Source organism: Plutella xylostella, chromosome 17 (genome assembly GCF_932276165.1).
Source record: "Plutella xylostella chromosome 17, ilPluXylo3.1, whole genome shotgun sequence".
Taxonomy (NCBI): domain Eukaryota; kingdom Metazoa; phylum Arthropoda; class Insecta; order Lepidoptera; family Plutellidae; genus Plutella; species Plutella xylostella.
Genome location: NC_063997.1, coordinates 7,260,574 through 7,321,521, shown reverse-complemented (window position 1 = coordinate 7,321,521; position 60,948 = coordinate 7,260,574). Strand labels below are relative to the sequence as shown.

At 37.5% G+C, this 60,948-nt stretch overlaps 9 protein-coding genes and 1 long non-coding RNA gene across 11 annotated transcripts; 5 read left to right on the top strand and 5 right to left on the bottom strand.

Annotated features, from left to right (window-relative positions):
• Nucleotides 1–1,207: 1,207 nt before the first annotated feature.
• On the bottom strand, nt 1,208–12,922 carry LOC105380457. Of its 2 annotated transcripts, XR_007267241.1 has the most exons (9): nt 12,618–12,922; nt 12,105–12,223; nt 11,660–11,751; nt 10,791–11,086; nt 10,349–10,530; nt 9,819–10,037; nt 4,587–4,743; nt 2,783–2,902; nt 2,374–2,390 (listed from the first exon to the last, which is right to left on the bottom strand). XR_007267241.1 is itself a non-coding variant. In XM_011549959.3 (4 exons), the coding sequence occupies exons 1-4, from the start codon at nt 7,772–7,774 to the stop codon at nt 1,423–1,425; spliced, it is 1,290 nt and encodes a 429-aa protein (XP_011548261.3). In that variant the 5' UTR covers nt 7,775–8,006; the 3' UTR covers nt 1,208–1,422. The 2 variants fall into 2 exon arrangements, 1 of the variants encoding a protein (XP_011548261.3); XM_011549959.3 differs by lacking the exons at nt 9,819–10,037; nt 10,349–10,530; nt 10,791–11,086; ... (1 more) ...; nt 12,105–12,223; nt 12,618–12,922 and adding an exon at nt 7,730–8,006 and having other exon boundaries at nt 1,208–2,390.
• Nucleotides 12,923–13,612: 690 nt separating this feature from the next.
• LOC105380458 lies at nt 13,613–18,573 on the top strand. Its single transcript, XM_038108868.2, has 7 exons — nt 13,613–13,877; nt 14,083–14,180; nt 14,697–14,897; nt 16,195–16,352; nt 16,451–16,648; nt 18,088–18,181; nt 18,297–18,573. Exons 1-7 carry the CDS (start codon nt 13,819–13,821, stop codon nt 18,503–18,505), a joined length of 1,017 nt encoding a protein of 338 aa, XP_037964796.2. The 5' UTR covers nt 13,613–13,818; the 3' UTR covers nt 18,506–18,573.
• A 436-nt stretch (nt 18,574–19,009) lies between these two features.
• Nucleotides 19,010–26,444, top strand: LOC105380410 (developmentally-regulated GTP-binding protein 2). Its single transcript, XM_011549960.3, has 8 exons — nt 19,010–19,297; nt 19,385–19,545; nt 19,744–19,914; nt 21,386–21,529; nt 21,732–21,839; nt 23,434–23,591; nt 24,207–24,333; nt 25,686–26,444. The coding sequence occupies exons 1-8, from the start codon at nt 19,234–19,236 to the stop codon at nt 25,845–25,847; spliced, it is 1,095 nt and encodes a 364-aa protein (XP_011548262.1). The 5' UTR covers nt 19,010–19,233; the 3' UTR covers nt 25,848–26,444.
• A 45-nt stretch (nt 26,445–26,489) lies between these two features.
• On the bottom strand, nt 26,490–28,902 carry LOC105380411 (ER membrane protein complex subunit 3). The gene is made up of 5 exons (XM_011549961.3): nt 28,629–28,902; nt 28,377–28,515; nt 27,846–27,963; nt 27,360–27,521; nt 26,490–27,082 (listed from the first exon to the last, which is right to left on the bottom strand). Exons 1-5 carry the CDS (start codon nt 28,775–28,777, stop codon nt 26,904–26,906), a joined length of 747 nt encoding a protein of 248 aa, XP_011548263.1. The 5' UTR covers nt 28,778–28,902; the 3' UTR covers nt 26,490–26,903.
• A 2,048-nt stretch (nt 28,903–30,950) lies between these two features.
• On the top strand, nt 30,951–31,579 carry LOC105380412 (ragulator complex protein LAMTOR2 homolog). Its single transcript, XM_011549963.3, has 2 exons — nt 30,951–31,121; nt 31,201–31,579. Exons 1-2 carry the CDS (start codon nt 31,054–31,056, stop codon nt 31,508–31,510), a joined length of 378 nt encoding a protein of 125 aa, XP_011548265.1. The 5' UTR covers nt 30,951–31,053; the 3' UTR covers nt 31,511–31,579.
• A 767-nt stretch (nt 31,580–32,346) lies between these two features.
• LOC105380414 (ER lumen protein-retaining receptor) lies at nt 32,347–36,575 on the top strand. The gene is made up of 5 exons (XM_011549965.3): nt 32,347–32,516; nt 32,617–32,876; nt 33,355–33,501; nt 33,865–33,970; nt 35,464–36,575. The coding sequence occupies exons 1-5, from the start codon at nt 32,426–32,428 to the stop codon at nt 35,496–35,498; spliced, it is 639 nt and encodes a 212-aa protein (XP_011548267.1). The 5' UTR covers nt 32,347–32,425; the 3' UTR covers nt 35,499–36,575.
• Nucleotides 36,199–39,207, bottom strand: LOC105380413 (DNA polymerase subunit gamma-2, mitochondrial). The gene is made up of 6 exons (XM_048626774.1): nt 38,806–39,207; nt 38,565–38,696; nt 38,225–38,384; nt 37,886–37,998; nt 37,293–37,397; nt 36,199–36,748 (listed from the first exon to the last, which is right to left on the bottom strand). The coding sequence occupies exons 1-6, from the start codon at nt 39,205–39,207 to the stop codon at nt 36,692–36,694; spliced, it is 969 nt and encodes a 322-aa protein (XP_048482731.1). The 3' UTR covers nt 36,199–36,691.
• Nucleotides 39,192–39,822, bottom strand: LOC125489772 (glutamyl-tRNA(Gln) amidotransferase subunit C, mitochondrial). The gene is made up of 2 exons (XM_048626775.1): nt 39,447–39,822; nt 39,192–39,368 (listed from the first exon to the last, which is right to left on the bottom strand). Exons 1-2 carry the CDS (start codon nt 39,734–39,736, stop codon nt 39,197–39,199), a joined length of 462 nt encoding a protein of 153 aa, XP_048482732.1. The 5' UTR covers nt 39,737–39,822; the 3' UTR covers nt 39,192–39,196.
• A 54-nt stretch (nt 39,823–39,876) lies between these two features.
• Nucleotides 39,877–40,946, top strand: LOC105380415. The gene is made up of 2 exons (XM_011549966.3): nt 39,877–39,994; nt 40,613–40,946. The coding sequence occupies exons 1-2, from the start codon at nt 39,966–39,968 to the stop codon at nt 40,830–40,832; spliced, it is 249 nt and encodes an 82-aa protein (XP_011548268.3). The 5' UTR covers nt 39,877–39,965; the 3' UTR covers nt 40,833–40,946.
• A 10,200-nt stretch (nt 40,947–51,146) lies between these two features.
• LOC125489820 lies at nt 51,147–52,314 on the bottom strand. The gene is made up of 2 exons (XR_007267260.1): nt 52,156–52,314; nt 51,147–51,393 (listed from the first exon to the last, which is right to left on the bottom strand). It is a non-coding gene; the product is annotated as an uncharacterized LOC125489820 (long non-coding RNA).
• Between the last annotated feature and the right edge of the window lie 8,634 nt (nt 52,315–60,948).

Sequence of the window (60,948 nt, the reverse complement as noted above, 5' to 3'; positions counted from 1 at the left end):
TGGCAAGTGTAATCAAACTGTCAGATTTAAGGGTATGTCGCGTTTATTAACTACCTCAGTATTTCGCATCATTATGTTTGTTTCGTAGCCTTACATGATTGTCTACTAAGGCACCTGGATAGATATGTCTTGTTTTATTTCACTGGGCCTAGCCCAGCCTAGCCCTATAGTGCTTATGCCATAGTTTTCGCACACATTACGGCTTCCTTGACATTCGCTTATGCAGAGATAAACTAACTGGTTGCCTCATAGAACTGTGAAGTTCTTTCAATTGTTTTACCAATTACGTTACATTAGCGCCAACCAGTGAATGACATTGGTGTGCTACTATTTTTCATTCATCATTTTATTGCCAAAGAGGTCAAGTTATATCTTATCGATCCATTCATGTACCGTACCTAAATAATATCTAGGGCCAATTCATACAAGATCGTGGAGAGCCATGAAATCTTTCAATTTTACGCAAATTTATGTACCACAATATAAAGTATAATTTTATTTAAAAAGGTAGATTTTTCTGTGTTTTAGTAATAAAAAAAACCGTATTTGTATTCATAATCGCATTGAATTCAGTTTTTATGAGATAGGTAGGTATACCGGATAAAAACCCCTACAAGGTGATCATGGCCGGTAGTAATGAATAGCACATTTTTACGCTTGGGTCATTAGTTACAGTCACCTCTGAGGTCGACAATCTTTGCTCACTGCTGTCATACAAACTATTTATCACAGAAATAAATTTTATGAAAGGTCTTTACAACAGCCGGTAAAAATAAATAGATGTAACAACCTAATAAGAATGAGTAATCGAATAATTAACTTTAACCTTTTTCAAGCAGCATTAATAAAATTTTGTTTATAAATATTAGTAACCTTTGTAAATATAAGGTTTGCACTATATATTATTTTCATGTAGCTTACGTTATATTTAAGTTTAGTCCAGTAAGATTAAATAATAACTCCATCTGACTAAGCTGTAGGTAATTACGTGGTAATTACTGGTTACAAATAAATAATAGCGTGTGACACAGCAGAACTCATTATTCCTGAATAAGCTCTAATTTGCCATTCAACTAGGAGCAAAGAACTTCCTCCAACTAAAGAGTCGCCGTGAAATCGCCTCGTTACAAAATAATTACTTGAATTACGTCTGAGCAGAGACCAAAATGGCCGCATAATAGGTACGCACTTGAAAATAAACCGCAAATTGACACTTCGTTACTTTAATATCGCGTAAAAATATACATTTGACTTACTTTAAATAAACATAAAGTTAGTAAATCATAATACTAACTTAAATTCCTATCATCGCGTCTTTCTTATCGTATCATATATATTTATAAAAGTTATCACTTGCTAACTTATTGATCACGCATTCAATGTCCATCAGACCCTTATTGATAGCACCGAGCCACTTCCCCATCAATGTGTAGGACTATGCCGGGGCGTGCGTATGTCGCGCTTGTCGGGCCACTTGTCGGCCGAGTACTGCACGAAGCCGGGGTCTGTGGGCGTCCCCGACGCGCGCCCGTCCAGCCCGTCCGCGCGCTCCGCTATCGGCTCCATAGGGAACAACGCCGGCGTGTCGGCCCGTCTATTGTTCCTGTTCGACCCTTTTAAATAGTCCTCTAACTGCTGCAGCGTGGGTGTGGAGACTGTTCGCACACGGGAAGGGGATTTCGATGCTCGTTTTTGTTCGTACGTCGGAGACACGTCTTCATAGAGGCTCTTCAGCCGCGGCGAGCGCACCTTAGAGAACAACGGCAGCTGCGGCTCAGGCAAGTAGTCCTCTTTAACATTGAATCTTCCGTCGACTGTATCCAGGTAGTCTCGGAAGTACTTTTCGTTGAACTTGGCGAGCTCGTGCTCGTAGTGCAGGCGGTCGTACCGGTCGGGAGCCAGAGGGTCCGACAGACGGATGTAGTTGCCGCCCTCCATGCCGTCTCTCAGAGAACCGAACTTGGACTTCCCTAGGTCATCTGTAGGGCTGTCGTCGAACTTTGGGTAGTGTTTAGGTGCGTCGAATAAAGTTGTCTCCTCTTTTTGGGTCATTTTGTCTTCTTTGGTTTTATCGTCCGCTTCTTTCTTATCATTTGGTAAATGTCCATTTGCGTGGCCATTGGGTAAGTGGCCATTCGTTTTGGCGGCGGGATCGTTGGGTAGATGGCCATTGGTGTTGGGCGGGTTGGCTATGGAGACCTTCTTTCCCACAATCGGAGATACAGTCTCCGTGCCTTCGGTCTGTGTGGGCCGAGCCGCCGTGTACACTCGCGGACTCATCAGGTCAAGGAGGAATAAAGCCGCCACTATCAGCGACAGCGTCCCCAGGACAGTGGCGTTAGTCACCAGCGTGTGGGGAACCGAGTCGAGCGACGCCAGCGCCAAACCACCTAGCGGACAAAACTGGACGTCACAAACACAGATCATAACATGCATTCACGGCTTTACTATTCAAGGTGCTGCACGATAGCTCTTTTGTAATTGCGAGAGTAAGTTACTGGGGTTATGTAACAACAGCTGTCGTGACTGAGCAAACTTAAAGTAGAAAAACAGGTTCTTTGATAACGTAAGTGAATAAACAAAATTGGTTACAAGCTACGTGCAATTCTATTAATTATCGAAAACATCTTGAATAGTAAACCCATACCCCCTAAAGCCCTAAGTGAGCCTAAACGAGCGAAATTTTGTGAGTTGTGAGTCGCGTATTCCGGCAGAAATATGTGCGCGACTTAAAATTAAGCTCGTCTGGCCTCACCCTTAAGTAATTCATGCACATACTGACCGAGGACTAGGAAGAACAGAAGGCCACATCCCAGCAGGAAGCCCTCGAGGATGCGGCGCCCCTTCGGCACCTCCTGGAATATGCGGCCGAGCAGCAGCCCGAACGTGATGATCACGTAACCTGGCAAACAATAGCCAATTAGGAAAATACGTGAAATATATCACATATAACTTATTGACATGAGATCTACTCTACTCGATGTTTCCTAAGTGCATAGTACTCATTCAAAAACGGCGATATGGCTCGCGACCTATCACGTGAGTACAAATGTTCAGCAATAATTAAAAAAAAATAAAAAACCGACTTCAAAAAACCACTAAAATGTAAGAAATAATTTAAGGTTTACACAAATTATATGTGGCAGTACAAATATACCTAAGCAGGAACTGTTCTTTTTTGATGTTGGTGCGGTGACAAAGTAATCTGAAGAAATATGGCACCAACTTACATTTTAGTGGTTTTTTGAAGTCGGTTTTTTAATTTTTTTAATTATTATTTTTGTAGTTTTTAGTTTATTTGCAATAATTTTTAATCAAAAGTAAGATGCAAATGATACCGAAAAGTCCTACTAATCAATACGAATCATTCAAGCCTAAACACGAGGTAGTTGCTATATACCGTTGAGGAGTTCCCTTGACTGCCTTCCGTTTCCATCATCAGATCAGCTCAAGGTCACCATCATATTTTTTTGTTATAAGAACTATATTTACGTTCTTAATTTCATAAGAATCGGTTAATATGTGTCCAAAATGGAAATTAATACCCTGTTTTTACCCCTTTACCCACCCTTAGGGGTGAGATAAAATTCTGAAAAAAAATGGGACCATCTGGGAGCTCAACCCAATACAACAAAAAAAGAATTTTAAAATCGGTTCATAAACGGCGGAGTAATCGGTGAACATACATAAAAAAAATAATATCCCGACGAATTGAGAACCTCCTCCTTTTTCACCGAGTCACGTCTGACTACCCCTTCGGGGGTTACAGTCGTGAGCATATTATGTATTGTATGTGCAAAGCAAAGCTGTGCATATCGTTCAGGATTAAGATGTCCCGGAATGCTATTTATAAGGAAAATCTCATGCTTTCGGTCTATAAGGACCACTTCTAAGAAGTACAACTTTACAAAACTAAATGGTCAAAATTTATAATTTCCAAAATGTAGTTTTCAAAATAACTGCTTGCATTGTTAACGACCTACCTAATACAATTATTATTATTAAAAGTTGCATCAACCGAATGATTCATCGGAAAAACCAAAGGTATCAAATCACACATCATAACAACGTGTAGGCATTACTTATAATAATTATAATAAATAAGTAATTATGTTTACTACATCAGAATGTAAACTTTTTATCAATAGGTTTGGTCCCACGGCCTTAGCCGATACTTTGATAAGACAACTATCCATATATTTATTGTGCAGATTCTCCTATAAGTAAGTAACTTTACAAAAGACCTGCAGATAGGCACATGTAAGGAATCTGTGTCATCAGGGTACGCGTCACTTCTTTATTCATTCAACACGAGTTATTTCTACTTATGTAGGTAAGTAGGCACTTCGTTCTTACATGAAAAGAAAACCTAGCTGATGTGAAATCCCTGTCGGGGTTAAGTCCACGTAACAAAAAAATGCTAATAGTCATCATTTATCAGCTACTAAGGTAATGCTCCAAATAGATAGTTTCCTAAATTCCATCGAAGTAGGTAGATGTTCCTTCTTTACAGGTAGGTACAGCTTGAAATAAAAAACAGAGAATTAGCCTATAATAATAAGTATTTAAAAGCTCCCAACCCTCACCTCCATAAACCGCGTCAGCGAAGGACCCGCCGACCGAATCCCAGGTGACGGAGTTGAGCAGCGACCACTCTCGCGACAGCTTCTGCAGCAGCAGCGCCAGCCGCGCCTCGTCGTCCGACGACACGCGCCGCGCCGCCACGCACGCCACGCAGAGGAGCTAGGGGTGAATGATGTTGGTGTACAGAGTGTTGGAGAGGTGGTATAGTAAGCCGAAAGAGGATAACGCATGAATGCATTTTATTCTACAAGTTTTGGATAAAAATACGCCTCATAGTTAAGTCATGTGACAACAAAGTTTCTATGGAGATGAAAATTATAGTTTAGAGTAACCCCCTGAGTGACCACTTTTCGGCTTACTATACGTATTTTAAAAGTATGTATGTACCTATACTAGATAAGATAAAAGAAAGACATTATGATGATGTTATCATTTACAGCCTATCGCATTCCACTGCTGGACACATGCCTGTAAAGTGGATTTCTTATTTAAGTTAATCGTTCACGAGTGTAAATAAAGTACCTAATAGAAATTAAGTTAAAAAGTATGTAGAGGGGTTAAGCAAGCAAGGTGCACATTGAACCAAAACAAAAATCAATCACAAAATTAAATCAAAACAAGCCACTTACCAAATGAAAACAGCTCCTCAATGTTAGTAAACCAGCCCAAACTTAACCGTAGCATTGCAATTACTATCTAAGGTTATTGTTATTGCATAGAACAGCCTGCGACTGTAAGCAGCCCCCGAATCAGCTGACCGAACGATTCCAAAGCGATCATAAAAAGGTCAGAAAGACATAGATAGTTTTATCAGTGAGTGCAGAATTTTCAGCTAATTCTGATATAATGAACATCGCATACCCATATTCCTCTATGAATAAAATAATCGCGAAGATACTAAGCATAAGCTTGCTACGATGCTGAAGTTGTAAAAATGGACCTAATTGTTTTAGGATCGCTTTACTCTCTGAATAGGAAGGCTGGTCTTCTTGTACCATCAAGGCGAAGTGGTATTGTCGCCTTATGACGTCACAACACCGTGGGACTGACATTGAACGCTACAAGTGATCGCTTGCGTATTGCAGACACGTAATAATAATAATAGTGTTTATGTGCGATGTGCATTCAAAGCGGTGATGCATTTTGCTTGATGACAAGTTCGTAATATGTTGATCAGCCGAATATAGAACAATGCGAATGCATACTAAGTCTTGCTCAGTTGATTTGTGGTTCATATTTATGAAGGAAGCCCATAATCTCGGGAGCCGTACTTCTGATGACCTAGCTACAGCAAAAAACACCATCAACACTTACTTGTACGTTTATTCGTATCCATACACTGATATAGCAAAAGCATAAGAAAAATTAAAACAATGACAAAATATACACTCACGTGCAAAAAAACAGTTCCACTTACAAAATGCAGACACCAAATGGCCCCAATTTTTTAAATCATTTTATGGAAGAATTTTAACATATGTTTAGCGCTGTCAAACGCCTACAAAATCTGCCAAATTTCGTTTTAAAGACTTGTTCAACAGTGTTTAAAGTTTTTTGTGGTAGCACAGTATGTTTTTAGTTGGTAATATTCTGATTCACCGTTCCATGAACTTAAATATTGGAGAACGCGTCATTAAGTTAGTTTTTTTTTCGTTCAGGAGTAATTTGTTGATTTTCTAAATGGAACTTTTTCATTGCCAGTCAGTGTATTTTTACTTTTGCGAGTCTCCGAATAAAATAAGCAGGTAAGGCCCTCCGCGCACTAGGCAGCCTGGCTGCGTAGCCACACTGCGGCAGCCTGTAAAATATATGGTAATTTGTGGCTTTCTAGTGCGCGTTTGTTCTAATGTCATGTTTTACTGGCTGCCGCAGCCAGGCTGCCGAGTGCGCGGGGGCCCTAAGACGACCAAGGGCTAACTTATTTTACTTCTAATACCATTTTCTCTTGATAATTAGATTTGTAAATGTACCTATTTTATTATTATAACAGACTAGTACAAAATACCGTTTATATCCTACAAGTAAGCATATCAGGCTGTCCTAGTGTAGAAGTCAAATGACGGTAATCAAGGAAATTACTAGACCAGTCATCAATACCGATCTCACGGTTATAAAACACGAGTAATTACACAGTAGACAGATTACCTACCTATTTAAATTAAGTATATAAATAATTTGTTCACTTGGGAATAAGGTGAAGCAGTATGCGTATTAAAATGTGGATGTTGCGGTTAAAAACCTAGACGTAGGTATCGTGTTTGTGGTACATATTAGAAATTAAACAAACTTTCTCACTGTATCCTGATCTGAATGCAACTGATACATCTAACTACTTTGGGGTGACGGGAAGAAACCTACAATGTAAATAGTTCGTTAACCGATAACTTTTTTAAATTTTTTCTAATTCATTCCTTAGCGATAATTAGTAAAGCTATAATGTTATTTACCTAAGTGTTAAGTGGTGTGGTAATGATTATGGTATTCCATAATAATATTGATTTACATACGAAAGAACTGGCACATCAGAAAACAGATGTACTAGAGACTGTACATATTGTAAAGGCCAACCTACCGATACCTAACCTGCGATATACAGGGTAGAATTTAATCCGTGATCGAACTTAAAGCAGGTTGTTGTATCTGACATTCTGAACAATAAGAAAAAAACAGGCTATCAGCAATTCTAGTTAAATTAAGTCAATCTGTAACCATCATCATCAGGTCCTGGGATCCCTAATCAGGGACATAAGGCTCGAAGTGTATAGATCTGTAACCTTATTAAAACCAAATAATATTATTTTAATATTGCTATCCATCTTCGGTACGTAAACACTTGAATTTCATTTAAACTTAATTGTTTAATTAATGTGGGAAAACCTGTCTCTGGTTATACGTAATAATTAATAATAATATACCTAAAGAAGTGTATGTTATTTATAAAGTTAATTAAGCTTGGGTATTTATAAATTAATCTTTATATTTCAGCACCTCTATTTAAGTTCCTAAAACATAAAATATAACCGTTAGATCACGATAAACGCATTGGATCGGATGAGCTTTTGCTTGTGGGTACTTTAAAAAAGCCGCACGTTAACACATCAGCCTTCACATTATAAACAAACAGGTAGGTACACCGACTACTTACAAACTCTACTATCTTGAGTGCGACCCATCTGTCACATATCGCCATACTTTCACTGATAACGACTGCAGCGTAACTCCTGCGCCGTATAGCCGTAATCCGGTTGTTTTCACAAGTCACTAGCACACAGGTACTTTCCGCCTGGCCTGAGCATTAGTCAGTCTTGTCATATTATTTGTTTGACAAAGGTCGCGCAGGCGGGCGAGCTACGCGGATGCCGAGTTTCGTTTGAAACAAACGCTTTTCTCATGCGCGCGCCCAGCCGTAGCCGTGGCGCCTCAAGGAAAACCGGAGACATCGCAACTTATCTTACATGCCACCGCCGCAAGCCTTCAGAATAGTAGTTATTGTGTAGTGTATTAGTAAACAGCCGTGTTAGAATGCAGTACAGATACTACAGATGAAAAAAGTGCAAAAAAGGACATGCTACAGGCAACTGAAATGAAACACCATGAAACTTAATCATTAGACTTAAATTTATTTTAACGATACTACCATGCAATATTTTTAAATCTCATAAACCTTAGAGAGATAAATTCATATGGCCCCCATACAAAATGTTTCAGATTAATTAAAAGATAGTTAATTTCATAATGCTGCTCATTAATCATTGCTGAGAAAACAGATCGAAATTGATTTTACGTAAAACCTGATTTTATATAGACTTAATTAGTAGACAGAAATAGTAAACATGAATATTATTATTATTATATCTTTGAAAAAACATCTAAAAGAGCAAACTGCGGGTAATAAAGGGCAAATACACACGAACTGTGTGCGATTTTACCCCCAATTCATACTATGCATTTATTTAAATAATAGGCACATACTTATTAGATCTTAATGTTGCCTTAAAAAAGCTTAAAATTTTAAATACATTAACATTTGAGCCATTCAATTGGATTCTTAATTAATTAAATAGATTCATTTAAACAAAATGTCTAAAACTAAAATCTAAATTTACCTCTCTTATACCTTAGAAGGAGTTCTAGAGAAACTTAGAGAAACTAAAATAGAGCCTACATATTACTACCTACTTTGTGCTAATTTTCTTTCAATGGCAAATGATCCTATTACTAACTATAGTAACCTTGGACGGCCATCCTAGACAGTTCACTGCATTGTCCACGCAACATGGACATACCTACACCAATTTTACCTCAACCTAAAGAAAATTAGTAGCAATTGAAGCATGTTTTCAATAATACGACGTTGGGGCAGCTATTTATACCCGCCTGATGGACATGCGTTTACTAAACAGACACGATTCATCGGATATAGACACCGATGTCAGATACGTGTTGAGTTCCGTACAGGAAACAGAAAATATTAATAACCCACAATGTTAAATGAATTAAGCATTGTTGAAAACATCTTCATAATTATTATACCTAATGTTGCTCTTAGCTTAATTACATTCAAGCAGTGATGGCTAGGACGTAACTTCACAATAAAGTAATTCAATTCGATAAAATAATTAGATCTTCATCAGACAAGATATATCAACAAAATAAAAAAAAACAGCAAAACAACACGAGCAAGCACGTGCCACCATGTACAAGAGTATCTCTCACACATCACAAAACTTAAACACAAGACATGCATGGTTAATGGCCACAACCAACATTTTAAAATCTTAAATATTAGTAGCAGTAATTAATAATTAATCAATTAAATCATGCAGTACATTAATCAACTCAAAGAATAAACAAGAAATATTAGTAATGATCTGCTCCATGGTTGTGCGGCATTACAATATCCATAAAATAGTAAAATTCATTACATTGAAAATAAATCAAGCGTTTGTAATAAATATGGTAAAAAATATAATGGTGTAAATGTGATTTCAACTCGAGAATATCGCGCATGCATAAATATACCGGGATCTTAATAAATAAGGCAAACCATAATAACATGTAAAGAAAATCAATTGAAACCAACAAAACTTCTTTTTCAAAAACATTAAAAACGCTGGTGATTTAGGAAAACTTTTAAAAAGTTAAAAAAGGAATACGGCACAACCATAGAGCAGAGAAGGTGGCACACATAGACATTAGACAAGACAAATGAAAGCAAGGAGGTTTGGGCTCACTGTTGCGGCGTGTGCGGGCGCATGAACTCCTGCAGCGGGTGGCGCGCGGTCCACACGTTGAAGTCGCTAGCAGGGGTGGCGGGGCGCGGGGGCGGGCGCGGGGCCGCGGGGGGCGCCCACACCGCGCGCTCCGCCGCCTCCAGCCCCAGCCCTGCGCCCAGGTTCAGCGCCGCCATCGACGACATCAGGCTCTCCACGTTGTTCAAGCGAGATGACCAGCTGCAACAACAACATACAATTAGATAAAATTAGGTCACAGTCCGTGGCACAGGTATTTAGACAATAAGTTGCAAGTTTTATTAGGTACTTCCACAGATTTATTCTTTACAAACGACCTGTACCAGGGTCCTAGATATCTTCATATAAGTTGAAAAGATGCTTGAGGAGTTTCTTTCACCATTTCTCCTTTCATTGACTGTGCATTATGAAAATGGCAGTAGACTGTACAACAGAATTGGGTGATGCGGCGGCGGGGCGTGGGCGGCGCTGCGGGCTCCAGCGAGCAGGGGGCGCTACATGGCAACACTCACTCGCTAGCGGCGGCGGCGGCGGCATGCGCGGCGCTGCGCTGCGCCTCCTGGATCATGCGCAGGCGGCGCGCCTGCGACCACGGCTCCAGCGTGTAGGACGGCGCGCCCGCCACCGACGCCGGCAGCGGCTCTTCCGGCGCGCGCGTCAGCTCCACGCCGCGCTCCGGCGACCAACGACCGATCTGGATATGGAATGGAATGCTTAATGAGCAGTGTAATTAGGTAGCACTTTCATATTTGTTATGAAAAAAGAACACTGTTACGTACCCTCGGCGGCGGTCTATTTTAGACTGACTGGCCAAACCTTTTAGGTACTTACCTACCCTCAATACTAAACTATAACAGCTCTAGATTTTTTTTACCAACACGATAAGAAGAGATAGTGAACTGAAGGTCTGAATTATCATAACAGTCTAATACGACATCTGAATGACAGTCTTACCTCACGATACTGCTTCATGAGCTGCGGCGACTGCGGCAGCGACCAGTCGACGACGGGGCGCGCGCCGCAGCCCCACGCGGCGGCGGCGGCGGCCACCAGCGCCTTGCGCGCCATGGCGGCGCCGCGGTGCGACTTGTACTCCACGATGGCCGCGCAGGACGCCACCGAGCGCCGGATGCGCACTTCCTGCACCTCGTCAGTGAGCGCGTACAGCAGACGCACGATCTCCGGCGACGGCGTGGTGGGCGGGATGCGCGATATGAAGATGCGGCAGTTGTTGATGGATGGGCACACTCCTGTAAGTGGTTGAGAAGTTATTACATGCGTGAGGGAACTTGGTGCCTGACTGAATAGTACTAGACACAGGTTTAACCAACTTCAGGGGTGGGCTGCAACATGGTTCTTGCTGGAGCAAGTGGTTTAGATGGTTGATGAGCGGTGGTAGCTCATTCGGGTAAGAGCCCACTTCTCACGAAAGAGATGCTAGTTTGAATCCCGGCGCTGACATGTACCAATGAGTTATTTTAACTTAAGTACAATGTATACCATCGCTCTTACGGTGAAGGAATACATCATGAGGAAACCTGCATATCTAGATATGTGAACCCACCAACCCGCAGTGGACCAGCGTGGTGGGAAATGGTCCAAGCTTAGGAAGGCAGTTTAGACCTTGAGGATATGCACAAAGGTTCCACTCGAGCAGATACCGACACCCCCACAGAGAATAGAATAGAATCTTTAAATTCAATAGATGGTTGATTGAACAGTTAACACGCCTAGGTTGTAAATGAAGATTGTTGAGATTGTTCTTGGAAATACATTCTGTAGGAGATTAGAATAGAATACAATGCATACAAGAAGATACTTACCCAACTGCCACGATGGTCTTATCATGTAGTTGTTGAACATTGCAATGGCATTACTGGCTTCAGCATCACAGGTGTACATGGCAAATGCATATCTGTAATATAAATAAAATAATGTCAATAACAATAAACATTAGAAATTAACTGAATTGTGACACAAACTAAACTTATTATGTAATAAGTTTGAAGGTATTTTAATAAAAATATACTATATGGGCTTTAATTTTATTGGTTAAGTGCAAAAAAAATCCTACCCTACACTGAACACTGACCGGAAATGAAGATGGTAAATAAGTATTTTGTGATTATCAAAGAAGATGAACCTGTATAATCAATCAAGGTGATTTATAGCTTTAGGATAAGAAATGTAATGGTTTAAGGAGCCATGGTTAGAGTTATAGGATAGAGCATTTCTTATCCTTTAGCATGTCCAGTCTAATTGACTTACCCTCTATTCCAACCAGAAAAGTTGATCATGAGCCTGAACTCAAACAGCTCACCAGCTTGTTGGAATAGCGGAACCAGAGTATCTTCAAAGCAGTCATGGGGAATTCTTCCAATAAAAACCTGAAAATAAGGCCAATAGTATAATGTTAGTAGGCAATTGCATACAGGAGGACCACCAGTAGGCATGGAAATGTTAACTTTGTTTTTGGGAATTACGCGATTTATCATTACCAGGCGCCCGGTGCTGGTGCCTGGCCGGTGCCGCTGAAGTAAATCTATATGATAATGTATCCTGGCCCGGCGGCGGCGATGAGTCTGATACAGTTTTGCTTCCGCTGCGCCGGCTCCCTGCCTGTGCCGGGCCGGTACCGACTAATGGAAAACGCCTATTGCCTACCTTCGGGGCGAACTGAGAAACTCGTGAAGCACGGAGTACCTATAGTTTCAGGACCTGCCCGGAGCAATTATAAAGTTCAGATTACTTACAGTATCAGGTAGGTAGGCTGAAACTTACCTCGCAATTCCTAGAAGGCTCCGGCCCATTCCAGGCATGTGGAGCTTTCCTATAAATCCTTTGGCCATTGATTTGTGTTAATGTGTAGGATGTGTTTTCTGTGAGAGACAATAATCTTGACGATAATTCATATTGATTAACTTCACTAGATGAATAATGTTTAACTGGAGGCATTTTCCCAAAAAATAACTTTTTCTTACTAAATACTAACGAAAATCAAACGAGTTCAATCAAAAAAGAGAAATGAAATTCGTTTGATTCGATTTTCAACTAAAACAAAATGGCGTAAAACAGAAAATCAACAAGATGGAGGACATACGGCATCCATGGCATTTTTATTTCAGAGACTTTTAATTTTAAATACTTTTAATTGGAACAGTATTATGAAAAATAAAATAAAAAAATTATTTTTATATTTATTCAAAATATATTTTGTTAGGTGGGGCCCGATTTATTGCATGGAACTACATAATATCAAATAACATTATATAAATAACTGACACCAAAAATGCTTATTTATTTATTTTAATATTTTTTTAAAATAAATATATTCCTACCTACCTTCTAATATCTATCGAATACTAAAATGTAAAGAAATAGTTAAACGGATAAACAAGGAATAAAGTAAATTATTTTCCCGCGCCACTCTTTGACTTCCGTATCCGGACATAGGGTTATGTAGTTTCCGGATCACAGATTAATAGCTAAATGTAAAATAAATAGACGAAAGCAGTTATTATCACAGAACACATTTATTTGGTTACTAGCTGTTCCCGCGCGCTTCGCTTCGCCTTAAAAAGTTTTCCCGTGGGAATTCCGGGATAAAAAGTAGCCTATGTTCTTTCCCAGGGTCTATACCATATGTATACCAAATTTCATTCAAATCCGTTCAGTAGTTTTGGCGTGAAAGAGTAACAGACAGACAGACAGACAGACAGACAGACACAGTTACTTTCGCATTTATAATATTAGTTAGGATTATTCTACAGATTCGATTCACGTCAGTCACGTTCACTAGGAGAATAAAGGTACAAACCAACTATGATAGCATTTTTTTTAACTTTGTTTTTTTAATAAATATAAATCATTACATAATATTATACACAGTACCATGCGCTGAAACCAACAGATTTACAAAATAGGTTTCTCTTAAAATAAAAACCTTAATCTAGTTGGTTTGGCTAGGAATGAAATAAGTGGAATGGCTCTGCTGCTCGTGTTTTTAACTTTTATATCTGGAATATTTTTAGTTTACACGTTGTAAGTACTTATAAACTAACTGAAAAAAAGTAATTGTGTAATTTTGTTCATAATTTAAATAATTAATTCAATTGTTCATACGTGCTGTGTTATGTTATAAATAATAAGATATAGGGTTTAATTTTAACTAAAAACTGTTTGCTTGCCTATCGCATTGGAGTAGCTGTAATGATAGGTTTTAAGTTATTAAATAAATAAATTTCAGTGATGTTTCCATCAAAGGTGATAAAAGCGAAGCATTAGAAGATCTAGCCACATTTTATGAAGAAGAAAAAAATGCTATGATCGCGCTACCTCAAACCGGTTAGAATTATGCCTTTTATGCTCATTGTATTTCCGTTGTGGGTAGATACGGTTGCCTGCGCCTAAAATTATACAGGCTATATAATTTACTACACTGGTCGTGCCTATCATTTAAAAAACTTGCCCAACAAAAGCAGTTTTCAAAATAGTATAATACTCATAGGTAATATATCTAAACAACGACTTACATGGTATTCAAAGTCAAAAACAGCAAAATATATAAATGTTTATTTGTTGTTTTTATTATTAATTCGCTATTTTACGCATTTAAAATATTAAAAGTGATTTGTTATTTATTAATGTATCAGACACAATAAAAAAAGAAAAAAAGTAATGTAGGTAGGTATTTATAATTTTTTATTTTTAATATTTTGTGTATTAAGAAAAGTTTATTTTTTATTTATTTTTTGTCTTATGTCTTTTGATACCTTCTATTGTTGTATAAACTCATTTAATACTATGAATATTATTAAGCTACTATGTAAAAGAATAAATTAAATCTGTCTGCTATTCTAGAACCCACTGATTCATACGATGTATTGTACGAAGACAATGATTTTAACCTGAAGCTGGAAGAATCAATGAATGTTCTATATTTTGGACCAACTCATTTTTTTCTACGGCTTGATGCAGAAACATTATTACACTTGTTACAGTATACACGTAAATCAAGAATAACTGTCTCACGAACCCTTTTGATATGGGATATAATGACGGGTAAGAAATTATCTACTTAACGTAGTTAAATAGATAGATGGTAATTATAAGATAGTTAGTTACCAAAACTAAATTAACAAAGGTAGGTAGGTACGGTGACCTGCGCCTAAAAGTATACAGGCGGAGTCTTTAAAATAGCGATCCCTGATGATGAAGGGACCAGCTACATCTGTTATAAATCCGGGGACGTGTTGTGTGTGATGTGTGTAGCAGTGGTGTTTATGTGGATGTGCTTGAGCAGCATGTGAGCTTGAGATCGCTATTTTAAAAACTCCGCCTGTATACTTTTAAGCGTAGGCCACCGTACATTATGGACCGAGTCTCAGAAAAGTATTTTGTTATTTATGGTAATAATACAGGGTTATTGGTAAGTAGACCGGATCCTTTCAGGAGGTGGTAGAGGAAGGCATTTCCAGTCGATTGAACCCAATAATGTATTATCCTAAACTTAACCATTTTTAAGATATTTAATATTTAAGGTTTTTTTAATATTTTGCCAAAATTTTATGCTTAAAACCGAAAATAAAAAAAACTAGCCACATTTCAATTTTTTTTTTGGTTGTTTTTCATAAGTAACACCTTAATAAACTAATTAAAATAATCAAATGTGCATTGTTCGACTTAAATTAGACATAATACCTCAAAATAGGTAAAAATTTTGAAAAAATATTCAAAACGCAAAAACAAATAAATTAAATTAAAAAAGATTTTCATATGACATTTTTTTGTGCACTTTAGCTTAAAAACATGGTCAACTAATAAGCTTCCAAACAAGATAATTCAATACCAAATCGATTAAGGTATCACCAAGATATGGCCAAAACAACCAGAGAAAGCGGAGAAAACTCAGCAGGGGTTTCCATACTAAAGTTAACAGGACTGAAAACAATCTGCTGAATTTTGTCCGTCTGTGCTGGTTGTTTTGGCCATATCTTGGTGATACCAAAAATATTGAAATGTGGCTAGTTTTTTTTATTTTCGGTTTTAAGCATAAAATTTTGGCAAAATATTAAAAAAACCTTAAATATTAAATATCTTAAAAATGGTTAAGTTTAGGATAATGCATTATTGGGTTCAATCGACTGGAAATGCCTTCCTCTATCACCTCCTGAAAGGATCCGGTCTACTTACCAATAACCCTGTATAACAAGAAATTTATTATATAGTTAATTATATTAAAGTAATTACCTATCTACTTAACATACATCATGCATTACATGTTATAGTTTTATGTCTAAGCATATATTAATTTCTAGCTACCTAGGTACTTATAACTTAACAAAAAAATAACTAACAGATGGAAAGACAGCAGCATTCTTGCAAGCTCGAGAATTTCTAGCCCTGGGTGAGCTTCTCAATTTTGTTCCTGAGGAAGATTTATACCATGTAAACTTTGGCAGCCAGACTGTGCTAAATTTTTTTGCGAACCACGATATACATTTGTCAAAAAGAAAGGTAAGCACTACGTAGGTACCCAACTTTATACAGTTGATTTACATTTAACTAGCTATCTACTTAAAAAGGTTTGAACTTATAATAATATTTTGTTATAGTATGGTATTCTAGCATCAGCATACAGAAGATATTATGGCAGTACTTGGTACTTCAATAAATCGAGATTAAATAATTTGGGGTATTTATTATGTGGTTTTCCGTCAAGTGACTTGGCAAAAATTCAACCAAAAGTGTTAGCGGCTATCAACATTGAAGCCTTGATGAAATTATCAAAATGTACAAGAAAGCAAACTAGAGTAAGTCATCATAATATTACACATTCCCACTATTGATTACTCAAAAGTAGGTATTTTGCCCGAATGGGCACAGGCTTCTGTAGAATTAACAAGTACCTAATATGCCATGTCAATGCCCGAAACAGTCAAAAGACAAGCGTTTAGATGAGGCGTCAGTCAGCGACTTACTAGGTACCTACTTGTAAACTTTCTGCATTCTATCATAAAATAACAAGCTTCTATCCTTATACCCCATTTACACTCTCGCCTCGGCCCTCGCCTCCTCGCTCGCCTCGTCACTCTTGCGGAGGCGCGAATGTAAACACCCACTCGCGTGTGACGCGAGTGGGTGTTTACACTCTCGTGCAGAGTTCAGTTGTCTTTGAGCTAGCAACGATGGAGGACGTCGAAGTTTTAGCCGCAACAATAAAGAATTTATGTATGATCACCGATTACTTCGCCGTTTATGGACCGATTTTGAAAATTCTTTTTTTTATGTATTGGGTTGAGATCCCATGTGGTCCCATTTTTTTCAAATTTTGATTCCACCTCCAAGGGTGGGTAAAGGGTTAAAAACAGGCTATGAATTTCCATTTTGGGTACCTATTAACCGATTGTAGTTAATGAAATTTAGAAAGTACATAGGTACTTACCTATATTTTTAACATTAAAAAAAATATGATGGTGACCTTGAGCTGATCTGATGATGAAAACGGAAGGTAGTCAAGGGAACTCCTCAACGGTAGGTATATGGTATATAGCAACTACTTCGTGTTTACTACTGACTAGTAGGCCTTATAGGTATCATTTGCTTCTTAATTTTGATTGTCAATTATTGCAAATAAACTAAATATAAATAAGTAATAAAATAAAATAATGATAAAAAAACGACTTCAAAAAACCACTAAAACGTAAGAAATAATTTAAGGTTTAGACATGGTTTAGACCTATTCTATGTGACAGTACTAATATATCTAAGCAGGTAAGTACGTACATACGTTTTAGTGTTTTTTTATTATTATTATTTTATTGAAATATTTACTTATATGAAATTAAATGTTTCGTCTTGCGACCAATCCATTATACAACTGAGGAAAAAACACTACGTTATAATTATACGACGACGAACACAACCTGCGCGGCACGATGTAGAAGCCAGAATGAAGCGGACGCGAGAGTGTAAACACCCGCTCGCGTGCGACGCGAGCTCGACGCGAGCTCCTTTGACTCGTGCCCCAAAAACCGCTCCGGACGCGAGCGCCGCGAGTGGCGAGGCGAGCGAGGAGGCGAGCCACGAGCGTCTGTTCACACTCGCGCCTCGCCCCTCGCCTTGTCGCTCGCCTCGCCACTCGTGCGAGAGTGTAAATGGGGTATTACATTTAAACCCATGCACTCATAAGTAGGTACATAACTACATAGTTAGGTACATTTTCACGCTGCTCATTGAAACAATGTTTCAGGTCCTGTACAGTATTATTACACATCAAGAGGCTTTAGGTTCACCGTATAGTTGGGGTGCTGAAGAAATAAAGAAAATCAGCCTATTATTCATCCGTAAGTAGCAATCTAAATAAAAATACGTATATAAGTATTAGGATTTATTTACACATAGAACAACACTGACTCGGGTGTACCCTCATACTCAATACTTTTACACTTAATTCATCAGGTGTCCCAGTTCATGACATCAGTTCAATCCATTTGGAAGCCATTAAAGCCATAAAACCGGAAGTTATGAAAATTATAGAACAGTACAAACTAACATATTTTTCTAAGCAACAAGTGCTGAAAATGTCATCAAGAACCAGAAGAATTTATGTTTTGCGTTTACAGTTACTGAATAGTTATGATATTCAAAATATTGAAGATTGGTATTAGTATAGTTAAGTACCTATGTTTATATTTCTAATATTAGGTCAGTACCGACAATCTTAATTTAAATAGATTTGTGAAAATAAAAAGGTAAATCAAACAACTGAATTGAGTTTTCATTTCCGTTGTCTACTCTTTTTCTGTTTTTTTTTTGTATGTTGTGTCTTAAAAATCCGTTACTACATAGTGTGTCTGTACCTTTAAAATCTATTACAGCACGAAGGAAAACTGCATGTCTTTTCCTAGAACGACTACTTTAGTGCATAGGCTCATGACACTACACCTAAAGGTCCTAAAGTATTAATTCATCATAGATGTTCAAAATGAACAACTCAAGGTCTTTGTATTATACAAAGTCCTTGGAATAACTTTATACAGCATGTTTTTATTCCTTCTACCTATATATTTATGATATTTACTCAGCACAGCACAGTAGCCCGAGAGTAGCCCAAAGTACTCCACAGATGAGAAAAAATAATGGTCAATGACAAATAAATTGTGACACATATTTGACAGTTGAGTTGTAAGTAAATTTGTCGCTGCCCCGCATAACCTTAAAATAAAGAATTTTATAATATACTATGAAAATAACATACAAAAATAATTAGTTACTAGGCCAAACTATTTACTAATGTTAACTTTGTGATTGCGCATTAACTTATTACAGTTAATATTAATTAGGAATAGGTTAAAGAAGCTCTGCGATATTGTTTACGTGTGAGTTAAATTAAGCCATGGGTATCTTAGAAAAGATATCTGAAATCGAGAAGGAAATAGCGAGGACTCAGAAAAACAAAGGTACGTAAAAGATATACCATCTTTTGAAATTATGTTTAAATTTCTTTTAATTCTCATTAAGTACATTGTTGTTTTTGGTAATTTCAGCTACTGAATACCACTTGGGTCTCTTGAAAGCCAAACTTGCGAAGTATAGGTCGCAGCTGCTGGAACCATCAAAGAAAGGTGGTGAGAAAGGGGAAGGTTTTGATGTATTAAAATCTGGAGATGCGAGAGTTGCTCTTATTGGGTTCCCATCAGTTGGTAAAGTAAGTTATTCTATAGTCTAGTTTAACATAATTTATAACCAGGAAGTTTATTGTCATGACTAGTTTAACCATAGAAGTAATAAAGTAAATCTTCAAATAATCTTATAATCAGGTGAAGTCTATTTAGATGACTGAAGAAAAAAAATTTTGTAAGCATCACTTGGAACTTGGGATTTATTTGCTATTTACTTATTTCAGTCAACATTGCTGTCAACATTGACTCACACCCAGTCGGAGGCTGCCAGCTATGAGTTCACAACTCTGACATGCATCCCTGGAGTGATCGAGTACCGCGGAGCCAACATCCAGCTCCTTGATCTGCCGGGAATCATTGAAGGAGCTGCCCAAGGCAAGGGTAGAGGAAGACAGGTCACTATTATTATATTATTCATGTTTTAAAGTTGGTTGGTTACGTAATTGTGATAACCACCATATTAAAGGTCACATCACAGCACATAATATAAAGGGATTGCCACTTCTGTGTCTGTCAACCAGTAGAATGCAAGCTCACAAAGGACAACATTTCATTTTCTTTACCCTATATTTTTATTAGTTATTCGGAAAGTTTATAGAAAATTAGGGGACCCGTATTTTTTTATTTTGTATATACATAAATTTTTGCATGTTATTTTTAACTTTAAAGTTAATTATTTTAAAACCGGAAGTGACGTCACATATTAGGTTAAATTTTAATTTTTGTCTATTGCTTGAGTCTTGCAAAAAAACATAAATGACACTGACAAGTGACATTTAAACTTTGTTTACATGCCAACCAACAAATGGGTCATTTTCAAATGACCTTGATATTTCTGATGATGGAAAGTAGGTACTTATCATGTAAAAAAATAAACAGAAGCATTTTTTCAGCTGTGTAGGCGGTGGCATGCTCTTGGACATATTATATAGAGGTCATCTCTTAATAATAAATAAAAAAAATAGTCAGTAAGTGTCAGAACAGAATTAATGAAAATGACCCAAATAAACAACAACGTCACGATAAAACGTCAACGTCAATCAAAAATGAAAGTGACAGTTACTTTGTTTTTAAATCTATAGGCTTTGATCATCAAAATGCATCGCACCTGATGCATGACGTCATCAGCACTTTTTTACTATTTTATGATTTTCTCGAAAGTGATACATCCAAAAAATACAAAAACATTTTTTTTGTGGCCTTTAGAGCTAAATCTCGAAATGGTTTTCGATTTATAGCAGCTTTAGTTTTTTGAAATGTTGTCCAATGCATGGTTGACAGAAGAAAAAAACCACCAAGAGTGTGTCGGACATGCACATAAAAGGGTCCTGTAGCCATAAAATGTGCCGACCACATGATACAAAAAAAAAACATACGTTACCATTTAGTTAAGGCAACTGCACATCATAAGTTGGTTGGATTGTATAAAAATAACTATGTATGATATAGAGTCTGCTATAACTCACTTGGAGGTATACTTATACAGCATATTTTTTTCAGAATTATTGTAATAGGTAGTATTTAAAAAAATTAAGGGTTGTGGATGCCCTAATTTTAAGAAACATACCCCACACGATTGGGTAAGTCGATTTTTATTTTCGATTTAAGTTTTCGCTGTATGGGAAAGGATAGGGGTAAAAATAATTATTTTTCAATAATTTTAAAAACCAATTTTTGGATTATCAGTATACACCAATTTTCGTGGCAATCGGTGCAGAAATGGCGGTGAACGAGCTAGGACAGACTGACAGATAGACATGACGAAACTATAAGGGTTCCTAGTAGACTTTTACGTTACACACTGAGACCCTAAGACAGTTGAGCATCGTTTGTAAACAAAATGACATAGTCTGTTCTCATTGTCAGGTGATAGCGGTGGCGCGCACGGCGGACCTGGTGGTGATGATGCTGGACGCCACCAAGCCGTACGTGCACAGGCAGCTGCTGGAGCGTGAGCTGGAGAGCGTCGGCATCCGGCTCAACAAGGCCAAGCCTAATATTTATTTTAAGGTAAGTTGCAGGGATTTTGCCAATGGGGAAGAAAACCATGTGAAACTTTGGCAGCACAATCAAGTGTGCTATTCAAGGTGTGACCAATTACATTGTTAGATCTGGGGAATCAGACACACTCGGCTTAGGCGCCATTTAAAACCATTAATTCAATGTATGATACTTCAAGATTTCTAATCATAACTAATTAATTATGTTACAGACAAAGAAAGGTGGTGGTTTATCTTTCAACTCAACTTGTCAACTCACTAAAGTTGATGAGAAAATGGTGCAAATGATTCTGCATGAATACAAGATCTTCAATGCAGAGGTGAGTTGTAATTTTTCTGCAGTTTTACTCAAGGTTACTAGACTACACTACACTGACTACAATTGTTTATTTATCTATTTATACTTTTATTGCACATATTACAAAAGAAAGTAGATGTACAATCAGGTGGACTTAACGCTAAGAGCATTCTCTACCAGTCAATTGTTCAAGTCTGGGGCGCGTGTTTTGAAACTATACAAGGCCAGAACGCAGAGATTGGGACTGCTCGCGTATATTTTCAAATTAAAATGGTGCCATGATTTACTTGAAAGTATACAAGGGCATTACGCACTAATCGCGTATATTTTCAAGTAAGTTGGGCCAAAATTATGGCTTGAAAATATACTGCAGCAGTTACCACTGCGTACTAATCGTGTATATTTTCAAGTGCCAAGCGGCAATGCGAGCACTTGAAACTATACGTGATTAGTTACCAGGTAGCCCTTTTGAATTGTGGCTCTCTCTTTCTTTCATGCGAAATAGTAATAAGTTTATTGCTTTCTAAACATTGCATCATCATTCCGCACTTGGCATTAATTTCGTAACGTATTTTTTGTTTACACCGTAAGTTAAAAAGTAAATTGATATTAAACTGTAGAACTGTTGTTAATAGTAAAAAATATCGCATAAGAGGGTGTAGAACAATTCATAAAAGACAATTACGGTGAATTCAAAACTTGATGAAAAATATGTCTATAATAGGTCTATAGGGTAATACCTACTACACTCACGAGCAATGAATAAGTCCAAGTAGCAAAAAGTCCACACCAAATGACCCTAATTTTTTTAAACCATTAAATTTAAAATTTGATCAAAATTTACTATTTTAGTTGGTTATAATAATATTTTGATGCGCTGTTAAATGCACTTTAATATTGCCGACGGCGTCATTAAGCTAGTCTTATCCGTTCAGGAGTGTACTAGGTATTACTCTTAATTCATTTAAATAATAAGATATTAGTAGGTATGCTTACTTGCAAGTATGATTGCTATAAATATCAATTTATCAATCAAATTAGAGCTTGTTCATCTTCATTTATTATCATTTTATAGGTATGACAGGCAGAACAAGTCAATTGTAGTTATTTACATTTACCGAAATAGTTAAGTAAATTAGAATCAGCATGTAGGTATAAATTATATGCGACAAGTACGCCAATCAAGCAATATGCGTAATAGCAATGTATATTTTCAAGTACGATTCAGTAAATCCCAACTTGAAAGTATACGCGATTAGTACGCACAAATCGTGTATATTTTCAAGTAAAATATTATTATTTTTCACTTGAAACTATGCAGTGCTAGTACACTATGGGTGCGTTCTGGCCTTGTTTAGTTTCAAAACACGCGTCTGGGGCTATATTTCCATTATAAAATAAAATAATACTACCTCATCCATCCAACCTTGGCCCTTAATATAAACCTATAAGTACTTATAATATAAACATATACTTTTTATACAAATATCTGCCCCAGCCGGGAATCGAACCCGGGACCTTCGGCTTAGCACTCACCACTACACCATTCAGGCTAGCTATTGAAATAGGTGCCTTATGAAATAAATAATAATAATAATTTCCCTTTCCTCCCACAGGTGCTATTCCGCGAGGACTGCACGGCGGACGAGCTGATCGACGTGATCCTGGCCAACCGCGTGTACCTGCCGTGCATCTACGTGTACAACAAGATCGACCAGATCTCCATCGAGGAGGTGGACCGGATAGCGCGCGAGCCCAACTCCGTTGTTGTGAGGTAAAGATTTTATTAGGAAGGAAGGCCGAGGATCTTGGGAGAGGCCTATGTCCAGCAGTGGATGATTATTGGCTGATGATGAAAGCTTTTATTACTACATATTGATGGATTGGTAACGTTAACGACGCGACGGGCCGCAGTGAGCAGGGTTTAATCAAACCCACAAACGTTATAAAGCAGTACAGTACATTGTGCAGTCATGGGACAACACTTGAGTGGACTGTATAAATAGGGTGGTTAGGAACATTGGCAAAGGGTATGAAGTAATTGAAGAATACAATACAAACAGAAGTAAAGAGAAGTGTCTCCACTAACCTGTGAACCACGCAGAATCATGGATAGCAGGTGGCTCCCAGCACGCGCCTCGTATGATGGTATTATAAGTGGTTACAACAGTTACAGTTGCAGCACGCTAGCTTCACAGGACACATAATTATCAATGAAGAAACACTTCAGCAGTTTAGATAGGAGGACCTAGCGAGAATTCCGCGCGCCACGTGCAAAGGTTGACGTTTGCTTTCGAAACTGGTCGCGGCGACACAGATTGATTTTCTCTGTCTACCCCCTTTTTTGTTCAAGTATTCATGCATCATAAGTAATATTAATTGTTTCCAGTTGCAACATGAAGCTGAACCTGGACTTCCTGCTGGAGACGCTGTGGGAGTACCTGTCGCTGATCCGCGTGTACACCAAGAAGCCGGGCCAGCCGCCCGACTTCGACGACGGGCTCATCTTGAGGAAGGTACGTCGTAGAGTGCACCATCCATCTTCTATCTATATCTTATACTAGCTGTTCCCGCGAGCTTCGCTTCGCCTTAAAAAGTTTTCCCGTGGGAATTCCGGGATAAAAAGTAGCCTATGTTCTTTCTCAGGGTCTAGACTATATGTATAGCCAATTTGATTCAAATCCGTCCAGTAGTTTTGGCGTGAAAGAGTAACAGACAGACAGACACTGTTACTTTCGCATTTATAATATTAGTTAGTAGTTAGGATTAGGATGTAACAATGAATTGATGTCCGTTAGTCTGCCTAAAACTCGAGAACGGGTGAACCGATTTGGGTAATTTTTAGAGATGCCACGAATATTCGGCAACTATTCGGTATTCGGCCTATTCGGCCAGTTTTTTCAGTATTCGGTATTCGGCCGAATAGTGCGTACTATTCGGGCCGAATACCGAATAGTAAATCATGTAAAAATTACTTGTTATTTTAGTCAAAATTGTGTATTTATTTCCAAATCACAACATTTTAGTACTTAAAGTTAATCAGTAGTAAGTTGTGCTGGATAAAAACTAGCATTTCAGCATTTTTGGTAGCCCACGATTGCCCTTTAGATTGTAACCTGAGTGAGTGTCAGTACCAGCGCTGTATACTTTTTTGTACAGCACATGCTGAGCCAGAGCCATTTTACTGACATAATACACACCACAATTATTGTTATTCTTTATGCCACTGTACCTACATTGTTGTTTTGTATTTGTGATGTGTATTTTGTGAGTGAATAAACGATGTGTCTATGTCTATGTCTATGTCTAACCATCCTCAGAAAATAACCTCTCTCTTTTTGCAAATTTCAAAAGGTTCAGGTATTGTTTTTTGTTTGCTGACCACCATTTGTAAGGATCGGCCATCCGATCTAGGCGAACTATTATGAAATAAAAATTGAACTCGTTTGCCACAGCATCTACCTCCTAATAATTAGCATTTCTGATATAATCTGTAGCGACTTCTTCAAAGCAGTTGCAGGAACAAAAAAAACAGGTTGTAGCGCCGAATATTCGGCGGCCGAATATTCGGCGCTTCGGCCGGCTGCGTCGCCGAATATTCGGTATTCGGTATTCGGCCAATTCACTATTCGTGGCAACACTAGTAATTTTGGTCTTGAAATATTCGTGGAAGTCCAGGGAAGATTTAAAAGGCATAGTTGGCCTTGTACAAGGTGTCGCTGCCATTTGTGCCAAGCATTTCAAGTCAACTCATTCTACACTGACTGTGCCTGGAAAGGCGGAGGCCTAGTGCCTCTGGAATTTATGATTGTGTTAATTGTGTCTTGCATATTGAGCTCATATTAAATTCTCTTATTTTTATTCCCAGGGTGTGACAGTCGAACACGTGTGCCACTCCATCCATCGTACTCTAGCTGCTCAACTTAAATACGCGCTGGTGTGGGGAACCAGCACCAAGTACTCGCCGCAAAGAGTCGGCATCGGGCACACGGTGGCAGACGAGGATGTAGTACAGCTTATTAAAAAGTAAACCTGTCTGTCTATGGCTCGACCGGATGTTTTTTTAAGTTCGTTTCTGATTGGCTGATTTTAACTCTCTTTATTGAAGGGCCTAGGCGAGGGGCGTGGCCTAATTTAATTCATATTTTGAATTGTTCATCATAATACAGGGTTATTGGGAAGTAGACCGATCCGGTCCTCTATCACCTCCTGAAAGGATCCGGTCTACTTACCAATAACCTTGTATAATACGGTTCAACATCAAGGCCAGGATGCTAAGTTATTACAAAGTTAAATAGCCTTCTAGGGTTTGAAGGGTTACAACAATATAATCAAGCTTGCTATCTATATCACGAAGCTTGATTTATAATATTATTTCTTATGTATAATTTATACGTATGTTACGATTGAAGTCTTTTTTTACGCATTCATTGGTATCAATTCAATATTACACGTCATGGTGTTGTTTTGTGCAGATTAATGGCTGCATATCTCAGGACAATATACAACTAAGTCTATAGAAATAAACGCAAAATCCCTCTCAAAATATTATTGTTGAAAAAATATTGTTTTGTAAATGACTGTATATTGTATAATGTCGTCATTCAAATAAAGACTTTTTACTGAACTATTGCGTTTTTCTTACTTTTTAGATTAATTAACAAGACATTAATGTATTTTACGATTTTTACTTATAGAAAGTCTAGTATATACTAGCTAGAAACTTACAGACAATAACATAAGTCCAATAAATAATTAAGGATACCTCTTTTAATAAATATGAATAAAAGTGGAACTTTAAATTGATGTGTGCAATAAATTATGTAGGACATAGGTAATTCCTCAACAAGAGCTGACATTATTTACATATTAAAATATAAAGTCATAAAATCTTAAAGCCAGCAGGGGAGCTCATCAGATAGATAGACCCTATACCCGTCTTAGTTTACAACCTTATATCCACACAACACTGATCACTCCCACACATGACATCACCACTACACAATAGGTTAGATTTAATATACTGCTTACCATGGAAGTAATAAGTACAAATTATTACTTCCATACTGCTTACAAACTGAGCAATTTATTTAGAATCATTAGCAAATGTGGATAACAAGTCCGCTTCAACGTTCTGCAAGGCCCACTTGTGTTCAGTGATCTCAAGGGCTTCCCATTCAGCCTTGAAGGCTGCCTTTGGGTCCGGGGGCATCGCCATGGCAGCCCCGGACATCTGCTCCTGCATCACCTTCGACTGGTCTGCCGCTGTGAAATATTGAAGTTGTTTTTTAAGTGTTGCAAACTACAGTGAATCCATTTGTATAAAAACTACAGTGAATTGGGAATTCATAATAAATCTCTGTATAGTGAGCATAGTAAATATTTAATGTAGTTAATGTAGAAACCTCCTCTTATTAGTTGCTTCTAGGTTTTTTTGACATTGATAATGAAAGTTAAGTGTATTATGTTCGCAAGTGCCACTTAACTTCTACAAAAACAAATAATACTACTGTATTAGTAGATAATAAATTTATTTCCTTACCATTATTCTCGCCAAGTACAAGTGCATAGATTGTGCGCAATCCAAACACATTCAAGAAGTACCAGGAGGCTGAGGACACCCAGGAAGCGTCAAGATATGTCAGTTCCACTCCTCTCTGCAACATGGGCTTGAAGCGAAGTGTCAATGGAAATGGGACCTTAGCTGAAAAAGAAAAAATAAGATTGAAATTAGATTACAAAACTAAAGATTTTAATACTACAGTATTTTAAAACACAGATTTCACAGTTATTATTATTAAATGGTATGATTTAAAATTGCTGTACTTGCACTGCACACACTATGTAGTGTTCTTGTAGAGTTCAATAAATTAAAAAAAATTGATTTGCAAGAGAGCTATCAAACTATTCCATATAATTTATGGATTTAAATATATTCCAAGGACTATGTGAAGGACGTGAAGGTATTACAGGGTACAATTCTTATTTGTCTACATTGAGTAAAATTATTTTGCATTGCATTACTTACTTGTGAGGAAACCACTGAACATCCAGTTGATCCAGCCTCCGATCACAATCATGGGTAGCACATTAGTCACATTGCCTTTCAGCATGTCTGTCATCATCCCTGGATCTGTCATGGGGTTCTAGAAACATAAAAGACAACTTTGTTAAGCATTACTGTAAACATAACTGATAAAAAATTTAGATTATACTATTTTTGGCATACATACTGGATTCACAAAATGTATAACAGAAAAGAAATAGCACAATTAGTGGCCTTATTAATAAAAGTAATCTCTTCCAGGTAAACACACAGATAGGGAAAATAAAGTTAATAAAATGGGTAAGGTGTGATGTTTCACAGATAGAGATAATCATAAACTATATGTATACACAATGTGTAAATATGTACAAAAATACTTAAAACCTACATATATTATACATATTTATATGGACGACTATTTTATTTAGTTTAGCCGGTATTTTTAATTTAAGTTACTTTAAAAGTTGCTTACTAGAATATAATAATGATCAGATTTTAAATAGTTTAATTTACCTGAGAGGGTGCTGTCCTCTTTTGAACTTTAAAATAGCCGGTTTCCTCATTGTTGAAGAAGTGTCGCCGCATCGCAAATGACTGTTTAGGCAAGTACTTACCATTCTCTCGCAAAAGTCGAGCTCTTATCATGACTTGGCTGCAAATAATTCAGAATATTATGTTATACAAGCAAGACATTTTTTACTAAACGGAAAAGTAAGATTCGATAAAGTTTTATATACAAATTGTAACAATAAAAGAGAGGCTTACCTGTCTTGAAGCTGAATAATTTCGACCTTCTTCTGGGACGAGAGAATTATCGATACATAGTGCCTTACAATACCCACCAGAAAAGTAATAATTACTATGGGTAAAAATACCCAAACTCGTATCTTTGGATCTAATAATAGCTCTACCATTGTCTTGAGTGGTATTAATTGGTGTAGCTAGAAGCTTTAATAAATATTTGTATTTAATTTATTGATAATTTTAATTATTTCTAATCTGAGTTTCTAATAGTCCTAGTTTTAGGTTATAAAATAAACATAATCTAAAACTGTCAAATTAAAACCATACCACAGACACGTTCACAGAGTACCTGTAATAAGTTTTTTTTTCATTTATAAACACCGCTTCTCGCTTGCTGCACAGCTCGCCTACCGCTTCGGCAGCATCAGCATGAGTTTCTCGTTAGAGAAGTACAGTGAAACTATAAAGTCCTGAAATTAATGTTGGAGGAACTAAAATTTTCAGGAGCCTGGCACCATTAGAAAAGAAACATAAAAGTCATAACAATTGTTTATGTCAATAGGCGGTTGGCTGTTTTTTTTTAATTTTCTTATAAATTATAAGGATAATCTAGTTAAAAGCAACAATTTACGCTTGGTTGCAATTAGGAAGATGAAGAAAAATATTTGTAGTCAAGCTAGTGAAGTTATTTATCGAGTTTTAATACAATGTTTAGCGGAACATAAAGCTGGACACATTTTGTCGAATTTGGAGGATGTTTACGCTCGTACAGCGTCTATGACGGGTATGTAGCATTGTACAAATTGTAATAACTCATTTTTTATTAGTACCAACGCTTCATTTATCGATAAACCTAGGTTTAGAGCCCAAGTCGAACATTGTTTACATACCACTGATTGTAGGTTTCATCTGGTTTCAGTTGAGTCAAACCTTAACATTTTGATACTTGAAGATATATGTTTGTTTACTTACTAAATTCACATTGTGTGAATTTGGGGGGCATTGTGTAACTCAAAAAGATTTTTTTATTTTATTTTATAGTTATATCGGACCAGCGTGCCAAAGAGCGCAAAATATGGAATATTCCTAACTCCTGGAAGAAACAGAACTGGCCGTCTAAAAAGAGAAATTGATGTCTTTGCTATGTGTGCCCTTCGTCAACAGATCCAGTTTTTTTTATACAGTTGTAATAACGTTATCTAAATAAATATTTATTGGTTTCACTATTAGCCTTCATATTAACACCTTCTAGCTTGTTTAAGAGCTTTTTTGTGGATGGTGAGTTGTTTTTAAAATACATAAATTGGTAGGAAGTTAACAGGCAAAATTTCAAGTATCAAAGTCAGTTATGTTTCGCTCGGTTCCCCTCATCTCGCATAATCTTTATTGACCAAAACTCATTTCGCATAACTCGTATGGTCTAAACTTTTTTGGCCGAACCATCACTTGGCCTGGTCTTATGTGGCATAAGGCTCGTTTCGTCTAAAACTCTTTAGGCACAATCTTTAAACACCTAAGTTTCGTTTGCTCAAATTTATGTTCGTTTATACCTATGTTTAATCTTGTTTCTCCCAATGTTATCTTAATAAATAATATATTAAGTATGTAGTAAATGTACAAATTGTGGTATTTTCCTCCTACATCCCGAAAATCACGATATTGAATGATAAAAAAATCGAAAGTTAACCAGCAATATAATTATTACAAACCCCATGAGATCGAAATCTAAAGATAGGTGCGACGACGAGCAAAGCGAGGAGGAGCGTGTTAGGTGCACAGGTTCATCAAAACCAAAGCGGAGCGCAGCGAAGCGGAGCGGAGCGTTTTCCAAACAGCGGAAACAATACAAGGCACCAGTTTGCGCTATAGAGAGACGCTCCGTCAAAGTTAAAGCCAAACAAATATTATTACTTTGTATAAACCTATTATTAGGCTATTCAAGATTTGGCCATACCATTATTAGGCTAAAGAAGATAATGCGAAAAAACTTTTTACTAATCGAGATTTATGCCATACGATTTTCGGCGAAACGAGACTTTGACCAAACGTTACTATGCAATACGAGATTAGGCAAATAAATCTTAGGCCAAAAAAGGTAGAACCTGTTTCGCTATATAGGGTTGCTACATGAAAGATAGCAGTGCCCTCATTTAATTTCAGGACTTTATAGTTTCACTGTACTTATGTTCCTTGAGCATGAGTCACTCTAACGAAGACCAAGAGAACAAAACTTCTATGGGTGAAATATTGATGATGTTATACTTATTTTGAGGGGGATCTTAAAACAGATTGCAAAAATCATCAGTCACTTGTCAGTTTGTCTTGTCAATTTGAGTTTGACATGATGTCATAAAAAAATAAACACAAGTTTTCCATTTTATGTACACTGTACAGTACAAAATAGTAAAATACTTTAGTTTACTTGCTGCACTAATACTGTGGCATAATGCTGAAACCAAAAGCTTTAACGCAAGTTCTTAGCCAAGCTAACACGGGTGGAGTGGAAAATACATTGTATGATAATGATGACCTAGGGTACAATAACTTTCAAGTTCCAAGCTGCAGGGAAATTAATGGTACTTCTATGTTACAGATTGCTCACTCACCAAGGAGCTTTGTTGGCGTACTCTGGATACAATGACAAAGACGCAAGAGTCACAGCGGCTATTGCAAGTAATGTGTGGTCAGCATATGAAAAACATGGAAGAAATGTATTTAAGGAAGACAAGCTACATTTAATTCTAGTTGACTGTTTAAATGGAAAAATTGCAGTTACCCAAGTAGCGAATTTATTGCTGTGCCTTTATGCTAAAGATAATGTTGGATTTGGTCTATTGAAGGAGAAAATTAATGCGATAGCCCAGTATTTAGAAGGTCCATTGAAGCAAGTGGCCAATTCTTAATTAAGTGAATATTATATGTTGTATCTAAAGTAATTCATATCTTTTAATATATGTTGTTCTTTTTAAATATTCTGTACTTTTATTATTATTTATTAGCTAAATCTCAATTATATGTCATGGCCCTAACAAGCCACCACCCACAGGGACTGGTGGCTAACAACGGCCTATGACCCACAAAGTTATTTACACAAATAATTTAAAAAATATTTAATTTATGCTAGAATAGCCTTGTACCTTGTCTTATAAATAAGGCTTTTTATTGCACCACAATCATGTTCTTAAACATAATAATATTAAACAAATGTAGCTATGGTGAAAATACTGAAAAACTTTGTTTTCCAAGTATAATAGATTTTAGGTTTTTATGTAAGCCTTTTTTTATCTATTCCATCTAGAAACTAGCATCATCCTATCCCATTCCTATCCTATGGTATAATAATATTTCCTATCCTATGCTTAGGTATATGAATCGTTTTTTCGGTTTTAATAATAATAATTTATTTAGTACCAATATTCTTATAGTGACCATAAATAAGGAAAAGGCTAGGAAGAAGAAGAAGAAGGTTCTTATAGTAGATATCCTGTATTATGATTCTCCGAATAATATTGTTACGATAGGAATCAGAATATTCATTCAGGATAAAGTATTCATTACAAACATTAATTACTCTGGTCACACTCGTAAGAGCTCGTTTGAAACTAACTATAATATTATATCCTGCTATAATACCGCCCTATAGTTCCTTTATAGTTCGAATCCCGACGACGAACAAAACTTTTTTTGAAGCCACGATACCTAGTTCGGAACGCAACCATAAAATACACCCATCATCTGTCAGTCATCCTACTCGACTTCAGCCACGTCATTTTTAACTAAAAAGAGTGTACGCGGCGTATAAATTCATTTAGATTACCATGAATATATTCCGTTTAGTCGGCGATTTATCGCACCTTTTAGCTATAATTATATTATTACTCAAAATATGGAAAACAAGATCATGTGCAGGTATGAGGTTGGAAGTTTTAGCAGTGCATTGTGGCGCCGGTAGCTGTCTGTGTTGTCTTGATGCTATTGAAACGGATCCTTTACATGCTTATTTTTGCAGGTATATCGGGCAAGTCCCAGATTCTGTTCGCCGTAGTGTACACAACCCGGTACCTGGATTTGTTGACGACTTACGTATCGGCATATAACACTGTTATGAAGTTTGTGTTCATCGTAGCCTCCTATGCCACGGTTTACTTGATGTACGTGAAGTTCAGGGCCACCTACGACCACAACCACGACACGTTCAGGATCGAGTTCCTCCTGGTGCCCTGCTTCATCCTCTCCTTGCTCATCAACCATGAGTTTACAGTTCTGGAGGTTAGTATGTTAGGTTTTTTTCTAATATTATGTTTACCTGTATTGCTACAAAATGTAGACAGTAAGAATAAAAGAAGAATCGTTGTAATGCGTTTTTAAAATAAATACTGTATATATTCAATATTGTAACAGTAACAGTTAAAATTGGTTTTAACTATTTTGTATGTTGTTTCTTAATTACCTAATAAATTGAAAACTAATTTAACCTTAAATTGCTATTATGAATTGATAATAGGTTTAGTACAAGGTGGTAGAGTATTGGTTAGTGTGAATGTGAATGCAGTATGACTACTCTTCCATACTTCATTTTCTTATCGGAATTTATCAATTAAATAAAATAGTTACCTATTTCAAGCTGTAATATTTATGTTCAAATGCAATCCCATGTAATATCTTGTATGTACCTATAACAATAGTAATCTAGGAAATAATAATTTTAATTCTACCTAAATATTAAAATTACTTTAAACTTTTTCAGGTAATGTGGACATTCTCAATTTACCTGGAATCTGTTGCCATACTTCCCCAACTGTTCCTGGTATCTAAAACCGGGGAAGCTGAAAGCATCACATCTCATTACCTTTTCGCCCTGGGATCATACAGAGCTCTGTATCTTTTGAACTGGGTAAGACTATTCTTATAATTTTAACAATAATTAATTAAATTGGTTTAGTTCTTGAAAAAAAACTCACCAATGGTTCTCCAAGAGTAGTCTTGATAGTAAATAAATGCCCAAAATGCAAGTCAAATAAGAGTTATTGTTGCTTAATTTCTGCTAACATTTATTAATATTTGGAAATGAGTCAATATGGTTGACCTTGTAGTAGCATACATGTTATGTTTACTCAATATGTATCATCTTTAGACAAAAGTTCTATGTATACTATTACAAACCATATTTTGTGCTGCCATTTTTAACTTTATAAGGCTTTGTTTAGGTTAGAATATTGCTTCATGGTGACTACAATTTTTGTATTTAAATTTCCAGGTGTACCGCTACATGGCAGAGGACCACTATGAACTGATTGCGATTGTCTCTGGTGTTGTGCAAACTGTTCTTTACTGCGACTTCTTCTATCTCTATATTACGAAAGGTATGCACACAATACTCTCTGAATTTAAAAGCTTTAGGAAGGCAGAATTTTTAAACAGAGGCTAGTTTTTCATGATTGTTGGCTCTTGGTGATGGAAATAAACAATGCCTTACCATCCATCTTGTAGAAGAACCCTCTCTCCCTCCTAAAAAGTTCTGTGATTATCATGAAGTAACATCATAATAAATGATTCAAATTCATGACAAAATACTACTCCTGTCAAATCAGTTAAATTTTCGGGTAAGATGTATGAACAGAATCTCGTAGGTTTGTTAGAGTAAAAAATGAATGAATGAGACATACATGTGTGTTCTGTACATAATACAACTTTGGTACCTTTAGGTCAGTAGATATGTCGCAGGCATTTTGTAAGATCTCGCCGTTTACATACGGCGTCGTCAGTTTACAAACGCTCGCTGTTTAGTAATATGCCGAAGGCAAAATGTATATTGCCATGTCATTTTATAATATGCCACATTTCATTGAATATCCATACGCCGTTTACATAATGCCGCGGCAAATTGAAGAATTTAGTTCTGGTTCTTACCACGCGCGGCGCTGTTGATCACAAAAACAAAAATGGCGTCAAGTAGTGATTCTGTGACTCAATAAATACTCAAAAAAGTGCAAATATTACGAGTGTAGAAGCATTTTCACCAAATAATTGTGACTTTAAAGTCATTTATTACAGTGCAGGAGCAGTAAAAAGGCCGTAGACAAACCATAAAGTTTTTGAGGTTATCACTCACCTAAAAACTACTACGTTATCCATAGATATCCGGCGTACGGAGGACACACGCAGGATATTAATTTAGAGCTTCATAAATTGTTTAGTAAAGGGTTTAGCGTTTTCCTAAGTTTAGTGCATTCGGGCACCAGTGATTGTTTTTATCTGGAAATGCCTAGTTTTATTGTTGTGTATAAATAACTACGTTTTTTTATTTGAAGGTATCTTTTTATTAAATATTTAAACTTATGTAGTACCTACTTTAGAAAACAAAAGTAAAAAGTCTTACTTGAAATCCTGAAATAAAGTCAGATTTTTCCATTTGTACAAAGTTCAAACTGTGTTTTATCATGGTCACCCTAAAACTGCAATTAACGTCGACATCAGAACGATTGAACGAGTTACCAATATGCCTTCGGCAAATTACAAAACAGCAAGCGTTTGTAAACTGACGACGCCGTATGTAAACGGCGAGATCTTACAAATTGCCTGCGACAGATAGATAATATTGAAATAGAGTTAGGAAAATTTACATTTTCTCATGCTTACAGTTTTTGTTAAACTCAATCTTGTTTAATTAGTGTGATATGAATGTGTTTCTACTGTACCTAAGCCACTATTATACACATTTTAAACCGATTATTTCCTGGTAGGTAGTTACTCTGAAGGTCTTCATATCTTACTTTTACTATATTATAGTTGTTTTAATTTGACGGATGTGGATTAACAGTTATAACTGATGGCTAACAATGTACTTTTGTTTCAGTTCTCAAAGGAAAGAAGCTGCAGCTTCCAGCCTAAGGTGACAATGACTAGCACTTATTACATTATGACAGAAATATCTGCAAAGATGTTTGTATAAGCCAATAATATTACCTAAGATCTAGTTTTACCGCCAACTTTTGTCAGTATAAGAACGGAAATGTTAGTTGATCTAGAAAGGCAATGAAGTGTTATAATTTAAAACGAAGATTTATGTACCATAAATTTTAATGTTTAGCAGAATAAAGCTGTGTGTAATTTTCTAATGTAATAACTCTTTGGTTTCTTCTATTGCGATGTGGAGATGTTAACTAACACATATATAAATTTATCTCATCCCACATGCACTATGTGGTGATATAAATATTTAATAGTAATATTTTTGTTATAGACGTTAAGTAATTCATTCTAACATTCCTAGTTTTCCATGTTTAACTTTCCTCTTGAAACCGAAGACAGATAATAATTGTTCTTTCTTATTATTACATAAGTGCCTGACAAAGGTATATTGAACTTCCATAAAATTTGTTACCTTATAAATAACTTATCCTCTTGAATATCTTAGGTAAGGCTATCGGATATAAGTCTACTGGCGATATTAGAAATTTCTTAGTGTAAAAACTTATGACTTGCTACTATTAACTAATCTTAATTACTTAAACTAGAACCCCACCATTGCCTTTTCACTATTTAGATTGTTGATGGTAAAAATATTGAGGGTTAATGAATTATGTTTATTTTGTATTGTGTAGGGTGTGTCAGTGACGCGAATGCGCCACTCAGCGTATGGGATGTAGTTCGCTTGTCCGCGCCTTCCATACGTTGTTACACATCGAATGTCTTAGATAGTGTGCTATTAACAAATCCACTTAGTTTGGCGCTGTAGTGCGCTCCAGTATTCAACATCTCAGAGGCTTAGTTTATTTTTGTTACTGGTAATAAAAAGCCTATTCCATAAGAATATGGACTCTGTATTGGCCAATGACCCTGGTGTGTGAATATTATGACTTAAAATTTAAAAATGCATTTGTAACATCAATAGATCAAACATTACTTTTATATTGTAGTGCTAAGGTCTTGCAATAAGATTTCGTGAATAAAATAAATCTAAAAGTGTTTACTTTTTTATTTGTTAAACTTAATTTTATTAGATAGTATCTGTTTTAACTAGAAACTATGATGGTTTTAAAACACTCACTCTATATCTACTAGTTAAATACCTACATAAAATGCTAGTTTTTAAACAGCAACTCCGCATAATTTTCAAAGTCCGATACGTGAATTTGTTCCTGAAATAAAAGGTAGTTGTTAATATGATCAGAGAGAATAATTTATAAATTGCACACTAAAACTGACTGGTGACTTTGAATCCCAGTAAACTCGTATTCGCCTTAAGGCGATTGTGCATGCTATAATGTGTTTGTCGTGATTTACAAGGCGATAGTAACGCTATCGCGATAAGTGCTAATCGGTAATGGAAATGGACAACCGGATACCGCAGTGGTTAGTGACCCTGCCAGTTTTGCAAGGGCCAGATTGCCAGGGTGCAAGCCGCCGGGGCTAATATTAAAAAAATGTAGGTATTTATTTGACTTGCTAAGATAACATAATATGTTGGGTATGGATACTTCTAATCTAGGCCCTTTTCTGTACATTGCAGGTAGTCGACATACGTCCACCTGGACCGAACCCTCTTCCAACTATTCTATTCACTTGTACTTTTTTTTAGTTAGGTACTATACCATATTTGCAAACCACCGATGCATTAATTTTTCCACTCTTGTCACAACATCTTCTTTGAAACCAATTACCTATGTATAAAATGATAAAAACCTTCAACATGGTGCTGCTGTTCATCAAGTAGAATATTCCGTTGTTCAGCGCGGCGTCGTCCAGGATCGCTGTGTAGACCACACCCATTTTGCGGTTGACAGTAAGCTGGAAATGATTAACGTTGTAGATCTAAATCTCATAAATATCTTTGTTCAATATATGAAAGAAAGAGTGGTAGCTATCTGTACTTGTTGCATAGTAATAGTAATATGTTTATTGCAAAAATGAATGTTAGAATGAGATTATAGGTAAGCGTCCCCCTTTCGGCATCATATGCAACGGACACATCGCATTCAGTATTCCTTCTTTGTATAGAAATTCACACAAGTGCGCCCACTTCCTCGGCATTGCAGACGCCTATGCTGTTGCGATAATGTAACCAATAGCGATGGAGCGGCATCGAGCGCACCAATGGCGTTACGCGGTTTAGCAACCTTCCACCCCATCTAGGAACGTGACTACTTATTTAACGTGAGGCACCCCACACAGCTGAGTAATCTATGAAGGATGTAGATAGGTATCAAATGCATATTCGTTTGAAAGCAATGGTTGTGGTCTAGATAATTAAATTGATGAAAAAATTACTTTCTCACCTGCTCATCTACAGGTAACTTAAATTCAGGAAACCAAGTCGATATATTTTTTCCTTGCAGTTTGCTGTTCAGAAGGATAGCTAGGTCCTGCAGGGTCTTCTTAGTTTTATCATCTGAAAATAAATTAAAACAAATGTACATTCAACAGTTTATGTTTATTTTATGAATGGACTAACTCTAATCTAATTCATTAAGTACACACTGATAAGAATTCTTTTAAATGATTAGTTATAATGTTAGTATTGACTTTGTAACTATGCCAATATTGTAAGAACTCTCATTTGTGTCAGTAAAACCAATTAAACTCAATAATACCACCACCATATGGAAAAAGCATACCATCACACTGCAAAGCAAAGGAAACTTTGTACGGAGCCAACTTCCTGTGCAGCCGCAGGTAGTCTTCCTTGGAGCTGTTGATGAGCCCGTCTGCCAGCAGTGTGATCAGCGCCGCCTCCAGGCTCGTGGAACATGTGAGGGTGCTCGTAGCTGGATCATCCTGGGAATATTGTTAGTTCTTTTTTCCAAATTTATTTTTCTCTATCATCAGCCAGCGACAAAGCCTTGTGCCAAGAGAACTCATGTTTATTAGGAAGGTTCTAGCCTTTTAGAAACCTAAGTTAACTCCATGGGCATTTTAATTGTGTATGCACAGTGCCGTAGGTTTTTGCATACTCACATTTATTTTTTTGAAAGAAACATTTTCTACAACTTGCTCTCCCCATGTAAGATGGGCTACTATGTCCACCTCAGCAGAATCATCTCCGTTTCGAATTTCATTGATGCTGAACAGACCTGGTGTTGTAGTTATCTGAAAATTATAACATAAACATATTGAGTGAGAAGGAAAATAGGAGACACAGCAGTTGCATGTCTATTTGTACAATATCTTTGTCTACTGGTAATTAATTATTACTTACAGAGCTCCACCAGTATTTCCTATATCTTTGCCACTGAAAGAAGTACGGCATAACTTCTTGCTCTGACACTTTCAAGTTAAATCTCAGTTTAGTTACATTTTGAGGTTCAAAGTTGTGAATATTATGTTGTATGATACTGGTATCATTGTAATGGACTGCTAAATTATCTATGAATCCTGATGGTACTTCATTTTTACACAAAGGCTCAGTACCATTGTGACTTAGGTACACCGGAACATGTTTATCAGTTTTTTGCCAGATATATTGTAACCATTGCACATGAATATTGTGAAGTAATAGCAAACTTGGTTTCTGGAAAGAATACTTAATAGTATTACCATTGGTTTCTAATATTCTAAAGAAGGTTTTAAGTGATAATATTTTAAGAAGTTCAGTTTTCATTTTTTTGTTGGTGATGTTCAGTTTCTTCAAGTTCTACTTCGTGCAGAGGGATGTTGCCCGGGGGAGCTACAAAGTAATCATCTTCCGTGACCGCAGCATTTTTTAGGATATCTTTTTGACAGTTTCCCTGTGTTATAATGTCTGGCCGCAATGACAAATTTCTGAAAAAATATAATGTAATTATTGTAAACATACTAACAAACAAAATAATCGAATTACACAACTAATAAGATACTTACTCATTCTCTAATACTGAGTACAGGGGTTCAACATTGTCAGTATTAATATGCAGGACTTTATTGGCAAATGCAATGGAATCCTCTAAAGCTTTAACACCTTCTGCGGTATCACACTTTACAAGGGAGAGTCTCTCCAAGAGCGATATTGTATTATTATCAATTGTAACTTTTGAATGATCTTGTTTTTCTAATGTGGGTATGGGAGTCGTAGGGACTTTTGAATTAAAACGTATGCTTTGTCTCCAGAAATAGTTTATCTTGTAGTGAGAGATAACATGTCGAATAAGCATGGTTTGTATTTTATTAAATAGTAAAAATAACCAAACCTAACCTAAACCGCGCAAGAAAGTTAAGATAAGATAGAATATGGAAAGAATGTCAACAAAACAAAAGTTAACAGACAAATTGTCACTCATTTGTCACTGTCAAAAATTAGTTATACCTACGTCCAGAAATTCAATTCTCAGTTTTATCCCATTGAGTGTCCTTTGCCTTTAGTCGTCTCGTAGAAACGAAAGCATGGAGTTGTATAACACTTGTGTACGTGGGTAGGTACTTAAAATTTCAGTATTTTTTTATTTTTTTCAGTAATTTACCTTCGTTTTATGAAAAACAGTTTTCATGACATGGATAGATTTTAGATTTGATATTTCACGTATTTTCAAACGAAAATGTCAAACTGTAACTTTCCAACGTTTTTCAATTGTTGTATAAATTTGATTTAGAAAACCTTTCAGAATTCACCAGTGGTAAGATTTGCTGTCAACAGAATAAACTTAAAAAAAACCCTATCTTAAAAGTAAAAATATAAACATTGTTATTTCGTGCATATTCCTCTTATTATAATATTTATAATAGTCTATACTGGAATCTATCACATTTTCCTTTGTTCAATACTGAGTTAGGTGAGTATGTACCATGCATATTTGTATACAGTACAGCGAATCAGATAATATAACCTAAAAAATAATACTTTCGCGAAGCTTAGGTAATCGTTAACTGAAGCCTTGTTCACTAGTTTACGTTTCATGAGATTTAAGTATTCCCCTATTTTTTTAACACTAATATGCTACTTATTGCAATTTTTCTACTTTTAATCTTACATACATACATCCCCCTTTCTTGCATTCTAAAATGTAATAAATTGTATTTTTGCTCCCTTTCAGAAAGATGCGCAAGCAAGCCCGTACCCTCATCTATGATAAGCTGCACAAAGGGGTGGTGTTGACCTGTGTGGGGCTAACACTGTATGGCACAGTGATACTTGGTGACTTTGTATACCGACACTTCATGTATGTGCGGCCTAAGATCCAGGCCGCCAAGGAAGCAGCGGAGAAAGAACTCTTGTCTGAAGGAGCAGCTGACAAGATGCTACTGAAAGATTAATGGAAATATATATATATATATCTCTGCTTAATTTAAGTTTTACCATAATGTAAATAACATAGTAAGCACTTTGTTATGTAATGTAGGAAATAAATTAAATTATTTTAAATCATATACATTTCTTTTTACGAAGTATTTAAGAAACATTGATCCATCTAGTATAGGTATACCTATTATATAAAAAATGCTTTAGTACACTTGACCCTATCTGAACATAAATATTCTACAACCCAAAGGTTGTCTTGAAATAAATCACTTTTAGTGATAAGACCACCTTCTTTGTACCTATGTGTTTGTAATGTTTGTATATAAGCTTTATAAAATCTGTTCTTGTGTACAAAGAATATTCTATCTATCTATCTATACCTATGGGTATTTTATTAGTAAATTACAAAGTTGACTTCTTCAAGGTTGTTAGTAATGTGATGATATACATCTATTTACACTTTATACAAGTCGCCTTTTGCCATTTCGTTTGTTACGAACCATTATCCTTTACATAATTGAGCTACGCAGACGACATGGTTCTACTGAGTGCGTCGACCGGTGGCCTTAGAGCGCTGGTGCGGACGTGTGAGGAATACGCCAGTGGTCACGGATTAATATATAACGCAAAGAAAAGCCAATGCATGGTCTTTGAGGCTGGTGCAAAACGACCCAGAGATGTACCACCAGTACTATTAAATGGCAAGTCACTTGTGATGGTCGATCAGTTTAGGTACCTGGGGCATATATTGACCACCGATCTCAAGGACAATGCAGATATTGAGCGCGAGCGGAGGGCACTGTCAGTAAGAGCGAATATGATAGCCCGCAGGTTTGCACGATGTACTCAACAAGTTAAAGTTACGCTCTTCAGGGCTTACTGCACAACCCTCTACAGCTGCAGCCTGTGGGCAGACTACACGAAGCGTAGCTACAGTGACCTCCGTGTCCTGTACAATAATGCTTTCAGGACAGTATTGGGACTGCCTCGATTCTGCAGCGCATCTGGGATGTTTGCCGCGGCGCGCACGGCGTCCCTGGTGCGCAGGGTCCGGGCCAGCTCCAATATTGTCCTGAAAATGATTGGCGACAGAGTGGACTGTCCATTTCTCCGGCACTGCTGTGACCATGCTGTGACAGACATGTCGCTGTAACGATGCCGCTAAGGAAGAATTGATTATTTTATTTTATTATTATAACGCATGTAATTAAATTTATAACCTGACATTATTATTATTCTTATTTTTATTATTGTATTTAATCCTGAATTTATGTATTGATTTGATTTATGATAAATTGTATGTTAATTCTTGTGCTCGTTGTTAATGTACCTATTGTTTTTATTGAATTTTATGACATGTACTGAATATGGATCAAGTTATCTGAAATAAATGAATTTAATTTAATTAATTTATAATAAGAACCATATTTAGAAGAATACTATTGTTGTGCTAAATCATTTAGTTGAGACAGGTCCTCTTGACCACAGCGTCCACAGCTATCCTTTATACATGATCAGCACAAGGTTTTAATTATAAGCATAATTTCATATCAGCATTATTTTTTTACCAGTCAGGTTTTAGTTCCCGAATTTTTAGTAGGGGTTACATCATACTATTCTATTCTATTATGTGGGGATGTAAGTACCTGCACCTGGCTCTCTCGAGTGGAACCTTTGTGCATATCCATTTCACACCACGCTGGTCCACTGCGGGTTGGTGGGTTCACATATCTAGATGTGCTAAATCTAGATATGCAGGTTTCCTCACGATGTTTTCCATCACCGTAAGAGCGATGGTATACATTGTACTTAAGTTAAAAGAACTCATTGGAACATGCCAGCGCCGGGATTCGAACCCGCATCTCTTGCGTGAGAAGCGGGCGCATACCCGACTGAGCTACCACCGATCTTTTACATCATACATTTTGATTGACCTCTTCCTATCCTCTGCCTTAATGTGGAAATACACGCTACGAGAAATCAGTTAAGAACAGACAGCTAAATTTGAAGGGTACGCAATGTACCGATAAATCGTTACATATTTGGTAGTGAAGCTGTACAGTTTTATAACACCTACATAATTTAGCGATTTCATTGTTAGTACAAGTTTACCTGTGCAGTGCAGTTTCCACCAATCTGGTCTTGTCCTATACTATAAATACAGGCTAGAAACATTCACTAAACTCTGACCCGTTTTTAGAAAAATGTTGAAATGTGTACTTAATAAATCACTTGCTTTCGTTGCCGGAAATAGAACTGGTAAAATATGAACGTATAAATTGAAACCCTCGTCTTAGGTATCTGTCATAAACTAATTTAATTTACCGCTAAAGGTGGCTAAGTACATAGCGGACTTGTTAAAGGATCTGAATAATAATAATCAAGTATAGTAAAAAAAATACGTATCCGTGTGATCCGCCGTGGAAGCGTTATTCGGGAGGGTTACCAATCTATTCTTTACAAAGGAATTCAATTATGCAACTCGTGGTGTTATTATGTTGTCGTGAGAAAAAAACTGCACTTCTAAATATATATCCTAAATGTGTATATGTATAGGTATTAGGTACCCTAAGTGCGTTGTACTCATTGCAAACGGCGATACGGCTCGCCGCTTTTCACGTGAGTACAAATGCAAAGCGAAACTAGAATGATGAAATCTAAAATATTTACCTAACTACTTACCTCAAAATAATGGTCACTGTTACGATGCTACAACGCTTTGTGGCCACGATGCTATGATTCCACATTACTACAACGATGAAAAAGTTATCTGGTCTTAAATCTGCCCCGGCCCGGAATCGAACCCGGTACCTTGAGTATAGCGGTCATTAATGACTAACCACTAAACCATTCGGTTGTCAATGCTACAACGTTTACGCTACACAACTACAATGCTACAACAAAGCTACAACGATTTTTTGACGCTACATAATTACTATGCTACAAGGCTTTGAAGCTACGACGGCGCTACGATGCTACGACGTCGCTACGCCGCTACAATGCTACAGCAACGGATCTTCGCTAAGTATCTATAAAATGAAGAAAATATTTAGCTACAATAACGTTACTCTATCGTAATTTCATGATATTAATCCCCCAAGAAGCAGGTGATGCAAAGCCAAACTGTTCCACGTTACAAGATGCGCCGTCAAGCTGCGATCTGCGTAGAGTGAGCCAATGAGCCAACTGAGCCCTAGGTACCTACATAGTTTAACCAAACAAACCTTTAATTCGCTCTCAGTCGGCGGCTAACAGTTTTCCTAGTGGAATGGAAACAGAACCTTAGACCCATAATGGCAGATGGAGAATGTATTTTTAATCTAGGTAGGTATATAGATATAAGTACATACCTACATAATTATATACGTTTCTTTACGATGATTTTTTTATCGATGTTCTACCTGCCTAAGTAAGTATATTGTTTTATTTTTTTTTAGGGTAGATCCGATAGTATTTTTTTGGTAAAATTTAATAAGATAAAGACCTCACAGTCATCATGGCCTAAAAATATAAAAAAATTACACAACAAAATTTATTTCAATTTACACCAAACTTACAGTACAAATTGGCTACATGTAGTGTCCAGAGCTCAAAACACATCTGCACAAGACCACATGGGATTACGAATGTCATGTCAGTTAACATTAAGCTTTAGATATAGCTATATTAATATGTAGTTGCTCACAATATTATGGAGACACATCCTATTGTGTATATCGTATCAAATCTCTTTGCTTATATTCAAATACACTCACGGGCAATAAAAAGGTTCCACTGAGAAAATCACCAAATTACTCCTATACGGAAAAGGAGAGCTTAATGACGCCTTCTGCAACATTGAAGTACATTAAACAGAGAATCAGAATATTACCAACTGAAAATAGTATTATTTTGTTCATAATTTAAATGAAATGTTTGAAAAAATTGGGGTCGTTTGGCGTCGGCATTTTGTGAGTGGAACTTTTTCATTGCCCGTGAGTGTATGTAGGATAGGTACGTCGAAACGCAAGATGCAGCGAGGCAGTGTGAGAGTAAATCGCATAAAAAAATAAAATATAAATACTAGGTGATGATTCTCTCATTTTTGGATTTACTTCACCTGGTTTTCTATTCTTAATTAACTAGTTAGATTGTGCAATAAGAGTTGAAATAAATATTATAATAAGTAATCTAATTCTTAAAGAATAGAACGGCTTACAGACAAGTATTTCAAATATCTTTTCAGCGTTGTTATAAAGTTCCTCATTACAAATAATACAAAAATATTTTACCTGCAAACAAGTCGAGGGCAAGAGTAAAAGTCGGGTAAAAATACCTTTCACATTTAGCTCTTTCATGAAAAATTAATAAAAGTAATATGAGATTGCTTTCTTTTGTACCAGCAAATCCATCACGATAATAAAGCAAAATATTACAGATTTTCCCTTCGACTGTGAAAGAAGTCAAATATAACATTGTAAATTACACCGGGAGGTTGTTTTTGGATCTTACCTTTACAAAGAGATTAGTTTACTCACCCTTTTAGAGTAAAATGTTTGTTTCTTTGAATCCCACCTTAGCCTTGCGCCAGAAAAGGGATTCACAAAGGGGTTTTTACAAAAGGTTACGATAGATTTAGGGATTTAATCATACATGAGTGCCCTGCATTCCTATATGAAATTCAAATATAATCGCTTATAGTAACATACTATTATTTAGATAATAACAGATAGGTACCTACGTATTTATCAGTACAGCTAGTTAGTGTCAGTGAAGTTGTTTCTCCGATGACGCACGGGACGGGCACATTTCACATAAAGGAAAGCCATTAAAAGAACTGTCGCAGCAGCGTCCATTCATCTTCCACCAACTTGTTCTGTACTTCGCATGCAAAAATAAAAGTAGCAACATTGTTCCCGCTCCCGAACGGCCCAGTCAGACTATAAATAAAAGTTCGTAAAACTTTTAATCCCCTCCGAGAAGCTATACGATATGAGAGCCGATCTTTTTTAAGTCAAGGCCCTTCCATATTTTCTGATTGCCGTAAAGATGTCATATGAGTCATAAAGTTACCCTTCGGAGGTAGATAAGAAAGTTATATTGCTGCGTCCCTTAGCCTGGTAAGTCTGTCTATCCATCATAGATAATTGCATCGCTTCCTTTCAGTAGGTGTAAGAAGCATAGATGAGATGGCGTGCACGTGACCGGCCGATTCGGGCCATTTGTTACCGGCCTCGAGGGGCCGCTGCTTCATAGGTGGGCCGGCGATTTGACACGCTCTGGGAGAGTAGCTACCTATATGTATTAGTAATAGAAGTCTAGGTGTAGTTAGGTAGGTATAGCGTTCAGGAAATCAATCTATATGTGGCAGGCTTCAGGCATTATAACTATTGTAACTCGTGATAATAGAGAAAAATACGGTTAAGGCTGTTAAACGGACTGACCCTTTTTGATTTATCATTCCTTCGGTCAGTCTGTTTCAGACCTAGTTGACATACTTTGAAGAATTTAGGCAGACATTTAGCCTTATTATATGTATCACCCCGTCGAAATTCGACTAGGAGGACATTATGTATCACCCCTTTATTTTGGCCGTGTTTGAAATAAGGTTAATGAGTTATACGCCTTCCTCATTCCTTCGTACGCTTTAATACACGAAATAATAGTTACAACAGACCGCATAAAGGAAATTCGGCGCTTAGCGTGAGTTCATTTGCATAATAGAAATTACGAGACTCTTAACATTATTCATGCTTACGCGTTGTCGGGTAAACATCTTGGAGATAATGTTCCAAGTATGTTTAGTTGGAACCCCTATCATAACTTGCACCTAAGTATAAATTACTCGTAGGTAGACTGTGTCCCATCGCAATGTTGGTAATTTAACTTTACCTGTGTCTATCTTGTAGCAACAATGGCACGCGCGACCAAGTTGAAAGTGCTAGAGAAACCCTTTATTGCCAATCATAACTTCTGTAAGGGCAACGGGAGACCACTAAATAACGAGTTCCGTGTTATCACGAGACGGAAGATACACGTAGTTATTTACAAAAATGTTATGCATACATTCCGTTCCGGGCTATGAGCCCCTATGCGCCCACTATTTCACGGCAGACATTATTGTAAATGCAAATTAGATTTGGGAATCCAATTTTGAACAATGGTGGCAAATCTATCGTATTGGTGTGGCGTTTGGGCGCGGTGCGCGGCGGCGGCGGCGGACGCTGGGCTGGCCCTCGATAGGCTACATGATTAATAATTCGCCGCTCCATTATTCACAATTGGCGTCTATGGCGCAGTGACAGCGGACTGATAATTCGTTAAGTCCTAACAGCGGCCGCTGCGTGCTCGCGATAACACTCAATAGGATTCAACAAATATTTAACTGGGTTATTCGGAGCGTGAGCTTGCGTGCGGATGCGGGCCGTGTCGCCCTAACTTGCGCTACTATTGTGTGCTCTCGTCGTTCAAAAATGATGATTTGTATTATCGCGCTTAATTTAATATTCAGAACAGGCCGGGGTAAGCAAAAATAGTAGTTCCACAAATATTGGCCCGCTTTTGGCTGCCGGAATGAGTGACGGTCGTGGAATTCCGATGGCATTTCGCGAATTCCGCGACATGTAGAGCAAAGCCAGGGTTTGTTGAACAGTCGAGCGCACGCGGGCCTCTGCAGCCGCCCGCGCCGCCCGCCCGCCCCGCGCCGCCCCCGCCCCCGCCCCCGCGCCCCCGCGCCGCACTCACCCGTGCACGACTCGTTAGTGAATTCGGTTACAGTTGGAGCTCAAACTTTGTATGTCTCTGCCTGACGGACCAACGACGCTTTATTCTGATTTTCTGTTTTACTCATACGCTCCATATTTTATTACAAATTTTATAATATGTGGAACAAAAGCTGTAAATTCAACGGGGACGTGGGTAAATGGAAACAGAGTGTACAGCTAAAGTTACACTCGTTAATTCAGATTAAGTTATATGAACAGTGACAAATGTATTAATAGAATAGCAGACAAATAGAGCGCCATTAGCAATAAAATAACGGTCAGACAGACGTTCACGGAAAGTTGGCAATTACTTGTGATGAATCGTCTAAGTTTCTCCGACGGAAATGACCCAAAGCCTTAATAACGTCTCTTAATGTAACGGATGGACGAACAACGAGTCGCTTTACAATAATTCGCCTTTTTCTTCTGCTAAATGAACTGTGACGCTCAAGAGAATAAAATGAAATATACATCTCCGCAGGGAGATGATACAAAATATCCAACTTTCCGCATTTTCCCTTTTTTTACGCACAGGAATTATTTGTTTACCGAAATTAGATGGTGATGTCAGTTCAGTAACGTAACGTTTTAGCTTGGTTTTATTCACTTACTTTCATTTATAGCGTACAAAATATATTAAATAAACCTAGTAGATTTTCATGACAACCTACATATTTGTCTCTGTATACTGAACAACATCTTCAGTGTCATATCTAGCTTATAAACTAAAACTTTAACTACGAATTTCAAACTACCACGAACTAAACGCGGAAGAAAACAAAACAGTGTTAACTGTGGTGTTAACAGTACCTATTCAAGTAAACCATGTCTTTACCTCGTACGGGCGACAATCGATACGTCACAAGTCACCCGGCTGGGTCGACGAGCGTCATCCATCTTGCGTCGTCAGCTGAGCCACCGCGGATGTACCTGCAGCCACGCCTCTCGATATCACACACTTACCGACACCGCGCATGTCTATTTACCGAATAGGTATTAGGTGCTATTCTATTCTTTTGATTTGTGAGTTACTATCAGTGCACCTGGCTTTAAGAATATCTCTTTACTTATGGGTATATCTAATATATAATATATCTACAGGGTGTTGCAAAAGGATGCATAAATAGGTCTGCTCAGATCTCGATCATCGGGTAGAGTATTTAGTTTCAGCTTTCAGCACTTGGCTCATACTGTAGTAGCTAATACAATTTAGTCTGAGCCAGATGTACAGCAAAGCTCAAAGTTAAAAATATTCTACGTTAAAAAGAATTCCAAGTCACAATCCTAACACGCCTCTCTAATCATTTGATATTCGACTTAGAGCTTAATTAAGTTACTAACTTCCAAACATTTTAGTAGAAATTACTCCATGGAGTCGGAAATATGGTTCTATCCACTATCGTTTCAAAATAAATGAATGAAAAAAATGATAAAGACAGAAACATCAAGTGGAAAACGCTGAGCACTCAAATATAGCTTGGACGTCACCCTCGTACCCGGAGGAACAACCTTTTGCAGGAGGACGGTAGTGGACGGGTGAGGACAGCTGAGGACAGAGCGCTGTGGTTTGTATACTTCAAAGAGTTCTATGCCCAGAATAATATATGCGATAAATTTCGCCTGAAAATGACAATCATGAACACTTATTTATTTTTCATAATTCACTTGGCATTAAAAAATTATAAAATTTTCATTGGAAAAGTTATGTTTCAAGAAGTGATTCCACAGAAACGCTGAAACTGCGGTATGACAAGTGGACATTAATTCCCCACTGGAGTGGCCGCAGTAAAGGAGAAGGGTAATTAAATATGATGGATTTTTGGAGTTTATCGCAACTGCGCTTGGAGACCCACCCCCGAGGTTCTTATCACTCCCATTGGGCTAAAACATGCCATCAGTCAAATGAGACACTTTTTACGGCCCCCGCCATGGCATGGCGCACATGTATAATTAATGTGACGAGAGCGCTGTTTGGACACGTCTGTTGTATCCAAATAGTAAACATGACAGTTCATACGAGCGTGTCGTGGAGTGCACGAAAATGGACACAAAATGTACTTAACTACTTATATTTTATAAAAAAAGATGTGTCACTAAAAGCATTAGTGGTGCTGGTAGGTTTATGATTAAGCGGATTACATTCACGTACTTATTTTTTTATTCGAGGATTAAGTTATACCTTGTCACACTTACTACCACACGAAGTTACCAAAGAGGCTTTAGGTTTAGGTTAAATATAGGTAGGTTTACCGGCTACCGGTAGAAACTTTTTCATGTATTTTCTGTAGGATACCCTTGTCACTGTGGATAACGAAAAACAGCTCTAATTTGGGTTTGTATTTTGACAAGTCACCCCACGCCCACTCTCATTTCACCCTATTACAAACAACCAGCTATTTAAGAATATAAACATTACAGCAACCATCTTTGGCGCATAATTAATTAATTTTAAGTAATAATATAAATACCGGTTAAACTTCCACATTTTCCCGGCAGTGAAATGGTGAAACGCGCCGCCATTTCACTTAGAAAACTTTATCAGGCTCGTACACTTATCTCATTTATTTTTTGAGAAATTCCTTTGTTATTCTCAGTCTTCAGTTGGTGCGAAAATTAAATAAAAGGAAAAAATGTGACCCCGTAATTGTTCGGCCCTTCAACCAGCTAAAGTCTGTTAACTACATAATTAGCGAGCGGACTTCTCGGATGAGTTTTATTGTCTCGTTTAGAGGCTCTTTTGTTCTACATCGCTACATAGACTACGTACATATATTCTGATAGGTCCTTCGTGTTGCTGTAACGTGAAAATAACTATAAAGACCTAAATAACACTGTAACGAGGGCTATTTTAGACTGTAATTTCATACAAATTGTAAAGCAGATGGTACGTCCGATACACGCCATCGAAATCCTAAACGTGATCTAACAGGATTTGCTGTTATATCTTTCTTATTTGTACTTTTGTCGGATAAAAATTGCAGACCCTCGTCAAGACGGATTTGTTAACTGAAAAAGATGTATACCTACAATTTGGGTTTTGGATACGTTTTGTTAGATTATCGTCGAGAAGTAATAGCGGTATGCAGAGGACAATGTTAAAGTCACAATATGGTCAAGTATTTTGTTCCGTAATGAAAGTTTTCAAATTCATAATAACCTCGCGAAAGCCTTCATAATTACATGTATTATGAGAAAAGCACCTCTTAATCTACAAGTGTTTTTCCTATAATGTTATGCCACAATATCGAGCATCAATCACAGAGCATTTTACGTTCCGCCCTTTTTACTCGTAGCACTACACACGTTATACAGCTAATATCCCTGGGCAAAGTATTTGTTAGTAAAACGAAGGGGTTAGAGATAGCGGACAACTTTGCGGACCCCTGTCCCAAGGAGGGTGGCAACTTTGTAGACAAAATTAGTGCCAGGAATGGCATGCGAACTATTTGATCGAGCTCCCGGGACCAAGTTCACTTGTAAATGTTGCATCTTCATTACTGGACATACATACCTATCATTGCTTTGGTTAAACATTTGCGTTGCTCAACTCTTAATGAACCCGTACATTTTGATTTAAATGGGCAATATTTATTATTCATTTATTTTGTAAGTTGAAAAATGTATAAGCAAATACACACTGAAAATAATGTAAAACCGAATCAAAAAAGCAGACGGTGGCCTAACGGGGTACACAATAATCAGGCAACGTAAAAAACGCTCAAGATGTTTTTCTTTTGTTGCAGGCCTACGAAGCATAAACTGGATGGTAATTTTAACTTTTCACGGCCATTAGTCCTGTTTCAAGTTACTCGCCGCAGTAGACTCCAGCCACCTATTCCGAGAAAAGAAAATATGAAAGTAAAGACATTCTGGAGTACCTGCTATTAAGTATTTATGGGCTATACCGTTGGGGCGGCCGTTTCGTCAGCTCGTCACATATTTTAATGTTTTAGTTGGACCAGCTTCGTCATTATTTCAGTAATCCAGCTTTTATGTGCTCGGGACGTGGCAAAACTACGTCAGTGAGATAAATTTTCGGTGCTCTTGTTTTAAATTATTAAATTCATATTCTATTAACCTTAGGCTACGATCACATATCTACTACTATTATATTCAGTATATTATTTATTTTATTTTATGCATATCGGACCGATATACACAATAACTCAGTTTTGCCTCGGAACCACACCACCACCACAGTTTTTATGAATTCCAAAATACTTTTGTAAAGTATACAGGGTGTTGCAAAATGGAACAGTAGGTTACCTACAAGTTACAGCTGAATGGGGTGACTCAGAAAGTCTTTCAGAACTTATGTTCTGCAACGTTTAGAAAATCGAGAGTTATTTTTTGTGACACCTGTAAAGTATATTAAATAGCACAAGTATTTTAGTTTATATTTATAAATTATGAATATGCATTCATGCCATACAATTAATGCATATACTTATAATGCTTGTAATCTGTTTCAAGTTAGGCCAATTTTCACTTTACACTTGTGTTTTTTGGCCTAGACTGCCCTAAACCCAAGAATACGTAAAGTCGAAGACTAATAATAAAGTGTATAATATTGATTTTTAAACCGATAACTTACCGACCAGCCGGTCCCGGACACAAACTTCAAAAACTCTACAAAATATCTACACGATACAGCCGTTTATATTGTCTAGAGTAGGTACGTTTAAGTAAAACAAACGTTTTCAAAGCAAAATATTCATTTTAGTCAAGGAAGTTTATGCATAATGTTAGCAGACGTTTCCGACATTTAGCAGAATCCGTGTTCATGATGACGGCCGCGATCAGAATAATAATTAGACTAAAAATCGTCTTGAAATAAACATGAAATGCGAACCGCATTCATAATATTTAGTCATTACGTAAGTGAATTTGAGATTTAAGGAGATTACTTTATAACTTGAAACAGAGTTATAACAAGTGGGAAAATGAATATTGACATACTTGACATAATTAAATGGATTTACCTATAGTCGTTTGCAATAGAATCCAACAATCATGTAAACAAATATGGCGGACTGACATTGACAGCGTATTGTTTATGCCCATAGTGATGTCATAGTATTCTAATTAGATTAAGTATATAAGCCATAGACTATAAAATAAAACTGATTATAGGTATATAAAAAAAGTGTTTATTAAAACAAATTTAAATCTTTGTCTTCGTCATCATCACTATCAGAAGTGTCGCCGGTGACCGTAATTATAAATGGAACCACTGTGTCATCGCTTGCCTTTTCATTTCTTCCTCTTCCTTTTTTCGTTTTGGTTAATTATATTAAGCTCTTGAAAAAATATATATTTGTATTCAAATAATATTAAATTAAAATAATTTATTAAATTAAAAATAAAAGATAACTTCAGATTACGAACAACACTAACTTTTCAATGACTTATAGAGTTCGATGAGTAAAAAACTAAGATGACAGCTTGTCAAATACTTCGAAATTTTTACGTTGCAAATGTTTTAACAAATTTAACTTATAAATACAAGTTAAATCGTGTTGAAGATAATGCGAAAACAATGGTGCGTTCGTTGAAATCAGACTATGTTCATAATTGATCGTCAAATGTATGTGATTACGGAGTAATCGTGAAAATTTGGTTTGTTTACATGATTGTTGGATTCTATTGCAAACGATTATAACAACAATTTCGTTACACTTATGTAGAAATCACCTTTGTGTCGAATCAAGAGCAATCACACACACTGCTAAGAAAGCATAACACCAACATCAAAAGAAAGGCTAAAACATGATTGAACAAAGCTAATTAGGCCACAATTCACGGCCATAGGGTTGAGGACGTCCGCTTGCCACGGAAATGAAACTGTGCCGCCCCGTACGTGCGGCTTGAGCCCTGAATATTAACGCGCCTCTGAACTCCTTAACAGGGGATCATGTATTATAGACGAGGCGGGAAATTAAAAGCAAATTGAGCGGAGCCCTACGGGTCCGCCGCCGCCCCATTATTTATCACTCTTCCACAATCACGCCATGTGTGTGTGTACCCTGATTTACGAGTAAAGACTAGTCTTCGAAGCATTTCAGGACAGCGATGCCGTCAATAAATTATTTGTCCCGCATTGTCAAGTTAATGCGGCCAGTAGGCTCCTGTTTGGCTTTTCCTTTTTGATGCTAAATGTGAGTCATTCATAACAATGCTTTCGTTGTAAAATTATGTTTACCTTACGTTTATGGTGCGGTGTAGGTACGGGTATATTTTTTACTCAGATTTTAAATTCTACAAGCTGTCTCTGTTTTATTGCAAAATCTAATTAACCTTTTCTTTTTTAATCTGAACAGTCAACAAGTCTGTGTTAAAATGCAAATTGTACAAACACAAGTTTTCCGCGATAGCGCGCGAACGGGCTCGTCGCGGCGTGCTGCTGCCGCGCGCTGCTGCTGCGCTGCTCGGCCGAGGGGGGACACCATACAAGCGCATTTCAACAAAAAGAAGGTAAACGCTCGAAAGTTGAGAGTTAATTTATTTCAAAGTTGTTTGCCAGTAATTTGTTGCGGCCGCGTCCTCGGGGGGCGCAGGGCGGGCGGGGCGCGGGGCGGGCGGCGCCGGGGCGGCAGCCGGCGGCAGATCATGTGGACAAACTTTTTCGTGTTTCAAAATTTAAGTCAGCTACTTTATATATATCCCCATGTTGGATAAAGCTTGGCTTATTGTCGAAATACATCGCTCCGGATAGATTTAAATGGAGGCCCCCGGATTATGGTAGAGTTAGTGATAAATTGAATTTTGAATTCGACAGCTACCGAGATTAAGTGGTAAACAGAGCGTGCCTATTGTGTTTGCTAATGACTTGACTTTGATAAAAATCGTATCTAAATTGAATTGAAAGGTTCACCCTCTAAAAGGGTCCCGTAAAATGTGTATTTACAAAGTAGCTACGTAGGAGCTAATAAAATAGGCTGTAAGGGCAGGCGGTACACGATTTTCGTGCGATGCTGGTAATTTTCTTCTGAATACGCGCCCATCATCAGGCGTTCCTACGGACAAATTTAAGGGGAATATAAATTCGTTATTTACCGGCCCATCTCACCGTGAAGACGCCGTACACACACCTGATTTACTTTATAAATTTCACCCTTACTTCCTATAACGTGTTCAACTCGCTTTAGCCAGTTTTACAAGCACATTGGTTTATAATTCTCTGCGAGCGAGCGCGGCGTGGTTGATGGGGAATTGTCCGACTGTGGATTTATAGAACACGCCGCCGCGCTTGTTTGAATCGGTTTATCTTTGTGCTAAACATAAACACCTATAAGTTTCGTATTTTATGGTCTGAGCTCTAATGTTTTAGAAGCAAAACCGAGGACAATCTATATAAATCACGTCTTTATCAAAATGTCACGCGATCACAATGAATCTTTGCCTCAGGATGGTTTGATCAGCGAATTTCTAAAACGTTTCATCTCGCAATTTCTACAAAGGCCCACAGTAAAATTTTAATAATCCTAGAATTTGCTAAAGACGTTGTAAGTTGATTGACAATATTCTGGACGGATTTCAATTTCTCAGGATTATTACAGTGTTCCAGGAAGGTTATTCTGTTCAAACAATGTAGTTTCGATTCAGTATAGAACAAAAATAACTTTCTTATCCATATTAAAGAATACATACAAACCTAAAAATAAATAAACATAGTTAGGTACTCAGGTATTTTCAAAAATAAATTTATATTATCAGAATTTATTTGTATTCTAGAATAGAGTAACCGATTTCACGAATTTTGCCCCAATGAAGGTGTCAGCGGCAGACGTTGCCGAATATTTGCTCTATATTCAAGTTCTTTGGACGGGGCGCGCTGAAGGCTATCTACCCACATATTTTGCAGGTGATTTCTGGACGTTGTGGTATATAATATACGCCACAGTAGCAAGAGTCGGTAGACGGAAGCTATTTCCGGGCGGCGGATAGTCACCATGTCAATGCAAATACATAATGCGGAAAACTGGATCGAAAATGTATTTCCTGTTTTATCTTTATTGAAACACAAATAGAACTGTAATTTCAGTTCAGCCACACAAACAGGCGTAATTTCTGAAACTCAGCCAACGTTTTACATTCAGTTTCATATATTGCAGTAGCATTTGTTTCTTCTAGCGGCCCGTATCCCCTTCCACAATCAGCATACAGTATGCGCCACACTCATCCACTATTTACCAATAAAACAGGTACCAAAGCCCCTATGGGGCCGCGGTCGGACACATTTACACGACCTGTTTCACTGACCTATTGTCAGGCCTATAAATGTCCCTAATTTCATGACATAACGCGGACGCAACTGCCCATGAAACTGTGCGAAGTGAAAGAAAGTTTTTGCGACGCCCGAACGTAAGTGGAGTTTTAGTTTCGCCTCGACTTCTTTTAGCCCTGAAGCGTCTTGTATTTACATAGGTATACATATAATGAATATGCGCGTGTGTATTGTATATTAAGGATGGGAACTTGAGCCTCGAGACGGAATGCGTTAGAAGCTGGAGGTTCTATGCTCGGAGTGTCACACATTCCAGCTGCATGACATTATACTCGGCCGGAGCGAATGTGTTCTGGCAATTGTACGTATAATATATTCATGAATAATGTTGCGCAGGTAGGGGGTGTCGCTTATACCTATGACATAAAGTGTTTAGCATGTAAAGGTGACGACGCTGTGTGTTGTGTTATGGCGATCTCAAAGGCCGCTTCACAAGCACGCTATAAAATTTATGCCTTTTGGTCTTTGCGGTTACTTAACACATAGCTATGTGCCATATTTTTGGTAAAAGTGTCGGGGCGGGGAAAAAAAAGTTCAATGTTATATAGTCAACAAACTGATAAAATTTATAAGTTATACAATAGTTTAGTTATAAGATCCCTTATGGTTGTTTTAGTTTCCTTGTACACATGTTAATTCAAAAGCCGTGCTGTTGAAAGCGTGCGTTCTGAAACCTATCGCGCCACCGTCCTCCGTAAACTAGGAGTAATGTGTGGCAGTGGGATGATATCCCTTTAGCTGTAGCAGCAGCTACAATGTGGGGTCGCGCTCCGAGCGTCGTCGTAAATATTCAGGTGCCGCGCGCCCGCTGTGATACATCAAAGTCGCGCAAACTTGTACACACCGCACACTAATATTATTCAAATACACGTCACTTAGCGGATACTAGCGGGTACAAGCCACAGATGCTGCGCTGCGAATGTCTATTGTTTATGGTTGAACTCGCCCCGGCTAAGTTTGGATATTTTTGGCCGGAGTGTACATACACCTGCGCTGCTGTCTTAAACTAGAGAAGATATAATTTTGATGGTTATGGCGTTGTTGAATTAAAGTTTTGGTTCTATTATAACTATATAAGTATTCTTAATTAAGTATAGGGACGTACCTGCTGTACTACTATCATTTCCAATCTAAAGATTCACTCATCGTTACCTACATAATTATTATGCCTATCTACCTACAGGCTAAACTGCCTTGTCTGGCTTAGATCTATGTTCTAAACAAAAATACTTACAATAACGCCATAAGATAAAATTAATTCAAAGCGAAAAGGTTTTAATGACGTTATATTTTTCTTAAGGCGGCGCAGGGCACGAGTGAACTTCGGCACGCTTATACATATTAAACAGGTTATTAAACTGAAAGGACTCTTCGCGTAAGTTTTTAATTATAAGCCGACGAAAATTGTCCCGCTGAACCTGCCGCTTTCAGAATCGACCTCGAGCGTTCATTTTGACTAAGCCACTTATGAACATTTACATTCACAAAGTCATAGGCACGCCATAGTTTCGCATTAACGTCACTGGGAATAGTGGTGGTATTATACATTTGTAATTAATTAATGTTCAATCATTAAGCTCAAAGTCGTTACGAAGTTTCCCCGGTGTATGGTGACGTTGTAAAATCATAATGCTCTCGCCATTCGGGTAATGTTTACGCCGGGGGTGATAACTTTACTCGGATTCAATCAAATCAGTTAAATGTACCTGTAAATTGGGCAGTTCCACTTGAATGATATTGAGTAATGGCCGATCAGTAGATATTGATGGGCCGGCGGTGGCGCGCGGCGGCGGGCCCACACTGACGTGTTAATTTGTCAAATTGCCTAAAAAATTAAGGTGTTTTCGACTAATTGCTTTGTGTTTACGCTCTAATTCGTCATATGGTGTTGGCTGGTTACGTATTTTCATTAACTTAGGCATGGACCAACTGGTATATTATAAACTTTTCTTTAAATTATCTTATTATTCATTATAATTTAGTTAGTTAGGGAATCTTTTGTTCCGCCATAAAAATATATCATATTATTTTTAAGTAGTTCATCGATCGAGCTTCGCTTTTGAAGTTGAAAAGTTTCAGTGGAGGAATAAAAGCGGTTATATATTACGGCTTGCCGCCGGGTTAATAAAACCAAGTCTTGCACTTTAAAATGGCGGGCCCGTTTTGCCCGGAGTGGTTTGTCTAATCAATTACCGTATCTGTGCCAGGAGCAATTTACGAGCATTTAGAGACGCTATAAAAGTATAATGCCAATGCTTGGCTGCATAATAAAACTCCCTGGCCTTGTCTGGAGGGTAACTCTATACTAACGAAACCCGAACGAGAACCATCGTGCAATCGGCACGTTTAATAAAACGACATAGAGTCGCAGCTCGCGCAACAACGCTCCGACTTCAACTTCGTTTAATCATCATATAGAGTGACCCCCATGTATCGAGGGTGACGACGAACGACGACAAATGAAAATTCTGTTTTGATTCGAGCGAGTTTTGCCGGATATTTTTGCGATATTGACTGCACATCCGAACGATATCAGACAGTTCTGAATAACAAATAACTTAGAGAGCGCAGTGTCTTGCGAGAACTTTGGAACATAATAATATTTTGTGATATCTAGCTATCTTATAAATTAGAGAATTAACTAAGAAACTATACTATATAACTAATCAGATATGGTACTTAATAAACAATAATTCAATGAATATTTATCAAAGCATCCAAATATTTTTTTATAATTTATCTTACGTGCGGCCCTGTACAATGTACATGTACAAAGGCCCTCGAGGCTCTGAAGTGTATCGAATAAGTAGGAGTAATCTGATACCAGAGCAAGTTGACCTATCTGACTGATCAAAGCTTTCAAACTAAAAGTTTCTGAGCAAGGCTTTACTTTCAAACGGACTGGGATCTATGTAAATGAGTTCCTCAGACTTGCTGACCGCAGTGTTGCAATTTGTACAACCTTCTGAGTAAACTGTTATGTAACAATATTTTGATGTAGCCATAATTACAGAATATTGAATCGTGTATGTGTAAAAAGGTTTGAATGCCTCTACCATAGAGCAGTGGTGTGTATGGTTACTAGCAGTCACACTATACGGTTGGTTCGGTACTATAAACCATCTACTTTATTGTATTAATTAAGACGTAATCTATTAGGAAACCATTTAATCAAGTTCCACATCTAAATAGCGTTATGGCTTTAGTACGCAACCGATGGTGGATTTGTGTTCTCAGAAGGAGGCTAAAAGGCAGGAGATCCGGGCACGCGCGCACGTCTGCCGTAACCCCTGTCTCTTACATTTTATTAGAGCCATTACCCGAGATTAAGTCGGCATGCATCACTGATGTTCTTTTTTTTTTTTTTTTTTTTAATAAATGATTATCACTCCACAGACTTTATGTCCGTGCCTTTTGAAGAGTGGTAATTTTTATGAGATAGTTTTTAATTCTTTTATCTACTTTCTACTCGGTAAGGAAGTTTAGTTTATATATATTATCTTTTATATATATTTATTTTGTCTTTAGTTTATATATTCTTTCTTTTATATATATATTGTTCTTTTTCTCTTTTTTTTTTTTCACTGCTGGGGGAAAATCCACATGGACACCTGGGAAGAGGACCCAGGTAGTGTCGGGCGTTAACCGACTAAAAACCCCCAGCCGTGTATCTCATTATACAAGAAATGTCTTTTTTTAGAACTTAGTAAACACCTGGCAATGGCTCGGCCCCTCAGTCGTTATAGGTCATGTTTTGCCTGATGTTAGTGTGTGACTCTGTTCTTAAAGATAACTTATTTTAATTGTTAGTTTTTATAATAATTATATAATAATCAATTTGGCCTATATTTTGCGCTCTTAACGAAAATTATATTTTATGTTTTATTCCGCCCCGTTATGCCTTCTTAACATTTCCCCAGAAAGTGCAATGACCTCTTCGTCTCGATTCTTAACTGCCATTTTTAGATTGTACTCGAGGATGCGTTTCTTTGGCGCTGTTATTGCCGTTTTAGCGAGGTTGCCGATAGCGTCCTCGGTGTCATCCGCATAGTAGGTGCAGGTGGTGGTGTGCCTCGACAGCGCCACTACTGCGTGAGGTACGCTATCATGCAGCTTTATTTTATCTTTTGTTCTAATGATAATAACGGATTCGTACGTCAATCCCTGTGCTTCGTGTATGGTTAGGACGCGTGAGCCCATTCCTTCACCATACCCTTGGCTGGTCAAGGTCTCTTTTTCTTCCTGTGTATGCACCAGGAACAGAGTGTTGGTTTGGGATTTGGGAATTACTGCGTCTGTTAACCTTTTCAGCTGCAGGGATTGGATGCGCGCTGTGGCTGCGTATATGCCTGAGTATACTTCCTTTAGGGCGTATGCAACATCCATGGGGTTTCTGTATGAGCACAACAGCTCCTGGGTGATGTTTGCTACCAGTGTTGGGCGATTGTACCTAAGCTCGAATAGGTTCTCTCTGTCGATATATGGTAGCTGATTGATGTCTCCGATCAGAGCAATATCACAGGCACGAGACAGGTGGGCGGCCATTACGATTGCCCCGAAATGGTTCATCAGGGCTTCGTCAATTATCAGGCGTCGGCATCCGACATGTTCTCTAAAGCCGTTTACCAGGACTGATGCCATCGTACGCACCCTAGTTCTGACCATGTCACCAATACGATGCGCTAGCCTGTTTCTTATGTCGATGGCCGCCTCAGTTGTTGTTGTGATAATGGTGTCTTTGCTCACATCGAAGTTATTTATCACCCAGGTTGTCTTCCCACATCCAGGTACCCCGTTCACCCAAGTGATAGTGGGCATCGTCCAGTGATTCCAGTTGGCGTTGATGGTTTCCACTTTTGCTAGGATTTTATCCTCTAGCATAATCCTGGTGCACTGGGCGACGACCACTATTTGGTTGTTGTGTGGGACAGTAAATTTTGAGGAGTTGCATTCCCAGGGTACAAATCCGCTTTCCTCGCTGTAAGCCGCCATATACGCTCCAGTCATTTTGCCTCTGAGGACTTGGCAACTACTGTTATCGTATATGCAGGCTTCGGCCTCCTCGAGTAGAATTTTTAGCCGGCCTTCGTTTTCTTGCCT

Bases quoted from the DNA above. Each gene is read 5' to 3' on its own strand.
- LOC105380414 (XM_011549965.3), top strand. From the start codon at position 32,426: ATGAATATATTCCGTTTAGTCGGCGATTTATCGCACCTTTTAGCTATA. The intron at 32,517-32,616 runs GTATGAGGTTGG...TTATTTTTGCAG, and splicing joins GAAAACAAGATCATGTGCAG to GTATATCGGGCAAGTCCCAG. The intron at 33,502-33,864 runs GTAAGACTATTC...TTAAATTTCCAG, and splicing joins CTCTGTATCTTTTGAACTGG to GTGTACCGCTACATGGCAGA.
- LOC105380412 (XM_011549963.3), top strand. From the start codon at position 31,054: ATGCTGAAACCAAAAGCTTTAACGCAAGTTCTTAGCCAAGCTAACACG. The intron at 31,122-31,200 runs GTATGATAATGA...TCTATGTTACAG, and splicing joins GGTGGAGTGGAAAATACATT to ATTGCTCACTCACCAAGGAG.
- LOC105380411 (XM_011549961.3), bottom strand. From the start codon at position 28,777: ATGGTAGAGCTATTATTAGATCCAAAGATACGAGTTTGGGTATTTTTA. The intron at 27,964-28,376 runs GTAAATTAAACT...TTATGTTTCTAG, and splicing joins AGAGGACAGCACCCTCTCAG to AACCCCATGACAGATCCAGG. The intron at 27,083-27,359 runs GTAAGGAAATAA...AATATTTCACAG, and splicing joins TGTACTTGGCGAGAATAATG to CGGCAGACCAGTCGAAGGTG.
- LOC105380413 (XM_048626774.1), bottom strand. From the start codon at position 39,207: ATGAAAACTGAACTTCTTAAAATATTATCACTTAAAACCTTCTTTAGA. The intron at 37,398-37,885 runs GTGAGAAAGTAA...AATCATTTCCAG, and splicing joins AGTTACCTGTAGATGAGCAG to CTTACTGTCAACCGCAAAAT. The intron at 36,749-37,292 runs GTTTTTATCATT...CTTTTATTTCAG, and splicing joins ACAGCAGCACCATGTTGAAG to GAACAAATTCACGTATCGGA.
- LOC105380457 (XM_011549959.3), bottom strand. From the start codon at position 7,774: ATGGCGATATGTGACAGATGGGTCGCACTCAAGATAGTAGAGTTT. The intron at 4,744-7,729 runs GTAAGTAGTCGG...ATTCACCCCTAG, and splicing joins CACTCAAGATAGTAGAGTTT to CTCCTCTGCGTGGCGTGCGT. The intron at 2,903-4,586 runs GTGAGGGTTGGG...ATTGTTTGCCAG, and splicing joins CGCTGACGCGGTTTATGGAG to GTTACGTGATCATCACGTTC.
- LOC125489772 (XM_048626775.1), bottom strand. From the start codon at position 39,736: ATGCTTATTCGACATGTTATCTCTCACTACAAGATAAACTATTTCTGG. The intron at 39,369-39,446 runs GTAAGTATCTTA...ATATTTTTTCAG, and splicing joins TACTCAGTATTAGAGAATGA to AAATTTGTCATTGCGGCCAG.
- LOC105380410 (XM_011549960.3), top strand. From the start codon at position 19,234: ATGGGTATCTTAGAAAAGATATCTGAAATCGAGAAGGAAATAGCGAGG. The intron at 19,546-19,743 runs GTAAGTTATTCT...TACTTATTTCAG, and splicing joins GGTTCCCATCAGTTGGTAAA to TCAACATTGCTGTCAACATT. The intron at 21,530-21,731 runs GTAAGTTGCAGG...ATTATGTTACAG, and splicing joins AGCCTAATATTTATTTTAAG to ACAAAGAAAGGTGGTGGTTT.
- LOC105380415 (XM_011549966.3), top strand. From the start codon at position 39,966: ATGGAGTTGTATAACACTTGTGTACGTGG. The intron at 39,995-40,612 runs GTAGGTACTTAA...GCTCCCTTTCAG, and splicing joins TATAACACTTGTGTACGTGG to AAAGATGCGCAAGCAAGCCC.
- LOC105380458 (XM_038108868.2), top strand. From the start codon at position 13,819: ATGGCTCTGCTGCTCGTGTTTTTAACTTTTATATCTGGAATATTTTTA. The intron at 16,353-16,450 runs GTAAGCACTACG...ATTTTGTTATAG, and splicing joins TACATTTGTCAAAAAGAAAG to TATGGTATTCTAGCATCAGC. The intron at 16,649-18,087 runs GTAAGTCATCAT...ACAATGTTTCAG, and splicing joins GTACAAGAAAGCAAACTAGA to GTCCTGTACAGTATTATTAC.